The 71,570-nt window shown below is 38.8% G+C and overlaps 5 protein-coding genes across 7 annotated transcripts; 2 read left to right on the plus strand and 3 right to left on the minus strand.

Annotated features, from left to right (window-relative positions):
- Nucleotides 1-6,796: 6,796 nt before the first annotated feature.
- Nucleotides 6,797-27,653, plus strand: LOC122640338 (monothiol glutaredoxin-S17-like). The gene is made up of 3 exons (XM_043833499.1): nt 6,797-7,029; nt 7,370-7,444; nt 26,512-27,653. Exons 1-3 carry the CDS (start codon nt 6,859-6,861, stop codon nt 27,472-27,474), a joined length of 1,209 nt encoding a protein of 402 aa, XP_043689434.1. The 5' UTR covers nt 6,797-6,858; the 3' UTR covers nt 27,475-27,653.
- A 355-nt stretch (nt 27,654-28,008) lies between these two features.
- LOC122640340 (heat stress transcription factor B-2a-like) lies at nt 28,009-29,980 on the minus strand. The gene is made up of 2 exons (XM_043833500.1): nt 29,620-29,980; nt 28,009-28,434 (listed from the first exon to the last, which is right to left on the minus strand). The coding sequence occupies exons 1-2, from the start codon at nt 29,899-29,901 to the stop codon at nt 28,114-28,116; spliced, it is 603 nt and encodes a 200-aa protein (XP_043689435.1). The 5' UTR covers nt 29,902-29,980; the 3' UTR covers nt 28,009-28,113.
- A 4,029-nt stretch (nt 29,981-34,009) lies between these two features.
- On the minus strand, nt 34,010-58,953 carry LOC122640719 (vicilin-like seed storage protein At2g18540). 3 transcript variants are annotated; one of them, XM_043833962.1, is made up of 9 exons: nt 58,936-58,953; nt 49,598-50,247; nt 37,837-37,882; nt 37,243-37,304; nt 37,045-37,086; nt 35,525-35,638; nt 34,400-34,478; nt 34,240-34,311; nt 34,010-34,137 (listed from the first exon to the last, which is right to left on the minus strand). In XM_043833962.1, the coding sequence occupies exons 2-9, from the start codon at nt 50,245-50,247 to the stop codon at nt 34,090-34,092; spliced, it is 1,113 nt and encodes a 370-aa protein (XP_043689897.1). In that variant the 5' UTR covers nt 58,936-58,953; the 3' UTR covers nt 34,010-34,089. The 3 variants fall into 3 exon arrangements, with proteins under 3 accessions (XP_043689897.1, XP_043689898.1, XP_043689896.1); XM_043833963.1 differs by having other exon boundaries at nt 37,243-37,292; nt 49,598-50,254; nt 58,935-58,953; XM_043833961.1 differs by having other exon boundaries at nt 49,598-50,256; nt 58,935-58,949.
- On the minus strand, nt 52,854-56,931 carry LOC122640718 (pentatricopeptide repeat-containing protein At4g21705, mitochondrial). Its single transcript, XM_043833960.1, has 2 exons — nt 56,631-56,931; nt 52,854-54,213 (listed from the first exon to the last, which is right to left on the minus strand). Exons 1-2 carry the CDS (start codon nt 56,895-56,897, stop codon nt 52,975-52,977), a joined length of 1,506 nt encoding a protein of 501 aa, XP_043689895.1. The 5' UTR covers nt 56,898-56,931; the 3' UTR covers nt 52,854-52,974.
- A 2,969-nt stretch (nt 58,954-61,922) lies between the features above and the next one.
- On the plus strand, nt 61,923-64,921 carry LOC122640717 (pentatricopeptide repeat-containing protein At2g20710, mitochondrial). The gene is given in 3 exon segments (XM_043833959.1): nt 61,923-62,275; nt 63,302-64,487; nt 64,490-64,921. Coding segments are annotated over 3 exon segments (1,506 nt in total). The 5' UTR covers nt 61,923-62,002; the 3' UTR covers nt 64,537-64,921.
- Nucleotides 64,922-71,570: the final 6,649 nt, after the last annotated feature.

Consider the following 71,570-nt stretch of genomic DNA (forward strand, 5'->3'; position numbering starts at 1 on the left):
TTGGCCAAGTCAAAATTTTGGAAAACCTGGTCAAGAGTCATGTAGACTCGGTCAGGGTAAACAATAACGCGACTCGGTATTGACTCGCCCAAGTCAAGCAAGACTCGATTAACCCAAGTCAGTGTTAACTAGGTGAGTCTAGTCAATTTTTTAAATACATAAATGATACTCAGACTTATTTTTTTTGTTGGTAATATAAATGCTCTTGACTAGATGACTGTTGAGTGTTGAGTGAATATATCAATAAATATAATAAGTAACAACTAATAAATGTACTTTCATCAACAAAAAAAAAACAACTAATAAATGTAAGGGTAAAGTACACATACCCCCCTATAATGCACCCAATATTCCTCGTACCCCCCTAAAGGGATCAATATTCCACGTACCACCCTTCAATATTCCATGTACCACCCCTGCTTTACACCCCAAAGGCCAGATACGTCCAATCCGTTAAATACCACCGTTAGATGCCAAAATTTTGACCATTTTACCCTTTGCTCCATTTTCTTAAATCTGAAAAGACTTAATTACCCTCACTTATTTGTTGCCCCAAACTAATTGAAAATGACCATTTTACCCTTTGTTTTATTTTTATAAATGAAAAGACTTAATTGCCCTCATTTATGTATTACCCTAACCTAATTTGAAAAGACTATTTTACCCCTAAATATTTGTTCCTAAAAACCCCAAAATGCCCTCATCTTCCCTAAATCATCATCTTCTTTTACATACCCAGCACCACCACCGCCACCGCCACCCACCATCACCAACCCAACCCCTTCATTCTTCTCGTTCTTCTCCCACTCAATGTGCTAGAGAACAGAGAACCAAAATCCCTTAAACCCAAACTCATACCACCTTCCCAAACAAAGAAATATTCAAATTTCTTTTTCTGCATCGTTTAACATCAGATATGGCATTGGATCAACCCATTTTCATCATTTAACAATAGACGAAGGACTCAAAACTCTTTCTCGAAGTTGAAAATCCAGTGTGAAATCTGAAACTATTTCGAATTGAGATCTACTAGTGTGATTTTCGTGGGTGTCTTCAAAGTGGGTGTAGCCTTCTTCTGCACGTTCTCTAAAGAAGAAAAGGGTTTCAGTACCTGTTTGGAATTGTGATCTGTTCCCCCAATCGCACCATCATTACCGCTCTGTCGATGCTTGTTTTCCTTCCCTGAGAATTTTTTTTTTGCTTCTTTGGAGAGTTGATCTCGTTGATGAATTTCGAAGGATTCCACCCATCTGCATCTGCAACTCGTGATGTGGGGCTTGTATTGGTCTGTACCAAAATGGGAATTATGTCTTCAAGATCTTCCATCAATTTCCAAGCGATGGTGACTTCTGGATCTTCTATTTCCTTCTTCTGAAATCTAGGGGACACAAAATGAGTAGGAGACATCGTCACTTGTTTAACGGTTTCCTTCACTAATTCTTGGTCGATTTTTGGGAACTCCGTATGTGCTTGAATTGAGAGAGACAATGATTCGTGTAATCATCATTGGATTTATGGGGGGCGGGAGAAGAACAAGAAGAATGAAGGGGTTAGGTTGGTGATGGTGTTAATGGTGGGTGGCGGTGGTGGTGGTGGCGGTGGCGGTGGCGGTGGTGCTGGTGGTGGTGGTGAGTATGTAAAAGAAGATGATGATTTGGGGAAGATGAGGGCATTTTGGGGTTTTTAGGAAAAAATATTTAGGGGTAAAATAGTCTTTTCAAATTAGGTTAGGGTAATACATAAATGAGGGTAATTAGGTCTTTTCATTTATAAAAATAAAACAAAGGGTAAAATGGTCATTTTCAATTAGTTTAGGGCAACAAATAAGTGAGGGTAATTAAGTCTTTTTAGATTTAAGAAAATGGAGCAAAGGTTGAAAATGGTCAAAATTTTGGCATCTAACGGTGGTATTTAACGGATTGGACCTATCTGGCATTTGGGGTGTAAAGCGGGGGTGGTATGTGGAATATTGAGCCGTTTAAGGGGGTACGAGGAATATTGGGTGCATTATAGGGGGGTACGTGTACTTTACCCTATATGTAAAACTAAATGTGTAAAACAATACAAACCCAAAAAAATAACTCTTAGATAGATTCCCTTCTCCATAACCCTTCAACTGCCCTTTCAAAACTTTACAGTTTATTGTGCTTATGAAAACTAAAAGTTTGGATCTCTCTCTCTCTCTCTCTTCCACATTGCAGTCTTCACCATCCAATCCTTAACAGTGATTGATCCGTCAATATAAAAGATCTTCCACTTTCCTCTTTTTAATAGTGTTATATATATATTAATAATAATAAATAAAAAAATGACTCGACTTGACCAGGTTTACCAGGCCGAGTCACCAGGTTTTCTAAAAGGCGAGCTGAGTCAGAAAACCTGGTTTTCCAACTATGTTCCTATGTGGATGGTCTAAGTAATTTTATTGACTTTTTTTGTTTTTTTGTAAGTAAATTCTTGCCTACTTAATGTCTTCAAAGAACTGGTTAGGATTCTACCCAAAAAAATTAAAGAATTGGTTGAAATCTAGTACTTGGACGATGCCAATAGCTTTAGTGGTCGTCAATAGAGTTCGAACAAAAAGAATATTTCATTTGATAGTTCAAGTCAATTAGGTCCTCCCAACCCCCAAAACCAAGTGATCAGATTCCAGACATTTGATCCTAAAGGAGAAAATAAACGGTCTGGATTGATTATGATCATGTACGACTTAGGAATCGATTCCCAATAAGCATCCATCCAACCTTCACATTTTACCATCATTCGATCGATGAAATAAAAAAATGGATGGCAGCAAAATGGTTGCCTTGCTAGACTTGGTAGGACACCACTTATATTTAGATATGGGCAAAACATTGTTGCCTAGTCGTGTAGCTCTTGCACCAGTGCAGGGGATAATGAGAGCGTGCACAAAGGCATTAGCGCGAGTGAATGAGCTCTTTGATTTTTTTAGGAGGGATTGGGCAGTAATTTTATGCGCTCTTATGTCTAGTTGCAAGAGCCACGCGACCAAGCATTGTTCTTTTACTCTTTAGTTATCTACCACATGCAAGCTCAAATATGTTACATAATTAAGATTCCACAATTCTCTATTTGCAAAATGAAATTTGAGTTAATTCCACTCCCTTATGTTTGTGAAGTGTCATTGTCCACGGTGGGCCCCCACATGCCCCGATATTGCCCGTTTTGGCTAATGTTTGTTGTACGACTTTAAAACGCGTCGTTAGTGTATCAGAGTATGTAGCCATGATATTGTTCGGTGCAACCACATTCTAGCTCACTTGATTTTGTTCCTAAGACCCATTTTCAGACCCAGATGAAGTCATATTATGTGAAGGTTGGCCGCCACTTGTATGGACATTCCATGGTCAAAGCACAACCAGTGTGGAACTAAATTCCGTGACACAACATCCATGCTTCCACTGTGGAACCATACCAGCAATATTCCACCACACCCTGACTCTGATACCAATGAAGTGCCACAGTCCACGATGGAACCCACATGCCACGATATTATCCGTTTTGGCTAAGGTTAGTCGCATGACTTTAAAACACGTCATTAGTGGATCAGAATACGTAGCTATGATATTGTCCGGTGCAACCACATTCCAGCCCATCTGATTTTGTTTCTGAGGTCCATTTTTAGACCTAGAACGTGTCATGAATGTATCAGAGTACACTTCCATGATATTGTTCGGTGTAACCACATTCCAACCCACCTGGTTTTGTTCCTAAGGCCTATTTTCAAACCCATAACGCGTCATATCATGTGAAGGTTGGATGCCACTTATATGGACATTCTATGGCCTAAGCACAGTCGATGTGGGATTAAATTTTGTAGCACAATAATTTTTCCTATACTCACTCAAATTCTCCTAGTTTGAACTTCTTCTTTTAATTCTCTCAGGAAAAAAAAAAAAGAGTACTTCCACCTCTCTTTTCTCCAACGAGACTTCAAAATCTAAAGGTTATCCATTTGCATATCTCTCTCTCTCTCTCTCTCTCTCCAGCTTTGCAACTTCCCCTCCAGCACCAACACTTCCTGCAACACCCCCTCCCACGTCAAGTTGAAAAATGTGGGGCCGCGAAGTCAAACAGAAACCATTTTTTGGCCAGTGTGTTTGCTCAATCTCCTAATACACTATGGTATATCTAAAAATAGTTCAAATTGTGTAGGTAGACTTTTTGTATGCATGCGAGTAAAAATTTGAAGGCAAATGAATTAAAAAAAAATAAAATAAGGGAGGGGATCATTGTAGGGCTATGAGGCCCTTGCACCAATGCTGGGGCTAATGAGAGAGCGCTATAAGGCATCCAATAGGGGTGGGATTTTTCATTTCACAAGAGATGGAGCGGTCATTTCAACCATTCTATGTCTAGTCGTAGGCACAACATAGCCTGATAGGCTTCTTTTTTTCCTAAAAATAAAAGGGAAAAATAATGCTACCTAGTCGTGTGTAGTGTGCGGCTCCTGAGCCTAGACACAAGGCCGTGCAAATGACCTCTGTGCCAAATAGAAAGGCGAAAACCCTTGAGGGTGTGGCAGTCATTTTACGCGGCCCCTGTGTCAAGGTGCAAGAGTTGTGCACCGCACACAACCAAGTAATGCTCTTTTTCCCAAATAAAAAATGATAACTTAACATGGGGATTAGCCAACTACGTCTGGAAGAAAAGTTGAAACTTAATAATACGAAACAAAGAAACAACTAACAATATCAAAATAAAACTAAATCACAAACAATAGAGAACAACAAAATCAGTAAGCAGTTACAGTCTTTTGTTATATGGATTTATAAATCAAACAAACAATAAGGGAAAATTTTACATAGAAAACCTAAAAATAAAGAAACAAAAGGGTTGGATAACAACAACTTTGAACAAAATCACTACTGAAAACTATTAATGAAACCTATTTATCGAGCTAGATTTCTTCAGCACAACAAAAATGTCATATCTTTTTGGGACAATTTCATAAGACTGTCAGAAAATCAGAAGAAATATTAACTACAGTTTTGAAGCATCTTCGAAATGCATCTCTTTAAGTAAGGCTAATGAGGGTGACGAGACTGAGAACAACAGGTGATTTCCCCAAAGTTATCATTGGTTTTGGTAAAAGAAGAGAAATCTTTGGTTTCGCCTTTACTCCTTGAAGCAACTGATCCAATGTCTTCACTGCTTAAAACCAAATCCTTGAACAACATCGTTGCTTCGAATCTAATTTGCTTGATCATTCTTGAAACTTATCGGCTCTTAAATAACCATCTTATCTGACTATGCTTCATGAATTTTTTTGATCCTAAACATAAGGGACTGCTAGAATCACAATGGCGACATACTCTTCAAGTCTGTAACCGATTGATAGGTCAGACTTGGTAGAATGTGATCCTTCATGATTGATGTTGAGGTTGTCGCTAATGTCGATGACTCGCATGGTAGCACCTACATAGACCAGCTCGCAATAGATCCGAGTAACCTCACCAACACCATCAACTAGCAAGGATGTTTAGGATGGGTTCCTACTAGACGGGGTGTTGCTTTGGCTGTTTTGCGGACAGGCGTCTGGAGAGAGAGAGAGGCTGGATCAGGTTCTCATATGAGAACCATTCTCGTATGCCTATGGGAGCACAGATGGAATCCACTTACTTTCTTGGATTCCACATACGAGAACCTGATCTGCCTTCATGTAAAGGAGTAGGGGTTCTACCAAAAAATAAAAAGCTGTAAGGGGTGTCAAAAACTGGCCCGCAACGATAGGCCTAAGTAGTGAAGTTTGAGGGTGGACTGACCAGTTAGTAGACGGTATGATGTCAGGCCTAGACCAAGGTGCTTGGTTGTATCCTGATAGGCTCCTAAGCAGGACCGACCGACACTGGTAACCAATCAGACCATTCGATTAGCCTGTTATAGCTTGATGAACTTGTTTATGGCCAGTTTATAATCCATTTGTACCCCAATTAGCCCCATTTAAAGATCATTTATAGCTTGATAAGCCGAATTAACTTGATCGGTAACCAACCGACCAAATATAAACGTAATCATGCATGGTCTATGAGACCCAATTAACCAAATGACGCGGTAATAATGTGGGGCTTTAAATTGGGGGAGAATGATTAGGCCCAAATGAAACAGATTGAAATTCGAGGATGATCGATTGACATCCCTATAAAGGGGTAATCTTAGTATTTTAAAATAGGGGAAGAGTTTTGTGTCCGGGAGCATATCCCTTAGGCTAGCATGGGGGATAATGAGACCACACACCGAAGCATCAAGAGGGGTGGACTTACCACCTTTCATGGATGGCGGGGTAGTCATTTTGCCCTATTTTGTATGGCACCACTTTCGAATAGAGTTCTTTCTTCTCTTTAAAGTAACATGGATAAAGTGAGGTGAAAGTTTTTTTTGTGAAATCTGAGAAGAAGTTCAATATAAAGTATAGTGGAGCGAAAGAAATTAGCCCAAAAATTTTTAGTCCAATCCTAATTTTATAACTGAAAAGAAGGGTCAAAATTTACTCAAATAATGAAAGAAAGAGACAAAATAGAATGTCCCTTTTTTTTTTTTTTTGGATGAACAAAATAGAATGTCCCTTTAAAAACCTAAAGTAGTGATCCTAATTCCTACTTATCCTATTTGGTTGGAATTTTCGAATTCATGTGCCACGTGGCACAAATCTGGTGAGGGAAAGCATCCTCTCTCATGTTTTCCATTTATTTAGTTATTAGGTTCTATTACCAGAAAAAAAAAGTTATTAGGTTCTTATTTCCGTTTAGTGGTCTTCAACACTGCTAAAAGCTGCTGTCTTCGTTTACTCTGCTTCTTCTTCTACTAGTAGTCTGTTTCGAAGAGGAGACATCAAACATGGGTGGTTCTGTGAAGGATCTGAAATCAAAGGGGGAGCTTGATGAAGTGCTCCGCCAGGGCTCACCAGTTATTCTTCACTTTTGGGCGTCATGGTGCGAAGCGTCCAAGCATATGGATCAAGTCTTTTCCCATCTCGCCACCGATTTTCCCAACGCTCATTTCTTCAGGGTTTGTTTTCTATCATCTCATAGTTTATCAATGTCTTTGATTTCTGTTTTTATGTTAAACCCTCGTTGTGTAGTTGGGTTCTTATCCTTGTGCTCTGTAGTATCTCTATTCCCAATAGACGTTATGTGTTAGATTCAGTCATTGTGAAAACTCGTAAAAGGTGTTGCTAAATTTTTGTTCTATTGTCTCTTTTGGTATACTTTCTTCGAGTGGGTGTTGGGGTTCTTATTTATTTGTTTCTTTTTCATGTGTGGTGTTTTGATTATTACTTAGGTTATCATTTAACCATTCTAAATGATCATGCTGTTATTGCAATTCGTTTTGTGTTGCTTTTCTGCAGGTTGAAGCTGAAGAACAACCAGAACTCTCCGAGGCATTTTCCATTTCTGCAGTTCCTTTCTTTGTCTTCTTCAAGGTCAGTTCAGCAATGCCTATTTTGGAATATAAATTTATATCCCCTCTTACTGTAATAAGTTGCTTTCTATCAAATATAATATGCAATCATGTTAAACACTGTGAGGCAAGTGTGCAAAGAGACATGATTGAGAGAGATGGTATTTATGTTCTACTTTCCGGAATATAATGAAGGTAAACTTTAAGATATAGTTTCGGGTTTTGTTTCAAAGCAATAATTAACGTTTGAAGCTTATTTCCTTTTGTAACTTCTATAAGGGACTTTCTCTTATAATGAAAAGCTTGCTGATAATAAATTTAGGTAGCTCCTCCTCGCCCTCATTCAAAGTATGCATCCATATATGAGGATTAGTGGATATGCATTTGATTGAGTATACTACATCATGGTATTGTTTAAAGTTAACCACCCGATGATGTTCCACAAAAGGAGATCATTATTTCATTAAGGTTGTACTTCGGGCTTAGTTGAATATTCTTGATCATTTCACTTGATGCACTGGCTTTTTGGTATTCTAGTGTTTTCAAACACTGAAGGCATGACGAGAAGTGTTCCACTGGCCTGAAAAGTGATGTGCTAATTTCAAGTGCGTTGCCAAGACCTCCCTCCTTTTTGTTCTAGCATATAGATCTCCAATTTACCAGAGAATATTTCTTCAAACCATCCGTACCTTACTACAAAAATTTCATCTCTATAGAGACTCGAGCCTAGAAGCTACTCAGAACAGGATCAAGAAGAAAGATGTGAAGTATAAGGATGATTTGATAATGTGCTTTTGATCAGGAATCCAGGATGTTCTTTTATCCTATATGGATAGCACCCTACCAACCATGATTTTAAATGGATACATATTTAGGCAGAGATTGACCGGCATATATTGGTTTACATGCTTGAAACCAAAATATTTTGCTGCTTTTGTTGAAATTGGCTGAAGTCTTGTAAAGGGCAGAGTAACTTTGAGAGAAATAAATGCATGTTTTTTTTTTTTTTTTTTTTTTTTTTTTTTTTTTTGGGGTTGTAAAAATGCAACTATTTTGGTTCAGTAATGACTCAAACCTTGAGGCCTCAAGTAGGGCTGATTGGAGGGCAAGGATCCGTGTAGCCGACCCTATATAGTTGGGATAAGGCTGAGTTGTTTTTGTTGTAGTTGTTGTAACGACTCAAACCTTGACTGAAGTTGAAACTTAATTTCTTACTTCCACCTTGCAAGGTTTCTCCCATTCTTCAACAATTGGATCCCGAATGGAGGAAGGTCTGTTTCTTGGTCCTAATGGCATTTCTGGGTACAAAGATTGAATGTGTCCCATACTCTAACCCGCAACTTCAGCAATCTCTGAAACCCCAAAAATGACATTTTATTAGACTTATACATTGACCTAAAAGCACAGAGCATGCAAGGAGAAATCTAATATTTTCATTGTTTGCCTTGAAAAAAGAACTATGTTGTTGCCTCGTTAGTGAATTGGAGATATGAAATAGTTAGGCTAGACTAATTAGTCTTTGTTAGGTCCATTGCTTCTTCTCTTTGAAGTTTGAACCAGTTTTTCATACTTTATACCACAAAAATAAATAATAAGGTAGAGAGGTATCCCTACTTGACACAGTTAAAGCTTCCAAAGAAACCCCATATGAGTCAGTAGCTAAAAAACAGCTTGGTCATGCTATTCTGCATCCATTTCCTCCATTTTCTTCCCTATGCCATTCTCCTCAAAGAGTATTTTCCAATACTTGCAAGAAAAATAGTCATAAGCTTCCTCTAAGTCAAGTTTACTTCAAGACTCACTACTCTTCAATGCAATCATTGGCAATTGGAGAGCTACCCTATATATGCCTACCTTATTTATAGGCTTCTTGATGTTGAGATTTGATGCTATAAAGACCTTCTTTAGGAGTAGGCGAGAGGCAAGGACTACTGCCAACAACTTATAGAGACTACCTATAAGGCTAGTGAGATCTCTGCTGATTTTTAGGCTCAAACCAGGGTTGAAAAGATGAGGTTTTAGTATCCATACTTCCAGTCTACCAGTGTTGGAGTGTGGTAAGAAGCTGCTGTATGAAGAGCCACTTGCCAAAGCTTCAACATATAAATTTAAGAGTCTGAAATTAGGATATTTGTCCCAAAAATAAAAAGAGTCTTATATTAGGAAACAGTTGTGGCTTTGGAAAGTTGGATTTGGCCTGGTTATTCATGGCCTTAAGAAGTTGTAGATAAAATAAACATATTTGTGTTGGGGCATCCCACAATCTCTTTAAGCCTCTGGTTTTCCGCAGAACCTTGGAGATCTTTTATTTTGGCTGTGTATGATGGTCAATTTCCAGTCAAACTAATAATAAGTGGCTGGAGAACTCCCAAGTGTTTGAAACTTGGGGGCATTAATCGTAGTAATAAAATATGTTTAAAACTTGAGGCCATATAGTGCCTTTTTAAGAAGACACACTTTCCCTTCAACTGAGGGAAACTTGAAGCCTGGTGGAGTTTGCATGTACACTTCCTCTTCTAAGTAACCACGGAAGCAAGCATTCTTCACATCCAAACCGATACAATGACCAGTCACTGCTGGCCGCCAATGATAAAGAATTCATATCGAATTGTGTTTAGCCATGTGTGCAACTGTCTCCTGATAATCAATCTCATACACTTGATTGTACCCTTTGGCCACCAACCTAGCCTTATATCTCTCAACAATGCCATCTGATCAGTACTTGATTTTGTAGACCCATCTACATCTAATTGGATCTCTCCCCCTGGGAAGATCAACCAACTTCCAAGTACAATTCTTCTCATGTGGTATCATTTCCTCAGACAGCTTCCTTCCACTTTGGGCCAGACATGACCTCAGTGACATTCTTGGGAATGGAAATGGAGGAAAGAGCAACAAAAAAGGTAACACTTGCAGGAGAGAGAGCATCATAGAAAACAAACTTGGCTAGAGGATTAGTGCAAGCTCTCTTTCCCTTTCGAATAGCAATGGGAAGATCTAACTCAGAAGGGGGGGGGGAAGGAGTGTTTCCTGACTGAAGAAGGAGGATATCAGGATGTGAATCCAAAGTGGACTCTTTGTATTTTCTTCTTTCCCTTCCTTTACTACACAAGTAACTCCTCATTACCAGAACCCCCTGAATGATCAACAACATCAACAATATCCACTTCTTTGTGTTTCCCAATATCATTTAGAAATGGAAGAACATGCAAAAGGGTGGAGGAGAAGGGGTGACAGTGGCAGCCTTTTCACTCTCACTATTCTCCCCTTAAAGATGATGTTGATGAGGAGTAGAGAAAGGAACAAATTCAAAGAAGGTGACATCTTTGGACAGAATTTGCCTTCAGGAAGAGGGATGGTAGCACTTATAGCCTTTGGTAGAGGGGAATACCAAAAAAAAAAGGCATTTGAGGGCCTTGGGGTCAAGTTTAGAGTCAAGCAGATTTATTAACATGAGCATAACAGACACACCCAAATACCTTAGGGGGAGAAACTTGAGGAGACAGAATTTCTAAAGGAATGATTTGGAACCAAGGAGTTTAGTGGGCATGCGGTTGATTAAGAGGGCAACAACAAGAAGGGCATTAGACCAAAAGGTCTTAGGGACATGCATGCCAAATAGCTAACTCCTAGTGACTTCCAACAAATGGTGATTTTTCTTTTCATCTACCCCATTCTGTTGGGGGGGTGTCAATACAAGCAAGCTGATGCATATTGCCATTATCGGTTAAAAAGTTTTGGAGTCCACCATACATTTAACCCCCCCCTTTATCAGAACGAACAATTTTAATTTTATTATCAAATTGAGTACAAATCATTTGATAGAAAATTTTGAAGGCATCATAAGCATCACTCTTGTGTTTCATCAAAAAAGTCCAGGCAATGTAGGAACAATCATCAACAAATGAAACAAACTAGCGATAACCAAATAAAGAAGTAGTGGGAGTGGATCCCCAAACATCAATATGCACAATATGAAAAGGAATAGTAAATCTATTTCTATGATAGGGATAAGAAGAACGACAATGTTTAGCAGACATACATGGTTCACACTGAAAAACATGGGAAGAAGAAAAAGAAGAAATCAAGTGTTGCAACTATTTTTTTCAATAATAACAAAAGAAGGATGGCCTAAACGTTGATGCGAAAGCATCACAAAATCAACAGTACTGTTGTCACTACACACACACACACACACATAGGACTGAGCTATAGGCAAAAAGGATATTTTGGGTTCAAGAAGGTAGAACTCTTTCTCCTTACATCCACTGCCAATAATCCTCTTTGTCGCCAAATCTTGAAAAAGACAATGAGAAGGAAATGGAGAAAATGGTATTGATCATGTTTTTTTCCAAAAAAAAAAAACATTTTTGGAGAAAATGGTTTTACCTGAAATAGTGGAAATGCTTCACTGATGTGCTAAGAAGGTTCAATATTGACTCCCCCAAGTGCTTCTGGCTTAGATGTGGTGAAGATTCGAAGAACAAATCAAAAGTCACCGAAAATGAGTGAAGAATGAAGAAATAGGACAAAAAAAACGAAAATCAGCAGTCTTGTGAGCTCATTTCGACCGAGAGTAATGTAGTTCTAGATAGGTAGGACCGTAGGAGACCTACTAGGAACCAGGTAGATCAGGCCCTCACAAAGGTGCTGGCCGATGGGCAGAATTGGGAATTTTAGGTCAAAATTAGGGTTAGGGTTTGGACAATGAGGTTGGGGTTTATTGGGTAAAGCTAGGCAGGTCTATTGGAGTCTAATGAGGTAGGAATTGTAGGGGTTTGAGTGAAGATTTGAATTTTAGGAAATTAGGGTTTCGGGTTTTAGGAATGAAGGGGATGATGAGATCTTGGGTTCAGAGGGGGAATCAGGTCAAGGGGTGCTGGTCGAGGGTTACTGGTATGGAGAGGATGATTCGGTTGAAGTTTGGTGTGATTTGGATGGTTGATTAGTGCTGGACAGATGTTAGGTGTTTTTAGGTTTCACAGAGATGAAGGGGAATTAGGGTTTATACGATAGATGGGGCTGTAAACTAGGTCGACTGGAGGGGAGGATTTAATGGATCTGTGGTTGAAGTTTGAATGGATTCTATGGAGATTAGGGTTTATGGGAATCGATTGGGGAGTGTAGGTCTAGGTTAGAGGATGAGGAGAAGAAGGGTTATTTGTAGAATTTTGTAAATAACTTACTGGGATGAAGATCAGCAGCAGCAGTAGCTTGAAAGTTGATTGAAGAAGACCTCCCGATCATGAACAGATGCAAGGAGTTGTAGGAGATCCACCTACCCTTCACCTTGATATGATTCCCAAGGTTGTCTTGATATGACTCACAAGACTCACTCTCAAAAGAGATAACCAGCAGCAACAATAGCAGCAACAAAGAGATCGATTTTTTCAAAGTCTAATTGTGGGGGAGCCTCCCACGTTTTCATTAATAAATAATATGGCCCAAGGCCCAATCCTATTACACTCTCCCTCTAAAAATCGTGGAGGGGTAGGAATTAACATAGCTTTAAAACAATTAATTAAAAGATGCTCTAAGAGCCAATAGGATTAAAACAAAACTAGCCAATAGAAAAGAGTAACTTAAATTGGACCATTGGTTGGACCGGTTCAATTTAAGAGCTAAAAAAAGAACTAAGTATAGAATGAACTAAAGCTAAAATAAACTAAGTATAAAACTAACTAAGGATCCAACTATGGCCCTATGGTTAGGGCAGCTTGTCTTCCTTGCGGATGCTTTGATCTGTATCAAAGAGTCGCGAGACTTGGTCTTTTTTATAAGGTGGGTTTGTAACATCTTGCCGATATTTTGGCGCGATGTTACAATGTCTCGAAATCTCACGAAATGACCAAAATTTCAGTCGAGATATTGCATATTTTCATTTCGAGCATGCATTTTGTTTCGGTCAAGTCGAGATACTTGAAATTCTCTATATCTCGACCGAGATATGACAAGTTTTTGTACATTGGCTGTGACATAACCTTGCGAAATGCTGCAATATGCTCTCGTGTGAGAGAATTGTGATTTGTTTGTAGTCCAGATGGGTACCCCATAGGTTCAGTCTCAACCATCACAGTGTATGCTCTAACTCCCCTCTCCTGCCACCACACATACTAGAGGATGGCCGTAAAGCACCCAACACCGCTCTTTAGTGTGCCCAGGTTTCCCACAGTGATCACATCTGAGTCTATTTTTGTCATCCCCACGGGGTTGCCCTTTACATCTTCCTCCACTACGCCAATCTCTGTGGGAGCTAAAAGTAAGAACAGACTGCTCAAGAGATGGTGCAGTTTCTATGGGCACTTGTCGAGTCTCCTCACTTTGTAAGTAGTTGTAGACTTCATTTAAGGAGGGAAGAGGAGACCGACTCAAAATTTGTACCCGGATTGGTTCATATTCCGGTTTCAGCCCACCAAGGAGGATTAGGACACGCTCCTTCTCCAGAATTCGGTAGACCTTTGCTTCATCCTTTGGATTGGATAGTTGGAGGTCCCTATTATGGTCATACTCCTCCCAGAGACCAATAACAATGTAATATTCAGAAATTGTCCTGTCTCCTTGTTTCATTGTGATGATCTTCTGGAGGAGTTGGTAAACCTTAGCTAAGTCACTCACTCGGTCAAAACTCTTGGAGACACTATCCCAAATATCTTGGGTAGTCTCCTTTCTCATAAACCTCCTATCAATCTCTAGCTTTATAGAGAAAATCAACCAAGTCATAACAGTAGAGTTCTTGGTCTTACATTTTTGATACGTTGGATCACTTGAGTTAGGGGCTTGAATGGTGCCTATAATGTACCCTAGCTTCCTCCTACTCCGAAGGGAAAGCTTCACAGAATGAGCCCAGTCCAAGTAGTTGATGTTGTCCAATTTCACAATGGAAATTTGGGTGCTGGGATTCTCAATGGCTATCTGAGTAGGATGAGAACTACTCGAAACACTAGCCGAAGCTTCCGCAGGTCCACTGATCTAATGTAGGAACACACTTACAAAGCAGGGACGAAACCCAAGCCAAATGGGGAGTACATACTCTACCCAAATACTCCTTCCCAATGTTAAAAGGAAAAAAATCAGTAAGAAGAACAAACACACAACTCAAAGAAATCCAACTCAAATACACTCTTCAAGGTGTAACATCACCTCATAACACCTCAAGAGGCCCAATCAACATAGCTCACCAACACAAGGCAGCCAAAAGCATCACATACAACATTTCAAGAACAAAATAGGGCATAAAATAATCCTGGCGGTACCTTTCAAACCAAGGAGAATTGAGTTATGCTTCAATAACTCTCTTCTTCACTAGCCAAGACCATGGGGATTGGATACTTGGATGTGACCCTTGGGTGATCTAAATGTACCCTATCCATGGTACAACAACTGTCGGACACCTCAAGAGGCCTAATCAACATAGCTTACCAACACAAGGCAACCAAAAGCATCACATACAACATTTCAAGAACAAAAAAGGGCATAAAATAATCCTGGCGGTAACTTTCAAACCAAGGAGAATTGAGTTATGCTCTGTTCTTCACTAGCCGAGACCATGGGGGGGGTTGGATGTGACCCTTGGGCGATCTAATTGTACCCTATCCATGGTCCAACAACTGCCGGACACCTGAAGAGGCCCAATCAACATAGCTCACTAACACAAGGCAGCCAAAAGCATCACATACAACATTTCAAGAACAAAAAAGGGCATAAAATAATCCTGGCGGTACCTTTCAAACCAAGGAGAATTGAGTTATGCTTCAAAAACTCTCTTCTTCACTTACCAAGACCATGGGGAGGTTGGATGTGATCCTTGGGCGATCTAAATGGACCCTATTTATAGTCCAACAACTTCCCGATGTGAGAGAGATTGATTGTCTTTGTCGATCTAAGCTCCAAATATCCACTTCTTCACATGAGACCTTCTCTTGGTATTTCTATGTTCTTCATCCAAGATCATCTCATGACTTATTCGAACTTTTCACATAATAGCCTCTTCCTTGGAACTCCCTTTGTAACCTAAGGTTCCAAGGAGAGGAAATGGGAGCGAAGAACTTGTAGCAAGACTCTCAAACCAAAACCGTGGGCTCTAATACCATTTGGAATATAGAAGTTGCGAGAGAGCAAGAGGGCAAAAGAGAAGATGAGAGTAGAAGGTTGAAGAAGGAGAAGACGAAGTGACGGTAGAAATTGTGTGGGAGAGAATATACTTCTCTCCCCTATATTGATTCACTTAGCCAATAATAAGAGAAATTACATATATACTACACCCTTATTACATGAACTCTAACAGCTAGGCCATGCGATTGGGATGCTTTGTTGTTGAGAATTATTTTGTGTCCATGTGTTACTGTTCACTTGAACAGTAACTGTACTACTGTACTATTTTTACTTTTGTTACTATGTGTACTATTGTACTATTGTACTACATGTACTATTTGTAGTGCCGTTTTTTCATTGTAAATTAAGAGGCTTGGTGTCTAATTAGATACACAAGCCATTCTCTCTAGTTCAGATCTGCTAACATGGTATCAGAGCAATAGTAGGATGAAAGTCAGAAAAATGGTTCAATTGTTGCCAAAGACTGCATAGGGTAGCATAATATTTTGAGATAGACAATTCTCCTTGAGTAGTGTGAATGACCTTTTTCCGAATTTCATAGATTTGTGCATCATTACCAAGCTATCTGTAAGTTTCCTTGCAGGCAAACCAAATCTGAGATGCAGTATCAAGGAGAAGAAATCCACTAGCAAGGTCTGGTTGCATCGAGCCAATCAGATAGGACATAAGAACACTATTGTTTGCAATCCACCTAGCTTTAAGAGAACCAGGAGTAGTGGGCATGGCAGTGGTGCCATCAATATGACCAGTAAGGCCACAGCCAACAATGGCAAAGGTTGCAGATCTAAACCAGATCAAATAATTGGAGCCATCCAATTTAATGGGATTAAGAGGAAAATTATGGTATTCAGTTTTACCAGATTCTTCAGCAGCAGAAGAGAGGTCCAAGTCACCCATGATTACAGTAGGAATACTTCCAAGATGAAGTCAGAAATTGAAGAATAGATTCCTTGAAGAATCAGGAGGTAGTCTTAAAAAAATAGCAACAATTAAGAGATCAATCCCCTTGATCGATGTTGCCAGAGTTTTTTTTTTTATTTTAAAAAAACCTGTTTTTTTGAAAATCGATGTAAAGGGGGAATGATAAAAAAACTTGTTGAATGATGCTCAAACCTGTTGAACCAGCCTTCTAGCAGCAACAGAAACCAGCAACTCCAAGAGGGCAGCAACTGGATCTGTTGATCACCTCATCAGTACTGCCCTATGATGAGAATAAAGGACAGAAAAAGGGAAAAAAAAAAAGAAGAGAAAAGGAGATCAAGAAAGGGATAAGAAGGAAGAAGAGATCGAGATTGAGAGAAAAAAAAGGAAAGGGAGAGGTCCCTAATTCGAGATTTGCTCTGATATCATGTTAGCAGATCTGAATTAGGGAGAATGGCTTGTGTATCTAATTAGATACCAAGCCTCTTAATTTATAATGAAAAAATTGTACTACAAATAGTACATGTAGTACAATAGTACAATAGTACAAATAGTAACAAAAGTACAAATAGTATAGTAGTACAGTTATTGTTCACTTGAACAGTAACCCTATAACGACCCAGATCCTTGGGCTTGGTGGGGCCCATAACCCGTCTGTATCGCACAGGATAAAACATCCATAACTTTGAACGAATACCACAAATCAACGGAAAACTTAGGTAGGAATGGGATATAACTTTAAAACTTTTACTATAGGATCCCATTCACATACACGTACTTATGGGGAAAACACACTGTTGGCATACTATACTTAAACTTTATTACAGTTCCAAAACCTTAAGGTAAAACTGTATTCAGAACTTCTTATGACATAAAAGATCTAAAGAACCATAACCTTAAAAATGAGAGTTCGCAACTATAAAACGACTCTCGATCATGCCTATTGCGGATCAGCAGGTCCTTTACCTTTATCCTTACTACCTTGTCATGTAACATAAAAATACATTTTTTTTTTTCCATGGTATGAGCTATAAAGCCCAACGAGCATAATTAAACAATAGTGCTTAAATACACATCAATTCATTAACTCTACTTCAATCTTTTGATCATGGTAAATCAGATTACATAAGTAGAGATCATGAATATGTATATCATACATGTTATATCATATCTTTCTTTCGCCTTAACGGCTTTATGTATGATAATCTTTCGTAACGTTCTCATCCTTCTTATGCCTCAACGACTCACATAGCTTATGTCATCATAACATAATTTCTAATTGCGATGCCGAAGCACACCATTTACAGATCAGCATCAACCATTTATAGATCGCGGTGCCAAAGCACACCATTTCATTTTCATGATTCGCATGTTGTATCGGGCAATATGTTGGGGTTAATTAATCATGCTTATTCATTCCTTTCATATGTTTTATACATGAGTTTCATTCATAATTATCCATTCATACATGTCTTTCAACATCATGTGTACTACTACATAATTCAGTACATTTGGCATGCTACACATATACTTTAAACGAAAATCTTAATACAAGTTTGTATTCAATAGCTTGTCATCACATCATACATTCAAACATAATATACTTCATTCAATTAATGCATGACTCATCATAGAACACCTATAGAAAAATCCTACTCACCTTCAAATGCGTTCCAAACTTCTAAACTTTAATCTAGTTCAATTAGTCCTAACTTCATAAATAACATTCCTGTTCAAAGCTGTTTTCGAGTCCTTTCTAGAGCACCTGGGTTGTTGATTCCTTAATAGAAAATTGTATTTTTGAGTCCTCTAAACACAGCATAAAAAATCATGTCATTTGCTTTTGAAATGACTAAGGTATGCTCATTTTACTGGACATGGGTCATTCTGCCCCTGTACCCAAAATTCTACCCAGGGGTTTGCATAACCCTGATTTTGCATGCCCTTATTTAGGAGCAGAATTTGGGATCGAATCCTTCTTCAATATTTTCCCCCTATATGTCTAGTTTACAACCTATCTAGAATCATTCACTTTTGATTTAAAACGAAGTAGATATGCCATCTGGACTGACCAAAGGTCATTCTGCCAGAACAGGGTATCCGAATTTTAATGGGATTAAACAAGGGGTAAAGATTGGAGGTTTTAACCTCACTCCATTACATCTATACCATCCTAATTTTAGAATACAATGGTTTACAATCAAAATCCCATTAATCTATAAAAGGAACACTTATGAAATCTAATTAAACATTGAACAATCAGAACAAACAAACAAACTTACCTATACAATGTCAAATACCCATCTATGGAAATCAAACACCTCTTTGGATTCTTTCTTTTCCTTAATCCTTTCTTCAAATTCCAAAGTTCAGCAAGATAACCCAACTCTTACGTAGAAAACCTCACCCCTCTTTCCTATTTAATAATAAACCATAACACCTAACTTAATAAATTAATATAACTTCTCTTCTTCTCTCTTCTTCTTTTCTTGTCTCATTTGGTGTTGATATTTTCTCCACCAAATCCTATCTAAATTCCTACATAGAAGAATTCATTCTTTGCCATTCTGACTATATAATATTATAGCTAATATCTTGTTAGACTACCACAATAGTAATATGTAACTTAGTCAAACTAGGAAGCTTACTCATCCCCAAGCCATGTGGCATCCTCACATTAGTTAAGTCCTTTGACCAAGTCCCACCCAAATGCTAGATGTCATCTCTAAGGCAAGCCATATGGTCCAATCAAAGAAGACCACTAGTACTTATCTATTCATTTATACTTAACTATTCGAAGTGCTTAACATGTCAGCTTGTGAAAGTTGAGCACCAGTGACCTTCAGGTCTTTTGTAACCACTAAAATTTCCCGAATGGAAGTGGAAGCATATCACCATGGATTTTGCGACGTCATTACCGAAGACTCCACAAGGTTATGATGTAGTTTGGGTGACTATAGACAGATTGACTAAATCAGTCCATTTTCTCCCTATTAGGATCAATTATAACGGACAGGTTAGCAGAGCTTTATGTGAGGGAAATAGTAAAATTGCATGGAGCGCCGGTTTCTATTGTGTCAGACAGAGATCCAAGGTTTACCTCTTGCTTTTGGAAGAATTTACAGAAGGCTTTGGGTACTCAGTTGCATTTTAGTACGACATTCCATCCACAGACTGATGGTCAATCAGAAAGGACCATGCAAATACTTGAGGACATTGAGGGCATGCATGATTGATTTTAAAGGTACTTGGAGCAACCACTTAGCGTTGATTGAGTTTGCATATAACAATAGTTATCAATCCACAATCAAGATGGCTCCATATGAAGCTTTGTATGGAAGGAAGTGTCGATCACCCATTTTGCTGGATCAAAGTGGGAGAAAGATAGATTTTGGGGCCAAAAATAGTACAACAGACTTGTGATAAGGTGGAGTTGATACAAGATAGGATGAAGATTGCTCAAAGTAGGCAGAAGAGTTATGCTGATTCGAGGAGGAAACCTCTAGAATTTGAAGAAGGTGACTGAGTATTTTTTAAGGTAGCTCCAATGAAAGGAATTATGAGGTTTGGAAACAAAGGAAAGTTGAGTTCCAGGTATGTGGGACCATTTGAGATTCTTGATAGAATTAGACTAGTGGCTTACAGACTTGCCTTGCCACCTGAGTTATCCAATGTCCATATTGTATTTCATGTATCAATGCTAAAAAAATATGTTGGTGATCCATCTCATGTTTTGAATTATCAACCATTGCAATTGAAAGACGATTTGTCCTATGTGGAAGTACCGGTGGAGATCATCGACCGAAAGGACAAAGTGTTGCGGAATTGAGTTGTTCCATTGGTGAAAGTCTTATAGAGGAACCATTCAAGACAAGAAGCATTGTGAGAACTTGAGTTCGATAGGCGGATGAAATACCCCAAGTTGTTTGATGATTAAGGTACAGTAATTTCGAGGACGAAATTTCTATAAGGAGGGGAGGATGTAATGCCCCGCATTTCTTGTTTCAATATTTTTCGAATTTGAGGTTTTGTTAATAATGTTTATATGTTGTTTAAATGAATTATGGAAAATTAATGTTATTATAATGTAGAGTATATTATTCTAATGTTTTTTTTAGTATAACTGAATAGTAAAGTATAAATGAATAGTTAAGTACTAGTGGTCTTCTTTGATTGGACCATATGTCTTGCCTTGGAGATGACATCTAGCATTTGGGTGGGACTTGGTCAAAGGACTTAACTAATGTAAGGATGCCACATGACTTGGGGATGAGTAAACCTCCTAGTTTGACTAAGTTATATATTACTATTGTGGTAGTCTAACAAGATATTAGCTATAATATTATATAGTTAGAATGGCAAAGGATGAATTCTTCTACTTAGGAATTTAAATAGGATTTGGTGGATAATCTCAACACCAAATGAGACAAGAAAAGAAGAAGAGAGGAGAAGAGAAGAGAAGTTATATTAATTTATTAAGTTAGGTGCTATGGTTTATTATTAAATAGGAAAGAGGGGGGAGGTTTTCTACGTAAGAGTTGGGTTTTCTTGCTGAACTTTGGAATTTGAATAAAGGATTAAGAAAAAGAAAGAATCCAAAGAGGTGTTGGATTTCCATAGATGGGTAATTGACATTGTGAAGGTAAGTTTGTTTGTTTGTTCTTATTGTTCACTGTTTAATTAGATTTCATAAGTGTTTCTTTCATAGATTAATGGGATTTTGATTGTACACCATTGTATTCTAAAATTAGGATGGTATAGATGTAATGGAGTGAGGTTAAAACCTCCAATCTTTACCCCTTGTTTAATCCCATTAAAATTCGGATACCCTGTTCTGGTAGAATGACCTTTGGTCAGTTCAGAGGGCATATCTACTTCGTTTTAAATCAAAAGTGAATGATTCTAGATAGGTTGTAAACTAGACATATAGGGGGGAAATATTGAAGAAGGATTCGATCCCAAATTCTGCTCCTAAATAGGGCCAAATTTGTATGCAAAGTTAGGGTTATGCAAACCCCTGGGTAGAATTCTGGGTATAGGGGCAGAATGACCCTTGTCCAGTAAAATGGGCATAACTCAGTCATTTCAAAGGTAAATGACATGATTTTTGATGATGTAATTAGAGGACTCAAAAATACAATTTTTCTATGAAGGAATCAACAACCCATGTGCTCTAGAAAGGACACGAAAATAGCTTTGAACAGGTAGGTTATTTATGGAGTTAGGACTACTTGAATTGGATTAAAGTTTGGAACGCATTTGAAGGCGAGTAGGATTATTCTATAGGTGTTCTATGATGATTTATGTATTAATTAAATGTAGTATATTATGTTTGAATGTATGATGTGATGACAAGCTACTGAATACAACCTTGTATTAAGATTTTAGTTTAAAGTATATGTGTAGCATGCCAAATGTACTGAATTATGTAGTACTAAACATGATGCTAATACTGATCATACCTTATTCATCAAACGTGTTGGTGATGAGGTAACTATTCTCATAGTCTATGTTGATGATATTGTGCTGACCGGAAATGATGATGAGATCAACAAATTGAAGCGTTTCCTAGGCCGCAAGTTCGAAATAAAGGATCTAGGCCCTCTAAAATAATTTTTAAGGATTGAGGTTGCCCGGTCTTCAAAGGGTATCTTTCTATCTGAAAGAAATTATATTCTAGATCTTTTATATGAGACTGGGTTGTTAGGGTGTCATCCTTCAGACACTCATATGGAAGCTACTACGAGGCTCAAGGAGAAAGATGGTGAACCAGTTGATAAGGGTTGATATTAGTGATTGGTAGGCAAACTAATATACCTCTCTCACACGACCAGACATAGCTATTGCTGTGAGTTTGGTGAGTCAATTTATGCATGATCCTTATTCCTCTCATTTGGGAGCAGTTATTCGCATCCTACAATACTTGAAGTTTGCTCCAGGAAAAGACATTCTTTTATCTCCCAATGGACATCTCAAGGTTGAAGCTTACATTGATGCCGATTGGGCTGGCTCACCTGACAGAAAATCCATCTCTGGATATTGTTCTTTTGTTGGTGGGAATCTTGTTACATGGCGTAGCAAGAAACAGAATGTTGTAGCAAGGTCCAATGTTGAAGCAGAGTTTTGTGCCATGGCTCAAGGAATCTGTGAATTGTTATGACTTAGAGGATTGTTGCAAGATATTGGTGTTGTTGTCCATCTTCCCATGATGTTGTATTGTGATAACAAAGCTGCCATTAGCATTGCTCATAATCCTGTCGAACATAACCGTACCAAGCATGTGGAGGTTGACAGACATTTCATCAAGGAGAAACTTGAAACCGGCCTCATTGGTGTTCCCTTTGTTACGTCTTCTGATCAATTAGCTGATGTGTTCACTAAGGGGTTGAGTGGCAAAGTGTTTCATCCTATTCTAGTCAAGTTGGGCATGTGTGACATTTATGCTCCAACTTGAGGGGGAGTGTTGAGAATTATTTTGTGTCCATGTGTTTTGAACAGTAACTGTATTACTGTACTATTTGTACTTTTGTTACTATTTGTACTATTGTACTACATGTACTATTTGTAGTTCAGTTTTTTCATTATAAATTAAGAGGCTTGATGTCTAATTAGATGCACAAGCCATTCTCTCTAATTCAGATCTGCTAACATTTATGATTTGTAATTTTTCTATTTATATGGGAGTTTTAGATAGAGTTAGTTACGCAAGGATTTGCCTAAGATTAGTTTCCTTATTTGAGTAGTTCCCTTGTGGAGTTAATTTCCTAGACTGGTAGTAGTTGCTATTTGTAGGGGTCTTTATTTTCTTTAAATGTGGATACCCAACGATTGGAAAGATAGAATGAAAAGAAAACTTGGGTTTTGTGTACCTGTGTGGTGTGTGTGTGTGGCCTTTTTCCCTTCTTCTCTGCTACTCTGGTTTTCTCTCTTCTTTCCAGGTTCACTTTCCTTTATAGTTCTTATTCTCTTTTTTTGTTATTTTTCTGCTATCTACTTCTTTGTGTGCTGTCATCTTGGAATTTCTTCAATTTTCTGCAACTAGCGATAGTAGCAACCCCTATGTGATTGATCAATATCCCTCATACTTGATCCTTTCTGCCTAATATTCTGGTTGTAAATCAGTCTGCCATAAGTGATTAAAACCCCCATCGCTTGCTTCTGAAAATCCCTTCCATCGTGAGAACCATAGCCTGCAAACAGGCTGAATATAAACTTACTGCCAGAAGCAGTTTCATTCATATCACTATTGAATAAAACTTGATTTCTTTTAACCAAAAAAAAAAAAAAAAAGAATAAAATTTGATTTCTGGTATTACTATTGCCCACCCCTAAGGGGCCTATGTGTTACACACCCATGCCCAAAATCTTAGGTCAAACTGAAGTCTACAGAGTAAGTTTTATCATTTGAATCGAAGAGAATTGCTGCTCGTTGTGGAGCAAAGGTTGAAGACAACCCTCGTATCTTGGCTCTCTGAAACTCTTTTATTGTTAGTTCCTAAATTACACCCCCCTGTACCTTTAATCTACTCATGTCCATCAATTTGTTTTGCTTTCAAGAGTATCCCTACTCAATAAATATTAATTCCCTTTGTGTCCTTAGCCCTTTTACTTACCAAGTGACCCTTTAAAGAATCTGGTTAATTACAAGATTTCCATTACCCTCTTATAAATGGGCCATATTTCTTTGGGTGGGCCTGTAGTGAACCCAACTGGGTTTTTGAACCCTGGGATTGCTTCACTTTGATGGTTTGTAAACTAAAGGATGAAAGAAAGCTTGATAACTCGATAACTTTCTTATCTGTGAGAATGAGAATGAAAAAACAAACACTGGACTAGATCTTCCTCCCCAATCTGATATTATGGTACTGGTATAGACCAAAATTCCGTTGGATGTTAATCCGGGGCAAGTGTTTGGAACTATTATGACATAGCCCTGAGGCGCTCAATAGACCCACTACTCTGCTGTAGAAACTGAGATTAAGGCATTAAGCTAATGTGGATTGATGTTTGTGCAGAAATAAAACTTTTTGGCTTGGGTTGAGGGTACTTGTGGGGAGAGCACGGTTTCGGAATTGGGTGGGAATGCTTGGGTGTTATAAATTTTTTCCCTTTCTTGGGGCTTGGTGGTGGTGCTAACTTGGGAGAAGAGACCCTAGATCTTCTTCATGTTCGTAGATTGGTTATCCTGCTGGATTTTGAATGCCTTTTGGTGGAAGGAGGATTATCTATTGCTGATTGTGGTTCGTCGGAGAAAAGGTTTTAAGGATTGGGTATATCTTGTCAGGATTGGGATCGGCTGATCCGATGGACTCTGGGCAATCTGGAAGGATCGGTTGTTTGGATTGGCTGATTCAGAGTGATCCAGTGGGGCTCAGTCTGGACCAATCCAGTTCACTGAAGACAGGTTTACCAATGTCTTAGCCACCGAGTTTGCCTGGCAATTAATATCCAGGACTCCTAGTCTAGACTGTCTAGTTTGATTTGTGGGTCGAGCATTGCATGGTAGATTATTTTGTCCTCCTTTGGTTCATCCAGGATCCTACTGCTCCTTATTTGGCCGTGCCTTCTCTGTACAACATTTACCCTCTATCACCCTTTACTAGCTTGACCTAGCTCATTTTTGGTTTGATATCTATGTTGCTTTGCAAATATAATATTGTGTCGGGTTTTAGATTTTGTGTTAGATGGGGCTCATTGTTTCTGTCTTCCCACTTCAAATGGTGCTGGGTAACAAAATCAAGCTCTCAATTCTTCTGTTTTTTCTTTCCCTGTTTTCTCCTAGTTTTTCAGAATCATTGTTTGCATTTACTACTGCGACAGTTCTGAAAAAACATGGGAAGTCTCCACACTTATCATTTTCCTGTATTACTTGATTACCTGGAGCTAATATCACACATCATACCAGGGTTTGTGTTCTAGATTTTTTGGTTTCTTTTACAGGAAGCTCTTCTGTTATAGAGTGGCAGATTTGTAGCTTATGCTTGATTATGGTCATTAGACAAATTTTGACTATTTGTAAGAAGATTAATGATTGATTTTAGCATTGATTTTTTCAATTCTAGGAATTATTGCAAATGGATTGTTGAAATTCAGTGGGAGAAACCTCTTGAGTGAGGAATTGAAGCTAGTGTTGGAGCAATTCTTGTAGGCTGCAGCAATCTTTGTTTGGGATTGGAGAACTATTCAGAGATGATTGACCAATAGGGATGAAAATATCATCTATTTATTGATATCCCATATGGGACTTGGCTACAGCAATCATATTCTGGATAAGCAGCTAATCATTTTTACAAACGACTGCTACGACCCCCCCCCCCCTTTTTCTTTGCAAGCATGCGTTATTAGATTAGATGGTATTTGGCTGAAGAACGGTGTTGAGCGTGGATCTCTCTAACGAAATAATGCAGAAATAGTAACTTTGCTGGTTGCTATCTTCATTCAAGTTATTTTAGGAAGGGAAAGAAAGGTAAAATATGAGTAAAGAACATAGGTTAGAATCTTATATGTGTTTGATGCCTGCTTAATTAGCATCATCATTTCACCCAATCCATCCAATGGTGGTTAGGTCAGTCTTGATATTCTACCTTTTGTTTCTTGTTTTAGCTAATGCAAAGGCTACTTAATTAAACAAGGGTGAGGGTGGGGAGAGAGAAGAAAGAAAAACGAGAAAGGAGCTTAATCGATTCTACTCTGCTATTTGATGTCCTTCTACTTGTAATAACTAGAGCTGCCGATGTTTGAAATTTCCATACTGTGTCTGCAATACTTTTGCCTTTGTGAGCATTTTTCACTTGTCTAGTTTATTTGTTTGTTGGGCTTGATTATATTTGATATATTTATTTTGTCTTTTCCTAGCATTCAAATAATGGATGATCATGAATATATTATATATCTGTTGATATACAACTCTAAATCATCTGGGTCAATCAGTAATTTTGTGACGAAAGTCAGCCAAGTTCATCAACTGCTTATTGAATCGAGTCAGATTGGATTTCTGAACCTCGTCATTTCCCCTCTAATCCCTCCTAAGATATCTATCTTTGCATGCTTTGTCAGGATGGTAAGAACGTTGATACATTGGAGGGTGCAAATCCATCTAGTCTGGCCAACAAAGTTGCTAAAGTTGCAGGGTCCACCAATGCTGGAGAAGCGGCTGCTCCTGCCAGCCTTGGGATGGCTGCTGGACCTGCTGTCCTTGAAAGTGTCAGAGAGTTTGCAAAGGAAAATGGTTCTTCCCGAAAGGAAAGCTCATCAATGTCAGACCATAGTGATCCACTCAAAAACCGTCTGCAAGAACTTGTTCATTCACACTCGCTAATGCTTTTCATGAAAGGAAGCCCTGAAGAGCCTAAGTGCGGGTTTAGTCGGAAGGTCGTTGAAATTTTAAAGGAGGAGGGGGCCAAATTTGGGAGCTTTGACATACTGACAGATAATGAGGTGCGTGAGGGATTGAAGAAGTTCTTCAACTGGTCAACATTTCCTCAGCTCTACTGCAAAGGAGAGCTTCTTGGCGGCTCTGACATAGTAATTGCAATGCATGAGAGTGGTGAACTGAGAGAAATTCTTAGAGACGGAGGAGTTCTTGCAGCAGGCTCTGAGGAGGCAAAAAAGAATGTATCAGGAAATGTTTCCTCCCCTAATTCCTTGTCTGGAAAGGGTGTTGTCTCGAACTCCACTGGCTCGAGTGTGGCTGAGAAAAGGATCACTGATAAAGAGCCTCTTGAGGACCGGTTGAAGAAAGTGATATCTTCTTCTGCAGTGATGCTTTTCATGAAGGGTACACCTGATGCTCCACGTTGTGGTTTCAGCTCTAAGGTTGTCAATGCCTTAAGGGAGGAGGGTGTGAGCTTTGGGTCATTCGACATCCTAACAGATGAGGAAGTGAGGCAGGGCTTGAAGACGTTCTCAAACTGGCCTACTTTTCCTCAGCTTTACTACAAAGGCGAGTTGATTGGAGGTTGTGATATTGTACTGGAACTGCATACAAGTGGTGAGCTCAAGTCTACGCTTTCCGAGTAGGCCTGTTATTCACTCCGAATATATATTGTTCAAATAACATGATGGCAACTTTCAATTTAAATGGTTAATGAGTTTGCATGAAGATACTTGCATATTGGTGATCTTAATTTACTTTATCCTGTGATTTGGACACTGATATTCATTGAAAGGAATATCATAAAATCTGGTCAAATTTTTGTTGATAGAGATCTAATTTTCCCATTTTGTACACTTCCTATTGTTGATGTTTTGATCGTCCTTGCTTTTTTGGTTGATAGAATGCCAATAAACTGGCATTCAGACCACCGGCTTAGCCAACGACAGGTCCGGCATTTGTACAGTTTCTTGTGTTGGACATATCATGTACATAATGAAGGTGAACAGCTCAGAACCTGGTTCAGTCTCTTGTTGGATTTTTCATGTACTTCATGAAGGTTTTCCAGTTTTCAGGAAAGCTTTTGTATCACCCTTCTCCTTTTCTAACTCTTGGGAAAGCTTGCGTATTCATTATTTTTCTACCTGATTCTTGTTGATTCAACTCTGCAATTGTTTTCAAACAGAGGGATGAAGAAAAAGAAAGACTGTTATCCTTTTTCTACTAGGTCTCCACTCTCCAGTACAAATGCGGAGTTGTTCTGTTCTTTCTCCATTCATTAGCTCCTAACAAACTCTTCTAACTTTTCTATGGCTGCCCATGCATTGAGAGAGGCAGTCTAAGAGCTTGATCTCCAGGGCTTTGAAATGTGATATCTGCATTAGCAATTCCGACTTCTCTTTCCTTAGGTTCTTATTCTCCTCCATTAGCAGACGGTTGTTCTCATCGACAGCAGAAGCTGAGTCTTTTCCAGAGGCTTTGAGGAAGGCTGGGTAGATGCTTGGCTCACACTTCTTCCTGGTGATTTCCACTAGTAGACGCCTACTTCCCTTTTGGAACTTTTGGTGCTGGAATTCCCACCGGTCTGTGGCAACTTTCTTAAATCCCTGTCATTGATTTTTGTGTATCATTACAAGAACTATAACATATTCAAAGCAGCTAAAATAAATGTCTGAAAACACAAGCTTTGAGCCATGCATGTGTGCATGTGTGTGTGTGAGTTTGAAGTGAAAATTGCAGCTTTTTGATGGGTTTTGAATTCCACTTATTTATAGGTTATCAGGGAGGTCTGATTGTGATCAGGCAATTGATCACTTCTAGTACTTATGCTATCCATCTGTCTATGGTGTGGTCTGCACATAGTTCGAAAACTCGTTCCGTAGTTTCGACATGTCCGAGACCAAACAGGATGCGAAACGAAATAAACATTGTTTTGTCGAAATTTTGCTCATTTCGGTCTAAAAATATATTTTTTCGTTGAAATTTCAACCATTTTGTTTTGATATTTTGCTCATTTCGGTTAGTTTGGCCGTTTGCCCCATGAAATGGTCAAGCACAACGAATCGTTATCCCCTCCAATTCGCTACCCCCTCCAATTCCTCCAATTCCGCACATGGGGCAGAAATGACCATCCTACCCTGCCCGAAAACACTGCCTAAGGTGGGGGCCACTCCCCTTTATAAGAGGAATTAGAGGAATTGGAGGTGCCCGCGAATTGGAGTTGATAATTATTCAAGCACAACTCATGAAAAAAAAATGCATAGTTTTGGCAAAATTTCGCAGAAATTTCGGTATTTCGATGGTTTTGACCTGACCGAAACACCAAAAAGAGACGAGTTTTCAAAACTTGTCATGCAATAGATACTAGGAAACACCTAAATGGGCCATTTTATCTAGCAGTGCCAAATGATAAATTCTACTTGCTTGGTGTAGCCATGCTGTTTCAGAGCTGAGTTATTCTGTATTTGGTTTGAGTGGTACTTTTTAGGTCTTCAGATCAATTTACTCTTCCAAAATGGTCGCTTTTCCCTGAGGGGAAGAAATTACGGGCCTACTCTTACTATGTATTATTAGCTCTTTGTGAGCAAAGTTGTCTCTGCTACTGGATTGACCCTTAAACAAGATAAGCTAGGTGTACAGAGTATTTCAATGGATGAATTCATGGCTGAGAAATTGTGGAATTTGTCTTCCCACCTTCCCTCCCCCACCCCCCTCTCTTTTTTGGATTGCAAACTAACAATAAAAAATAAAAAATAAAAAAAATCAAATTGAGAAAACCATGAACTACTTACATATGTATTAAGCTGGCGAATGAAACTAGAGAAGTTGCTGTGCTTGAAGTATCTAGGAAGGGTGAACTGGGAGAAGTCTTGAGGAGACCAAACCACAAACCCAGTTCCCTCTTCATTCCAAGACACAATTCTTCTACCATGATCATCTCCTCCTTTATTTCCTTCTTCTTCTTCTTCTTCTTCTAGGAGATCATATGTCTTACAGAGGAACGGAGCTGGGCACTTAGTTCTTGGTGACTGGCTTGAGCTGCTCTGCCTTAATCCCTCTATTTCCCCAGCCATTCTCAAGGTCACTGGAACCTGGATGCTTTACTCAACTTCTTGTTTATACTAAAAACAAAGTGTCATCCAAAGACAAAGAAAGCAGCTTGCTTTGTTGTTTTCTTATTCTTATTATTTGATAAAGTGGAAAAAATAGGTAAAACCATTGTGATTTCTGAGCTTAAAAGGCTAATAAAAATAGAAAACCACAGAAGAAAAAAAATAAGGGTAGAACTAGTAGACACACTTTGAAGTTTTGGAAGGGCCGCAAAATCTGACCAAAATGTTGAAAAAACTAGATTTTTCTCTCACGCAGTTCAGTTAGAATTGATTACACGACACTTGTAGTGTCACAAGTTTATTATTTTTGACTAGTATAAGCAGATGAATGGATTTCTAAAGATGGATAAATCCTTAGTTTAGAAGGTTTTAGAAAGCAGCCATGGAAGGTTTTAAGAAGGTCCCAAGGCTTATGTCATCAGTTGAAACCTATGACTATGAGTGATACCCAAGCCAAAGCATGGATGTAGTGCATGGTATCAGATCGGGTATCGGTCATCCTAGAAATTGATACGATACTGATACAGATCAGCCCGTATCGAACAATTTTGCCTTTGGGTTTTTCTAAAATATTGATTTTTTAAATCGATACAAGATTGGCCAGGAATCGAGATCTATAAATGGTGATACCGATATGGATCACCCGAAATCCGATACCGATACCTCAAACCATGAGCCAAAGTAGCCAAACCGGGGTACTGTTTCTGGATTGTAGTTGTTTTATCCATGTGGGTATGCTGCCAATTTCATCTCTCTCACATGGGCCATGGCAAAAAGAAATTAAAAGAACATAGAAAGGTCTTTGATCTTATAATGGATTAATGGAAAGAGTAGCTTTTAGGGCTTTAAGCCTACCTGACCTCTCACGTCATGTCCTTCACTTAACTCATTACTCATGGGTCATGAGTTCAAAGAAACAACTATTGTAGTATGGGGGGGGGGGGGTGTAAGGTGATGCTGGTCCTTTAAAACTTTTGGATTAGAGGCTGAGGCTCCATTATAGACTATTAGACTATAAGAGGCAGAGTGGAAACTTTGTTTTCCTTTGCTCATGGCATGGGCCATGGCGGCCACACACTCTTTCAACACCTAAGGTCTGTGAGTGAGAGTGAGAAAGAGAGAGAGAGATTATCTTTTCAACTAACGCATCACACTTTGTATGAATTTTCCAAAGATGTCTTGGCATTTAAGAACACTTGGGGCCAACCAAGTAGAGCCCATCATTGATGGAATTGGGTTTTGGCATAAGAAAATCTCTTAAAAGGTCGGGCCCCATTGAGTTGTTAAATAGAGCACCACCACAGTGGAAGCTGTCACTACAGAGCATTGGTAGCTCCGGAGTGTGAAAGTGCTTTGCTTTCTTACCTGCTTTTGCTGCAAATTTTGAATGAGAAGTTTATCCAATAATACTATTCAAAATCAAACCTTAGATATTGTTGGAATTTTAATTGTTTTTAAAATTAAAGATTTAAAATACGTTTTTGTTGAGTTTGTTAGAGGGTTGAGTCTTTTTCTAATAGAACTCTTAAATAGCCAATGGGTGTCTATTGGAAGACTGTTTGAGTGGCTAACAAACAAGTCTTATGGGAAAAGACATGTTTTGGGGCATGTATTTTGGAGATATCCTTTGGTGGTGTCTCTTCCTCTCCTAGATAAAGAGATGAGGTCTTGTTCATTCTCTAACAATTATTTTTGAAAACATCCTTAGAAGCAATTTTAGTTTATGTTTTCTTTTCTATCGTAGTCTATCAGTGTCGATGAGTTAATGAATACAGGCTTTGGACTCCCTTTGTAATCAAATTTGGAACTGCAACCTAAGTGATTAGATAGTTGTTTTTATCTTGGATGTATAGATGCATGGTCAACCCGGATTGCAGAATTGGGACGCATCTAAAAACCTTAAAGAGAGCATCGTTTGATGCGACTCAACTCAATCATTTATTGTTCGGCTTACACAAGAGGATGTGTATTGGTGTACTAAAAACCTATGTGATTAGAGAGTTGTTTTATCTCGGATGTATAGATGCATGGTCAACCTGGATTACAGAATTGGAGCATCTAAAAACCTTAAAGAGAGCATGGTTTGATGCAACTCAACTCTGCCATTTAACTCTACCATTTATTGTTTGACTTACACAAGAGGATGAGTATTGGTGTACTTCTTTTTACAAGGATATTCCAGAGCCATACTACTTGTCATGCTAATCAGATAAGTCCTTATTCATTTATTATATTTCTAGTGTTATACTTTCTGCCCATTTTATTTCATTCCTACAGATATAATGATAGGACCGAGTTTCCCATTAGACGGTGAAGAGAGAATCTCTTAATCCACCGATTTTGATGGTTTGGTTGTCTTTGGGGTTAGTGTCACAGGCATTCCAAACTTTGTGCAGTAGCAACAAGAGGGAATAATGGCACCCTAATGTAGGGATGCTAAACCCTAATCCGATCCGGTGAAAGTGGCCCGAATCGATTTGGAGTGGGGTATTATTGCACACCTGAAACCAAACAAAATTGAAACCGGATAAAAACCAGATTGAAATAAGAAACAAAGCAATATAATCCAATTAGAACCCAATACCAGCACGAAACTCATTAAAAAACCGATTCAACCTGAACCAACCGATTGATACTCTACCCTAATGTCTACATTCTATTCACCCTAAAGGTAAAGAAAAGCTTTTGCCATAATCTTACAAGCCTTCATTTAACTAAGGCAAAAGGTTACACGCACGGTCATACACTCAGCACAATCCTGTCTCCCTACAACAGAGGAGGTCAAAATGACAAAAAAAACACCCCATGTTTGACGAATTCGTAATCAACCCCCCCCCCCCCCCCTCATGCGGTCGTGCATGAAAACCTCCCCTTTTAACTAATATAATTTGTCATCGCAAGGCCAGTCACATTTAAGTATCTATATAAGATAAGCTTCAACCTTGTTTACCCAAAAACAAAAGAAGATAAGCTTCAACAAATTTTTTTTTAGGTGAGGGTGGGAGTGAGGGGATGTCACAAACAAAAATAACTAATTCCATTTGTTAACTATAATATCCAATTGCTTATTTGGTAAGGCGTTACCAAGCTAGTCATCACATTCAAGTTATTGTTACAATTTTCAAATATTTTTAACGGTATTGGAATAGCATTGCTACGTCTAGTTGATGTCGTTTTCAAAGTCTCCTAATACTATTATACTTACTCAAATTAAGAGGTGGTTATAGTCCAGACTCGAGACAGTGGTGTGCAAGCAGACCGGGCCATGTTAGAGAACTGATAATTTTCGAACCAAACTTAAACCCAAGCCCAAACTGTACTGCATCGTGCGGTGATGCAGAGGCCATGTGGCACAACAGACCCCACATGGTACACATGTCCTCTGCAACCACCGTACGATGCATTACAACACCGTGTTGTAACAAGAGAGGATAAAAATTTCCCAACTTACACCTCTACTTAACACCCTAGATTGACATTCTAATTTAATAATTTTTATAAGAGAAAAAGAACCCTCTTCTTTTTAATAATAAGATTCCATTTCCATAGATTAATCATCGTCTATTTTAATATTAAGTTCATTAGAGTATAATGAAAGCACTACGTACCAACTATAGTACGTATATTCATAGCAGGCAAAAGAATGTTGTCTGGTCGTGTGGCTCGTGTTGATATAGGAACACACAAAATTACCACCTTAATCCCCCTTAAATAAAAATTTTCATCCATGTTGATACCCTTGCGTGCACTCTCATTGTTGGCCCCCATGCTGGTGGGTGCAAGGGGCCACGCAACCAAACAGCAATCTCTTGTCCATTCATTACATAATAACTTAAGACAACTCCCTCCCAAACCAAACTTGCAAGCCATCTGATAGGATATCCCATCAACTGTCTTGTGATTTTTTTGGTGTTCCCTTGTAGCAAGTCCTTTGCTGACTGCACATCAAGTGATCAAATGAAACAATTCACTGGATGGTTACATTTAAAAAAAATAAAATTTGACAACTATGATCTATAGTGTATAACATCCGTAAGTCAAAAAAAGCATATCAAGAAATGTGAGATAGCCATTCCCATTTGAGTGTGACCATCCCCAATAGAGATTACCAACACCAAACACCCACAGCATTTTGCATCAATGAGCCTCTTACATAGCAACATCTGGGTCCAATCTTCTCTGAATTGCAGCTGCAGCCTAAGTTATAAGTGAAACAAAACTGATGTCAGTTACACAGGACAAAGCCAATTGAAGTTGGCAGAAACAAACTGGATGCAACTTCAGTGCCATTTTCCTCACCTCAAAGTTGCCGATCTTGTATTGGTAAGCCATTTCTTCTTTGAGCTGAACTTGCTCTTTCATAGCTTGTGCCTGCAGGAAAGAGAGAATATAATTCAGAAAGATTCTAAGAAGTCTGACAAGGCTGGAAGAGTGACAAAGAAGGATAGAAAGTACTTACCATCCCACTCTGCATAGAGCGCTTCAGAGTTTCCACTTGTTCATCCTTCTGTCTTTCACGCTCTCGTTGCAGTTCTTGTCTGGAAGGATAAAAAAAAATTTGATCAGAACCCCAATTCTTGATATAACACATGTCCATGAAGGTGTTTGCAATTGAACAATTATTAAGAGTGATGAAATCATATCCCATCTAGTTGATGTCCATGATTCTACTTAGAAAGTATGTCAGATGGAATCAAACAGAAGACAATATAAATCCAGTAGGGCCCCACAAAATTTCTCGATTGCGGTTCACCATTAGGGAAGACACATATAGGTCAATAATGAATATTAGCATTCTCTAATAAAAGGGAACCCGCTTACAGGGACAGCAAAATGGATACCAACAACCGTCCTCACAACTAACAACTATATTGCTAACCAACGTTCACACCACTCCAGATTTTCAGCAAGAGAAAATGCAGGATTGAAGTCAGTTAATGCATGGACACTGCTCACATTTAATTTGCTTGACACTTAAATTCAGTCTTAAGAGAATTTGAAGAAGAGATTCAATGGGGAAAAAAGAAAAGCACATCCCAGTGCACGAGGTTCCCACTACTGCAGGGTCTGGGAGGGGCAAATGTACGCAGCCTTACCAGGAGAGGCTGTTTCCAAGTTTCAAACCCGCAACCAACAGGTTGCAAAATATTCAATGAAAGAAGGAAATTTCCCTCACACAGGAACAGAACATGGGCATAATGTTCTGATCAATGACTATTTTCTCATTGCTTCTTCTGTTCTAGATTTATAGAACAAAAACCATTCCAAAGGCCAAACTTTCTAAATATTTTCTCCCTAAATCAGCACCCACTCTCCCATCCCCACAAAAACAAAAATCTGTTTCGCATCTTTTTTTGAGTTGTTTCTCCTCAAAGGTAGGAACTTGATAAATTAGCTACCCAGTTTCCACCTAAACTAAGATAAGATAACAAAACATCATACATTTTACTTGTCAACCCTTACATTTCGTACTGGATTTCTACCCAAAGAGGAAAGAAAAAAAAGGGGGGGAGGGGGGAAACATACTGAAACGGCAATTTTCTGCAGGAATCTTGTACCAAATATCACATTAGCAAGAACTTACCGACGCTGTTCTTCATCATTGAACACTATACGCTCAGTCTCCACGCCCTTTTTAAATCCTTTCTTCATTTCTTTCTCCATTTTACGCCTGTGATAGGCATCTAAATCATAATACCTGCAACCATAATGTTTTTTGCATTTTAAAGTAGCATAAATTAATTATTATCATATGTCCAAATCTGCATGCATTATGTCCTTACCGGCATGTGTGTAGTAGGGTGCAAATTGGGCAGCTCGGGCCAAGTTAAGGACGAAGGACTAAGACAAGCCAATCCAACTGTTGTTGTGTGTTGATATACATTGTTGTGACCCTTAATGGCTCGAGCTTTTGGGATAAGCAATTGTAACATAGTATCAGAGCTGGGAGGTCGGATGTTTGATCCCTGGTAAGTGTGAGAGTTTATGCTATGTTGTTGTGTCCTCTTGGTGCCACATGATGGTGTCACATGCAGAGCTGTGTGTGTGTAGGCTAGGTTTGCATGCGCAGGGGGTTGTTGATATACATTGTTGTAGCCCTTAATAGTTCAAGCTTTTGAGATAACTGGTTGTAACATGGTATCAGAGCCGGGAATTTGGGTGTTCGATCCCTGGTAAGTGAGAGGGGTGTTTGTGCTATGTGGTGTGCCCCCTTGGTGCCCCGTGATGGTGTCACGTGCAATGCCGTGGTGTTTGGGGGGAGGGGGGGGGGGCTGCACATGCGAAGGGGGGTGTTGTGTGTTGATATACATTGTTGTGGCCCTCACTTAAAAGCTCAAGCTTTTAGGACAAGTGGTTGTAACACAAAATGAACAGCCAACCTCTAACCTGACCCAACACAAGAATCCAAGCAATCTGCTCAACCAAGTGCAGTCTGAGTCTAGTGTTCCCAAATCTAACCTCATCCGCATTGAATTAGCTTGGCTTGGGTCAGGTTAGAGCTGTTAAACTTAGAAAAACTTTATTAATAAGGTAAAAACATAGAAAAAGTAAGGTCCTAAGAAATTCTATCTTCTCACTTGGGGAGTTCAAAATCACAAAATCATATGCTTTACAAACTTGCATATGATATACATTACGTCCTATACGTCACCTGGTTGAGCTTGGCTAAAGCCTAAACTCAAAGCCCAAACTGAGCTTCAGCTTAGTTGGGCTTTAACAGCATGTGGTCAATTGAAGGACAGAAGGACTGAGCCTTGTCCCAACTAAATGGGTTGGCTAAATGAATCCTGTTTTTCCCTTCAACTCTAAAGTCATCTGTGTAACAACAAAAAGTATCCGAGTAACCTAAATCCTGGCACTATCACGAATAGAGTAAATACCTACAAGAATTATGGTTAATGTGCTTAAATAGCAGAAACACTTGTTCAAAAAGAAGTGAGAATATGGTAGAACCATCCCACCAGGAAGAACCCAAAGGATAATACATAACAGACTTATGGACAAAGGAGTGTGATGTATTTTCTGCTACAGTAATGAGTACAATAACCATGTCAACTAGAATTAATGAACCAGTATATGAACGCTAATGGAGTGAAGCCTTACTTCTTTGAAGGAAAGGTAGCTGTATTGTGGTCCTCCATGAATCTGTAGGAAGTAAAAGTTTTAGCTTAGACACTAGAATATTACATTGTCTAACAAAATCAAAATGTGGCACCTACCATGCATCATATTTATTTCTATTTTGTCCATCCTTCATTAGAAGTTGTTCATCATAATAAGAACGTCAGTGTGGTGACTTACTGTTTAAACATTTGCTTCTCTTCCCAATTAGGCAAAGTTTCCAGGTTTACCTGCAGTTCAAACTTCAATGTCTTATGAAGGATGCAAGCAATCTCCAATACATTAGGATTATGTGGAAATTTGTTAACTGAAATTAGCAGAATCTCATCAAAATATTTTACCGAAACAATCAAAGACATCAGACATAAATGGAATATTTTAGCAGAAAAAATAAAAACACAATGTGTCGTTTGGTTACATTTTAGCCATTCTCCACAGTAAACACAGCAAAAAAGATCATGACCATTTAATTACATTGAGAAAAGATGAATTTCCCAATTTGCATAATTGTTCAGGCCACAAGGCTGTTGTTAAGCAGCCAAACCAGAAACCGGGAGATGCATGCATATGGAGGTGAAGTTGACAATGGCAGTATCCATGTTCCTTAGCCATATGATCCTATATCATAGGAATGATCTTCAATTGCACTATCAACCCTCCACATGCAAGAAAATCCCCACCATGAAAGGAAAAACAGCCTTGCTACAACCAGAAAAAAATTTCCTTAACAAACGCATGCAGTCATGATGCAATTGCAGTGTAGGATGATCGTACCTGTTTTACCTCTGCTAACCATGCTGTAAACTCTGGTCGTTTGTTCCTCCAAGAAAACGTAGATTTATCAGAGGAGAAAACAGGTAAAGGGGCAACAAAATTAACAAGGAACCCAGTACACAGAGTATTAGCAACGTCAAGTCATAAACAACAGTGTGAAACAATTGCAACGATTAGCTACTCTATTTGCACTCATAGGAACATGTGATCAGAAACACGACCATAGGATCAAATAACATACCAGCATTTGCCACTACAGCTACTATAACAGGGGCATACTCAAGTTCTAGACTACGAAGAGTACCCAACAAAAAGTTCTAGATCAGGAAAGGAGAGGTAACAGAAGATCCAATCTTCCACCTCCCAGCTCCTAGGTCAGCAAAGCATTATCTCCTACATCTTCAAAATAATAAATATGCTTCTACATGTAGAGTCTGGAAACAGCTTCTTTGCGAAAGGGGTAAGGTTGCGTACATTATGACCCTTCCCAGACCCGCAGTGGCAGGAGCTGCATGCACTGGGTATGCCCTTTTTATGCTTCTATATGTAGAGCCAGTTTGAACCACCACAAATCAAACTTTTATCCCAACAGGATCTGAAACTGCTATATCAGTGTGGTTGTGTGCGCATGTGAATACCCAACATCATTCAATAAAGCCAAATCCCAAAAAAATAAAGCAAGCAGAAGGGCTAGTAGGGCATGGCAAAGTACAACAGAGCGTTAGAAAGGGCCCTATAGCTGCCCTGACACAACGTCGGTTGGCAACGTAGACAGTGGGAATATCCGATCCCAGGGAACCATCACAAGGACGGCTGTACTCGTTTAGGAGGGGGGGGAGGGGAACGTCAACAACTGTGAAGTGGAGCCTCGACAACTGGGAGCGGAGCCTAAGACTAGCGGAGGGTTACTTGAATTGAAGCCTAGTGATCAACATGGCTGCGTGTTTATGTTTTTGAACTGAATACGACCAAAAATGTGGCTACTTCAACCAAAAAAAGGGCAGCCCCCTATTTCAAACGAAAGAAGTACCTCACCTCAGTTTATAGGATTTTTTTTTTTTTTTTTTTGGGGGGGGGGGGGGAGGGGGGAGGAGGGAGGGGAGGGGAGGGCGGCTAGGCATGAGGGCAGTTCGATCTTGTGTTGTATTCTTTGAAGTGAGTAGGTCTGTTTATTGTTGATCAGTTCACCTCTGCTCTATTGAAAGGCATCCATTCCTAAGGCGGTTTTGTTAACGAATGTGTCTCGGGCCAGATTGATGGCTAACCTAGCCCTTACAGAGGCCTTGCCATAGTTGGGTGCTCAACCCCCTGAAAGAACTAGTGAAGCAATCAGTATCCCTTCCTCTGTTCTCCCCTTACCGATGGGGAATTGATACAGAAATGTTGATTGCAATGTCTATGGGTTGAGCTTTGCTCTGCATAGGAAGGCTAGCAACTCCAATGTTCCATTGATTATCCTGTATCTTGTTTACCACAGTCCTAAGAATGAGGAAACGAAGGCATGAGGGAATACCTTAAGCCTACTTCCTCACCAAGACAAGCAACAACTCCCCTAGCACCCTATCTATCACTTCTCTATCTTTCTCTTGTTGGTTGGTAGTCAGAGGACTCTTAGTACCTGTGTACCCAAAAGGGGACACTGGTTAAAAACAATCATTCAATTTTGTTTCTTGCACTCCCTTAACAGCGGGAAAGGAGTCTATCTATCCGCCTAGCTTTGGTAGATTTCTCCCAACGCAATCATTTGCCAAAATACTACGAATAAAGCCTAAGTACTTGTGAGTAAATGGAAACATGACCCTCTATAGAGTGGACTGCAGAACAGGACCTTCCAAGAGAGCATACATGCACCAAAAAGGAGAAAAAATTTAAGGAAAGGCCTGCTCACGTGGTGTGATAGACAATGTTCAAGCCAAAATTTCGCAAAATATTTCAGTTCCGTAAAATGTCGAACGAAACTCCATACGAAATGTAAAAAGTGCAAGGATTCGGTTGAAATAGTGCTGTTTCAGCAAATTTTGACAATATGTGTGATTTTGGTATCGTTTTGATCCAAATGATACAAACCTTTAATATAAAATAGTTTTGAATGAAGCGGGTTGAAATTTCAACCTATTTCGTCGGTTTCTCTGGTTTCGACTCTTGTGGAAACTGGATTTTTTATCAAATCACTGCCATGCAAGCGTGGAACAAGTTGTTGGCAGTAGTGGAACGTATCAAAAGTGACAATTTGCTGCATTTGTCGAAGCTATGTGCAAGATTCAAAGTTGTGTGGAATAGGCCATATTAGAGAATGAATACAGCAGCGTACAACATATACTACCAACCAAGGTTCGAGAACTCGCGAGATCTCGCCGAGTTTCTCGGTTTTGGGCAATACCGAGTCGAGTTACTAGTCGGTTCCTAAAAGTGCAATTTCTCGGCCGAGATCTCGGTGATATCTCGAAGCTTAAAATCAAGATATTTTCAATACAAAAAAACCAATATCTCGCCGAGATCTCGGCGATATCTCGGTTGGGCCAAAAGTGCTATTTACTTGTATTCAGCCCAATTTTCACCCAAAAACCCATTTCCAACATAAGAGAGAGCAGGAACAGAACTCGATAGGCTCTAAACCAAGGGGAAAAACACCTCTCCTTCAAATTTCTTCTTCTTTCTTTCGATTGTTGGATGGAATGCACTGTTTGGAGTTAGATTGAAGTGCCAAAGTGAAGATTCAAGTGCCAATTTGGAGCATCATCACCTATTTGCAAGATTTCAAAGGTGTTTTCTATTTCTTCCCCAAATCTATTTTTTCCAAAGATTTCAAAGATTTCAAAGGTGTTTTCTATGGTCAGCATGGGCCGTCAGCAGCTGAGTATGACAGTCAAAGCTCTGCGTCAAGTGTTGGGTACACATTCCTAGTCCCAAACCAGCCATAAATGCCTCAAACTCAATATGACAGTAGCAGTGGATCTTACACCTCATACCAACAGCCTCCCATGTACCCTAAGATAGGGAAATTGGTATATGTTGATCAGAAGACTTGTATGAAAACTGTGTCACACTATTTGCAACATTATAGCAATTCCATGACATGGGAATTCTATGTGGATCGATATGGGGATGAATTTCTTGTTCAATCTCATCTTCTGTAACAAATTAAGTGAACATTGATGTAATGCACATTTTATTTCAATGTTTTGATTGATGTGTACTAATTAGAATGTTTTGATTGCTAATTTGCTATGTTTTACTAAATTATATGTAGATTAGGTTGTTTTAGTACGACTCGTCGCCTACCAACCTATGGTCCGAAGTGAAACTCATATTTGGACTTGTTTTTTGGCAAATCTGGGCATGCCATTGTGTTTAAATGGCTTGAAATATGCTGGATACCAAGTTTCAGACCCAAAATATGTGTACAACCCACCGAGTTGGGGGTCCGAGTCCAAAAAATAAAAACTGCAGCAACTAACCGAGATCTCGGCCAGATCTCGGCTCGACTCGGTTTTTGGCCTGGTCGAGATGCCACCGAGACCCGAGTTCTCGAACCTTGCTACCAACCTAGGGTCTGAAGAAAAACTACCATTTTGGGCATGTGTTTTTTTTTCAATCTAAGAGTTCCACTATATTTAGAGCGCCTAAAGTATGGTTTCATTGAAGTTTCAGGACCTAATTTGGCCATTTGGATCTCGAAACCTGGTAATCGAAATTTCCTGGTTTCGCGAAATATTTTGATTTCGAGATTGGTTGAAACCGAAACGTGGAACCTTGGTGAGATCTATCACAACTGTAAAGCCAAATGAGAACAGCGCTCTTCTTTGTAACTTTATTTATTTGTAGCTTATATAATTTTAACTGAAGCTGAATCCAGCAAAAGTAACGTCAGGTCATGATTGATATGCTCAGATAAAAAAATCTGGGTTTGTTTTACAGATTGGATCATTTTATAAGTTGACATTGAGGTCATATAGGTCCATACTCAACCATCCAACTTGGAGCTTCAGGAAGCGCAAAACACAAGAACCATAAACATCAGTTTGGGGGGAGGGGGAAATCTTTTATGCTATTTTTGAGCAATTTCATTAGATAGAACAAGGCATAATTGCAACAGCCATGAAAATGCTAATTAACAGTATTTAAGGTGTTAGGTATAGAGGGTAGAGCAATATACCTGAAATGAGCTCATTTGCGCCCCCTCCCCCCAACCCAAAAAAAATACACGCACACACACAAGAAAAAAGATGCAACTACTCACCTAAATGAATGATAGTGAAACTTGAGAGATCAATTGCACTCATGAAACAAATCAGTAGATTCAACAATTTAAGCTGTGTTCAAGAAGTATAAAACTTACTTCACTGCAATTGACAACATTAGCTGCAAGAAAGAAGTGGCACATGATTTTATGAGGTAATTAAATTTGCGATGGTCTCTCCTCCCAACAAGCACCCTCTGTCGTGTTCTCCCAGGCCTATCCCTTTGAGCCTAGGGATTACACCCTTCCTTAAAGGGCAGGTCAAATCTTTTTTAGTCCCTCGATCCCTTATTGCTCCCCCCTGAGGTGGGCCCTCCTGTGGTCCCTACTCCCCCTTTGGCCATTCTCTCTCAGGCCCAGCCCATCACCCACTTACCCTTGGTTGATCCTGCTGGTCTTAATTGGCCAGTCCCTTCTACCCATTTGGCCCATTGCTCTAACCCTTCCGTCCCAGCTAACCCCCGTTTGGACCTAAACTCCAACATTGGGTTGACCCCTCTGCGTCCCAGGTTATTACCCCCCTTCGAGTTTTTCACCCCACCGTCACCCTATCTCCCCTCCTTTTCCTAAGAATCGTCCCTACATTTACTATTCCTTGCCCTGCTCAGAGAGGACTTTGCCTCTAAGCTCAAATATCAGAGGTCATGCCCTCTATCACGAGCCAATGGATCCTGGATAGTTTCCTTCGCAATGGATGGCTTTGGATGCTTTTAGTTCAGGCTTTTTCCCTCTTTTAGTGCGCTGTTTTTTGTCGGGGCTCTTCCCCTTTTTTGTTAGTCCTTGCTCTGTTTAGGCAGGGCTTTGTTTTTGGCTCGTGCTTGTATTTCCCTCCCCCTTTCTTTCCTTTTGGTTAATGAATTTTTTATTCATCCAAAAAAAAAAAAAAAAATTGTGATGCATGCAAGAGAACAAGGAGTTGGTCTAGTAACAAAGATTACTAATATTAAGTGGGTGAGCCTTGATGCAATGGTTAAGTTGTGCTATTGCAACCATCACCGGGTTTGAAACATGGAAACAGCCTCTCCATGAAGTGGGGGTAAGGCTGCACACATTTTTTCTCCCAGATCGTGCAGTAGCAGGAGCTTCGTGCACTGGAAGACCACTCAAGAGAATGGAGTTCCAAGACATATTTTGATTTCATACGAATAATATGTCCCAAGTTCTTCTCTGAAGCCTATAGAAAGATGATCTGCGTAACATATAATGGGAAAGGAAGCAAAGTAGTTTCTTCTTTGGAAAGAGATTCTGTTAAAATCAGTGCTGAAAGGACAATGACAAGTGATGAATCTTCACATCTTGCAATCCAATTAAGTAAAGATCAAGATGCTCCAGAGATCAATATTGCAACAAAACCTAGAGATTATGACAGAAGAAATGTCCACATCAGAAGGTGTAAGGTTGGTTCCCAAAGAAGAGCTTGCAAGCTAATGGTCAAGCTGGAGGGGTGCATTCGGAATGTTGTGTGTTTAGCGTATTCCTTTAAATCTCAAAGGAAAGTTTTATAGGACAGTTATACGACCAGAAATGATGTATGGAGTAGAATGTTGGAGAATAAATAAAGAAACAACATATAAACAATTTTAGTGTAGCTGAAATGAGGATGTTGACATTTATAAGTGGTAAAATTAGAAAATATAAAACAAGGAATGAATAAACTAGAGATAATTTAGGAGTAGGTCCGATACATGATAAGTTGCGAGAAAGTCGTTTCAGGTGGCACGCACAAATGCAATGGAGACCATTGAATGCTCCAGTGTAGAGGGGTGATTTGATTCAGATTGAAGGAACAAATGAGCTAGGGGTATAACAAAATGACTCTAGGAGAAGTGGCGAGGAAAGACATGCATAGCTTAGGACTAGTAACAAGTTCAGCTTTGAATAGAGCTGATTCGAGAAAAAGGATCCTTGTAGCTGACCTCATTTAGTTGGGATAAGGCTGAGTTGAGTTGAGTGAAACGAGGTTGACTGATTCAGCTCTACAGCCGAATGTATGTTAGACTAAAATGTTACTAACAATAGAAGATGACATCGGATCCTGAATAAAAAGACACCTAGAACTCGTTCAGTCACACCATTCTAGATGGCTTTTTGTTAAAATTCTGAGCTCAACATTTTTCTCTGTGTAATGCCAATAATAAATAATTTCGGCTCCGTCTGGTTGCAAGTAGAGGGAGGGAAAGGGAAGTGAAATCAGTTTTGAAAAGAAAAAAGAAAGGTTTCGTAATCATTGTTGTGTAACCTACCTAAAGCTCTTACCATATTTGGTAATTATACTTTTCAAATCAAAGAGATTTGATTGCAAAGTCAAGTCAAATTTTATTACCATATTTGGAATGCTTTGGAGTTGATTACAAAATCATGTGAGGTAATGATTACAAAACCTTCCACTTTGGTGTTGGTTTGATTTCACTTCCCATCGCCTTAGTTCCTGATGAGAAGCTGCTTAGAAGCTACGGCTGATGAGAAGCTGTTTAGAAGCTGCTTAGAAGTTGGTGATGAGAAGCTGCTCAGAAGCTGCGGCTGGAATGGCTTGACGAAGACAGCTGACTGGTCTTGAATGGGCTCAACTCTTCTTCTTCCTATGGTACTTCTGCCCAAACATTGGGTTGTCTTCTATATCAGTTCCCTTGCAACCAGATGGAACAGTCATGATTATTTTAGCTTGCATTAGGATTTGAATAAATCAAAGTACCACCCAATAGCCCGGTTGGGTGACAAGTGGGCAAGGGTTCCTGCACCATGGACGAGTGCGGGTAAAGAAGCCAGTCCCAAAGCGTTATGATAGATTAACATCTTGGGACATAAGAACTTCAACGGGAAAGAGTTTAGAATTATTAGATATAATGAGAAGAAGAAGAATTACACAGCTTGTATACAAGAGACTAGATGGAAGGGTAAAAAAAACTAAGGAATTAGATAACTGTAAACTTTAACATACTAGGGGATACAAATAATAGAAGTGGTGTGGGAATAGTAGTATGTAAAGATTTAAAAAAACAATGTGGATATTAAAAGAATTGGTGATAGGATAATATCCATCAAACTTGTGTTAGAAAAAGAGGTAGTCAATATAATTAGTGCCCACGCACCCCAAATAGGGTTGGATGAAAATATTAAGAAACAATTTCGGAAACACATGGATAGATTAGTTTAGGGAATTAGTCAAGGAGAAAAGATTATTATAGGGGGAGATCTAAATGGACATGTTGGCAGAGATATTAGAGGTTATGAAAGAGTACACGAAGGATATAGTTTTGGAGAGAGGAATGAGGGGACTTCAGTTTTACAATTTGATACTGCTTATGATTTATCAATAATAAACACATGCTTTGAAAAGAGAGGACATTTAGGGGTTGTATGGCAACGTTTCTGTTTAAAAATAGTATTTCTATGTCTGAAATGCTTTTTCCTGTTTCTGTTATTTTGGAATGCTTCTGAGCCTATATATGTTGTATGGTAAACCACTAAAAAAAAAATACTTCTAGTGTAAAAAAAAACAGAAACATGTATGTGATGCACTTTAACAGAAATGTTTATCACAAAAATAATAGTCAATGTCCATGTGTGGCAGGAACTTGCTTTGATGAATCAAAGTGTGGCAGAATTGTAAGGAGGCAGTTTCCTTTACCCACCTTATAGAGTTTGTATCACACAAAAAGTAAATACATGGTTGTCAAGCAACCTACTACTAATTTGCATCAAAATTTAAGGGCATTAATTTGAAATTATCAAGTATGAGAACCTGATCTGCCCTCATAATCCTGAAGATCGAGACCCCTGTTTGCCCGGATTGTCGAGTTCATCGCATTCTATCGACACTAATTACTATTGTAGCTCAAGTAGTGAAACAATTTCATTCCAAGTGACAATCAAAGGCAGACATGGCTATTGATTATTAAAAAAAAAAAACAAAACAGAACATAAGGATATACCAAGGCAGAAAAATACAAGAGAATTGAGGAAGAACAACTAAAACGAGCTTCAGAGATGTACATGTGAAAATCTCTTCTTAGCACTTACGACTACTTTGTTTCCAAGCAGAAGAGGCATCATGTACTCCATACAATTAAAGCACCCTTCTAGCAAAAGAGAAAAAAACCCAAATAATTAAAAAAAAAGATTGCTTCTCATCCTCCATTTTTTTAAAATTTCCTTACTCTTCTACTATTCTAGAATAGGAACTGCAGAGAAAGGGACAACAGAACAGATCTACTATCCGTGATGGGTTTTAGGGTTTTTTCTCACACAAGAACCAGACGAAGAAGAAGAAAAAGTGTTGGATAAGAGGATGGGAGAAGCACTTCTTCTCAGGCCGAACAAAAGCAATCGCTTGAAGCTCCTCTTCTCAGGCCGCCGCTGAAGAGCAAGGGGGAAGGAGGAGAGTGAATGGTTCACAACCCTAAAAGTGAAGTGAGGAGGTGAGAGGTCTTTCACTCGTTTTTATCGAACAAGATTTTGTTAAAAACTTGATTCTATTTTTTAAAAACTTCAAAATGATGCTCTTTTTTTTGCCTTCAAAAGTGATTATTTTGGCCAGTTCATTCCAAAAAATCAGAAAATCAAACCGGTGAACACATACATATTTTGGCATGTTTCTATTCCAAGAAAGTAAAAATACAAGAAAAACGTTTTTTTTATAACGTTACCATACAACCCCTTAATAACCTTCAAAAGTGGGCAAAATAGTAGACAAATAGATTTCTTTCTAGCTAAAAAGACTAATAGGTTATTATGTAAAGATTGTAAGGTTATACTAGGGGAGAGCTTAACCATGAAACATAGATTAGTGGCCATAGATATCTGTTTTAAAAGGTTGAATTATAAGAAATGTGAGATTATTTTCCCTAGGATAAGATGGTGGAGCTTAAAAAGAGAAAATTGAAAACATTTACTGATAAATTAGTAAAACTGGGAAGGGGGGATTTTGATGGAGACATTAATATGATGTCAAATGAGATGACTACTTATATTAAAAATGTTGCTAAAGAAGTTCTAGGCGAGTCTAAAGGAAAAAAACATTCATCTAGGGAAACTTGGTGGTGGGATGATGAAATTATAGCAGCCATTAAAGCTAAGATATCTAGTTTTAAAGCTGGGCAAAGGACTAAGGATGGATTTATAAAGGTGTAAATTTGCTAGAAATGAAGCTAAGAAAGTAGTATGAAATGCAAGGACAAATATGAGAATCTTTATAACAATTTGAGCACAAAGGAAGCAGAAAAAGAATTCTATAAAGTACTTAAAATGAGGGAAAGCAAGAGTAGAGATTTCAACCATATTCGATGCATTAAAAGTGAAAATGATAAAATATTAATAACTGATGAGGATATTAAAAAGAGATGAAAAAACAATTTCTACAACTTATTACATGAAAACAATATAAGAAATAGTGTTTTAGAAGGTTGATATAACCATTAAGAAATTACAAGTCTTAGATACATACGAAAAATTAGGCTGACTAAAGGAAATAGGTCAAGGTGGTATTCCAATAGAAGTGTGGAAGAGCTTAGGAATCTGTGGAATAACTTGGCTAACTACGTTTTTTAATAAGTTTATGAGTACAAGAAAATTTTCAGATGAATGAACGAGAAGCATTGTGGTTTCGAATTATAAAAATAAAAGTGATATACAAAGTTGTAATAATTATAGAGGAATAAAACTTATGAGTCAAATACTATGAAATTATGGGAGAGAGTAACTGAAACCCCCTTGAGACGAGAAACTAATATTACGGATAACCAATTTGGTTTTATGCCAGGAAAATTAAATAAAAAAGCTATTTACTTGCTTAGGAGATTAATGGAAAGATTTAGAGAACATAAGAAGGAGCTCCATATGGTCTTTATTGACTTAGAAAAAGCTTAAGATAGTCCCTAAAGAGATAATTTGACATGTATTAGAGAAAAATATTGACACTGTTAAAGATATGTATAATGGTGTGGTGACTAGAGTAAGCACTGTAGAGGGGCTAGAGAGACGGGTTAGTGAATTCCCAGTTACAATTGGATTACATCAAGGATCAGCTTTAAGTCCATTTTTGTTCGTGCTAATCACAAATGAGTGGACTATAGACATTCAAGATCAGATCCCTTAAGTGTATGCTTTTCATAGTTGTCATGGCGTCTAGGTGACCCAAGGCGTTGGAGAGGGTAAAAATCAAGGTGACACCAAAAAGGCGACCAAGGCGCCTGGACGCCTAGGGGTCGCCATGACGCCTTGACAACTATGATGCTTTTTGCTGATGATATGCTTTGGTGGATGAAACAAAAGCAAGGATAAATGCCACGTTGGAATTATGAAGAACAACATTGAAATTAAAAGGTTTTAAGATAAACAGAGAAAAATAGAGTACATGGTATGTAACTTTAATAACAATAGGACTGAATATGAGGTGGTGAAAATTGATGATAGAGAGTTACCACTTACTGAAAATTCTAGGTACCTAGGTTTAATCATAAAAAAAAGAGGAATAGAGGATGGTGTTGCACAAATAATTAAAATAGGATGGATGAAGTGGAGGGGTGCATCCGGTGTGGAATGGATTGACATATCTACTGAAGGGGCTTTGGGAGGCCATCTTAAGACATATTTAGATTAATTTGGCTGGTTGGTTTTAATTGTTGATCGACATACTCCTTTAAAACTAGAAGGAAAAATTTATAGGACAGTTACACGACTAACAATGATGTATGATGCTGAATGTTGGGAAGTGAAGAAACACCATGTACATAAACTTAATGTAACCGAATAAGGATGTTGAGATAGATGAGTAGTAAAACTATAAAGGATACAATAGGGAATGAACAAATTAGAGTTAATTTAGAAGTAGCTCTGATACATGATAAGTTGCAAGAAAGTCATTTGAGGTGGCATGGAAATGTGCAACAGAGGCCTTTGAATGCTCCAGTACGGATGGATGATTTGATTCGGATTTGATGCGTTAAAAGAGCCATGGTAAAGCCTAAAATGACTTTGGGAGAAGTGGTTGGTAAAGACAAGTATAGCTTAGGACTAGTAACAAGTATGGCTTTGAATAGGGCTGATTGGAGGAAAAGGATCCATGTAGCTGACTCCATTTCGTTGGGATAAGGTTGAGTTGAGTTGAAACTTTCACCCTATAATCACCACATTTGGAAAGGGCTGGAATGCAACTCTGGAATTGGTCCCAATTTCTAAGTCTGACTTGGCAGCAATCTCAATTAAATCTGATCTGCTCACTCACCAATCATCCAGACCAACTTCCTTTGCAATCCTGCGGGAGGTCATGCCTCCTAATTAGAGCTTAGTCTAAATGTCCAGTATCACAAATTCAATGTGCAGGAGTCCAAAATGAAGGGGCACAAATTCAAGCAAATTATTATTATTTTGAGGCACTTGGGCCCCAAAAAAGCATTTAAGCACAAGAACTAACATCAGAATAACAAGGAACACTTCGAATGCATATTTATCCAGGTCCAGACAACATAACAACCAGCGTGAAAACCACAATAACGGAATGATACAACTGCAAGCAATACTTACCACATGTCGGTTTCCCTGATAATGCCGTACTTTCCCCATGAATTCGTCACCGCTCCCTTCTTCCCAGCTTCCTTTCCTTTATCTTTCTTTTTCTTCTTATGTTCATGCTTCTTCTTCACCTCGTCTTTATCTCTCTTCCTGCCCCTCCTGTCCTTCTCCTTCTCCTTCTCACGTTCCCTTCGCCGTCGTCGACGTTTCTCCTTCTCAAGCTCCCTCTCCTTTCTCTTCCTCCGCTCCCTCTGCTTCCTCCGCCGCCGCTCATCTTCACTTTCACTCTCCTCAGAGGAGTAATTAGAAGAATCAGATTTTGAATCAGTATTGGAATCTTCAGAATCTGAATAATCAGAAGAATGCGACAATGAAGACGCATCGTCCTCTCCGCGGCGCTTTCGAGATCTTTTATCGGAACTTCTCCGTCTCCGCTTGTGCTTGCTTCTGCTCACCTTTCTGTCTCGGCTACGCTCCTTCTCGTCTTCACTGCTGTCGGAATCGGAGTCGGAATCCTCATCGTCAGATACTTCTTCCTTTCTCCTTTTGGATCCCTTCCCGTGAACCCTCTTCGAAGGCGTTTCGTCCTTTCCCTTCCGTTCCTCTTCGGCTTCTTCTCTGCCATTTCTATTTGATAGATTTCCGTTTCGATCTTTCGCCATTAGAGAGGGGGGAGGGGGGGGGGGGAAAGAGAGAAGGTGCCTATTCTTGAACAAAAGAGAGAGTGTTCGACTTCGAGCTGAATGGGGGTACTGTAAATCTGTAATAGGTTGGGGACTCGCGTGGCGGCAAAAGAGATGGGGGTAGTAGGAATTTTTAGGGAAAATTACATGATTAGTTACTTTTGGGTTTTCATTTACAAAACTGTCCAACCCATGTTTGAGTCAACAAAAATAGACAAAAACAAGTTAAGGTTTACAAAACTGGACTAAATAGTGTCTCTCCCTCTTACATTTATTTTTTTAGACATTTTTACCCCAGTCATTGCTTTCTCGCCCAGGCATCCTCTATTCCGTGCAACCCTATCATTGTCCCAGCCACCACCATTCTCTGCTATCCCAAGTAACAGAGGGAAAAAAAAGAGATTTTTTCAGAGGAGAACTGCCGAGGAAGGAAGGAGAGTGACTGTTTTGTCTAGTTTTGTAAAACTAAACTTGTTTTTGTCTATTTTTGTTAATTCAAACATCAGGTGGACAGTTTTGTAAATGAAAACCCAAAAGTAGCTAATCATGTAATTTTCCCAAATTTTTATCCTCTCCTGTTACAGAACGGTGCTGTACTGCATCGTGCGGCGCTGCAGAGGCCATGTGACACAACGGGGGGCCCGTTCCACCCATTGTGTCACATGGCCTCTGCAGCGTCGCAAGATGCAGTATAGCACCGTGCTGTAACCCCGTTGTGTCACATGGCCTCTGCAGCGCCGCAGGATGCAGTATAGCGCCGTGCTGTAACAGGAGAGGATAACAATTCGGGTAGCAGAGTCATTAGACTGTAGAAACCACTACAATGGCCCATTCATTCGTTGATTTGGATTAAATCTGAAGCTTCTTTTTGTTGTTACTCTCTCTCTTTCGAGGAAAAAATCCCTCTCCAATTCCCCAAAAAATGCAGTGCGGTGCAATTCTGGGTGGAAATGTCGACACTTGGTAGCTCAGACATCCAACGATGCCGAGCTCAAAAAGAAAAGAAAAAAAAAAAACACGAAATCAATGAACTCCAATCATTAGATGTCTGAGCTGCCAGGTGTCGATCTCTCCACCCCGAATTGCACCACCCTACACCATTAGGGAATTGGAGAGGATTTAAATAAAATGATCATCCTGAGACTCATTTCTCATCTTGTGAATTGAAAATTTCCACCTTTGTTATATGCCTTTGGGTGTGCTCTCATTGGCCTGTATAGATTAATGTTAGGCTCTACGCAACTAGCAACCTTCTTTTTCCCCATTTTCTTTAAAATATAAAATCTATCATTTCACATATGTACTAAAAAAATACGCTAGATAATAATAATTTTAAAGTAACATAATTATAAGTCACTTTCAAATTATTTGAAATCCTTTTTTTACCTTTAACTTAAAAAACTTCAGGGAATAAAGAGTGGAGATGAGAGAGAGTGTAAGGACGACTATATAGTCTGAGAAAGAGTGTTGGCATAAATTACACACTAACCCATAATTTTTTCCCATTCTTTTTTACTAGAGTATATTTCTTTTCTTTTTATTATTACAAAATAAATAAATATAAAAGGCTCATGCAATTGAATAAGTTTTGCAATACTGTGATTTCATAAATCATTGCTCGAGTAATTGGTTTAAGAGTCTTAACCTTAGCCCCATTGCTCAATTTCATAGAGAAGTATTTATTTAGTTTTCACCGTGAATCCGTTTAGTTGCAAGGTTTATAAAGAGAAGTGATATTTTCAAACTTAAAAATAAACCCCCCCCCCCTTTTTTTCTTCCGAATAGGGGGTTGGGGGGAGTAAAAGGCCCCATTAAAGACAAAAACTATTCTCATTAGACAAAAAAGACGGATATAATCTTCAGAAGCTCCTCCAGAAAACAAGAAAAAAAGACTTTCAAAGTCCCAAGTCAGATAGGTGAAGGGTCATTTGAAATAGACTAAGCACAACCATGAAGAGCTCTCTACTTACATGGAAAAAAGAGGAAGACTGAAACCTCTCCAAAAGACACCTAGGCTGTGTTTTGATATGTATTTTAGGTCGATTTCGCATTCTCAAATTAAAAACAACTATTTTTATCATCCAAGAATGCGTAATCAACCAACAATGCATTCCAAGAATGCTTATCAAACACAGCCCTAATGTCTAGAGAATGGTAGACACCTCATCTGGTGGAGGCACATTTGGGTCCAATAGGCATCCGATCAAAAATTGTAAGCATTACCTCACACAATTATGTCACTCTAAATTATTCCATATTTGGGTAATACATTTCACTTTATCTTGTATTGAAAAGTACAACAAAAATTACATGCAAAAAGTATACTTATTAATATAGTAAAGAAATTTAGGTAGTCTATACAATCATGTTGGGTAATGATTACAAAAAAATTTACCAAATCCCTTCCCTTAAATTTCTCTTGTAACCAATCAGAGCCAATACAAATGAAATCAGCTCACAGGTTTTCTGAATAATTCCAATTATAGTTTTGGGACCTCTCGGAAGCCAAATCTAAATTGATATTTTTTAACAGTATTTCAATGAACTGGAACTAAATTCTCAAACTTCTTGGCATTTTAACCCTAAGAAATAGATAATGCCTTAAAGGGACTATGTACTCACCCTTCAGAGCTTCAATCCATGAAATGCAAACAAACAATTAAATCGTACAAAGTTTCTATCAAAAAAGGAAAAAGAGAGGATCATTTAACTTTGCCTTGAGCTCAGGATATTCTTTGTTTCTTCATCTTCATCAATCCCATCAGCCTCCATGCTCTTCAGAAGCCCATCCACTTCTTTTCCTTCTCTGAGATATGCCTTGAGCAAGGCATGGTACATCTCTCTGTCAATGGGGACTATAGCCTTTAACAAACCAACAAAAGTTTCGACATCTTCTACCTTGCCTTCATCACCTAGCCAACCCAATATACTTGTTATCAGCTTAGGCTTTGGTCTCCATCCTTCATTCCCCACATATGCTGACAGAGCCTTCTTCATGCACTCCGTGGCCTTCAACATCTCCTCCTTAGCAATGTATCCTGCTGCCAATATTGCCCAACTGTTTGGTTTTGGAGTTTTCTCACTCTTAACTATGTCTTCAAGCAATGCCTCAGCCTCTTCAACCAATCCTTTCTCACAGTACGCAATTAGGAGAGTGTTTGGCACTCGGAAATCATAACCATTGCCACATGACTCCCACTCCTTCAGCAAAGATTTGGCTTCTTCCATCTCCCCAAGCTTTGCCAGTGCATCTAGCATGGCCATATAATCCTTGTTAAGACACCTCTTACAAGCAGCCTTTTTAAGCTCCCAAAATTTCAGAACTTCAGTTTTATTTCCAACACTCGAATAAAGTGAGATCAGGTAGTTGTAGCCATGATCATGCTTCTTATCTAGCTTCTCTTCCAATTTCTTCAAGGCAGCTATTGCCTTGTCAGTAAGACCTGCTTTTAAGTAGTATTTGGCAACCACAGAATATGTCTTCCAGTCCATTTCAATATGGTTTTGGCTCTCCATTTCTTCTAGAAGCTTCTCCATTTCATTGACATCAGATCTCATTCCATATGAGATCATACAGGTTCTATAGCTGAAGTTGTCAGGCGAAACACCATTCTCCTTCATCTCAGCCAGTACATCAGGGACCTTCTCATACTGTCCAAGATTTGCATAGAGACACATGAGATCATTGTAAGTGAGAACAGTTGATGCATAACCCAACTCCTTCATCGTCTTAATATGGGATAAGGATTTATCCGTAAGGCATTTCCTTACATAACAATTCAGAAGAGCACCATATGTCTTCTCATTTTTGTGATTGTCACTCATCTTATTGAAATAACTTTCAGCAGCATCAGGTCCACGAACCTTGCCAATCAGATCTAATTGCACAGCATGGTCACTTGGTGAAAACCTGGAAAACCCATTCTTATACATCCATTCAGAAACCTGCATTCATAACCATTGTATGGCCAGAGAAAAAAACAGATGAGGCGATCAAAACCAACATTCTTTCACATAAAGCAGAAAATTAACATAAAGCATGGAAATGCAAAACACATAAATAGTTATCTCAAATGAGTAAATTGCATTGCACGTTCCACAAATTTTAGGAAATTGCACCCGCACTCTCACATTTCCACCAGTTGTGCCTGCAGTCCTACGGATCTCAATAGCACCAGAGACACTTAATATGGGCAAGTTTTTTATGAAAATGCCTTCAAATAAATTGGAAACAAAGAGAGACTTGTTTTCAAAGACCATTGTTTTTAACCTGGTAATATTAGCAAGTAACTCTCTCTCCCTCTCTACACTGCCTTTTGTTCCTGGATTATGGGCAACGAAGGGTCTCACGAGAATTTCACCATGATCAAATAGAACAACCACCACAGAAACATGGGAAAACAGAGCAAACTCCTGTTTCTAACTAGACCACCCCAAAAAAATACTGTATCCCCCCAATACCAGTCTTTGGCTACAAAAAAGAAAGGCCATTGTTTCTCATAGATCCCTCTCCTCCCCCGAGTTCATCTTTTCCCCTTTTTTTTCCTGATAGATCCCTCCTTTTTTTCTAAAGCTGATGGCACTGACAGGGAACATGACTGCAGCATTTAAATTGTATGCAGTATTAAGCCCATTGAGATTTCATCCTTCCAATCTGAAACATAAATTTCCAGAACGAACAAGAGAGTAAAAAATGAAGAAGACAACACACTGTCCTGCAGATAAACCCCCAAAACAGAAACCGGGAAGCCGGGGGGGGGGGGAGAAAGAGAACCAGAATAAGTGTTCCATTGAATAGCAGATCTAAGCAAGAAGAAACGAATGATGTCATTCGCTGCAGAGTTCTTGCAGGCAGCAAGTAGAAAATGGGATACAGATTGGAATTATGATAAGGACAGGGTTTCTCTACCCCCCCCCCCCAAAAAAAAATATTTTTTTTTTTGGAATAGTGAAAACAATGGGTTTTGAATGTGTCATCTCTCTATTTTCAATATATATGAAAGGAATTTTGGTTCAATATTTGCCTATGTTAGGTGCTTATGACATCATTGAGATTTTTGGGACTTCATAGAACAGTTGGGGCAAACATAGGACCGCAAGAGCATTTCCCTAGCATGTGAGGCACCTGCAATGCAATTTAGCCTAAAAAATGTAGGACATGTAGCTTGTAAATTTTGCATTTGTATGCCAGTGAAGAATTGATGTTATCTCTTTTTTCTTTTTTCTTTTAGGGTAAAAAAATCTGCCTTTATCAGCAAAGATGCTTCAATGAACAGTAACAATACCTTAAAGAAGGAATATGCCTCAACTTTGATCAAGAAAAAGAACAAAGAGCAAACTTACTCATTTAAAGAAACAATATCCAAGAACAAAAATGAGTCTGAAGCATATGAACCACTACCACTAAAGTTAGAAGTAAATTTCAGGATTGTAAGAGTATAAATGTATAAACAAATATGGTGGAATGAATACAAAACATAAGAACAGGAAATCTGTTCTATAAATACACATTTTCAGGTCAAAGATGGATCAACCTAGAAAATGCATTGTTGCAGCGACAGCAAACTATTATCTTCCACTGTAAATGGAACAAGAAAGCAGCAGGCATCAGCAATAGCAGAGGATATTCAATCATGAGAGATATCTTTGGGATACCACTAAGACCTTACAGTACATAGGCTATTCTCTTGTTCACATAAGTAATGAATACTAAAAAGCTATAGTGAACTATACTGTTATTATAATCAATGTATTCATGTACACATTAATGCTCAATATCATATTTGTATAGACATAAAAAATTGTAAGCTACAATGGAGTATCACACATTGCTTTCTCTTTATAACTTCCAGGAAATCGCGCTGAAATACTTCCATTACTTAGTTTTCCATTTGCCAGATTTTTGGTCAAATCTCACCAGTTTTTTCATCACCTATGAGTTCTTAAAGCACTTTATGGATAAATTTCATGGCCCCATTAGAATACAAATCATTTAACCAAATCCAAAAACTGGGTTGATTGATTTGCCTAATGAGTTAATTACATGTTTCTGCAAATTTATGAAACAACTCTTCAGGTAGGAATAATCCCACGACTCCATCACCACCAAAACTTTGAAATCTCTCCATTAGGGGAGAGTGAATGAAAATTAAATTCTCTATCAAAATCAACGACTCTTTCTAAATTCTCAGACCCATTCCTCCATAAAACCCAGAAATTAAATATACACAAATCCAAAATGCTCGAACTGACCAACTAGATATCTCAGAAAACAGTTTGTGAAACAGAAATGATCACATGAGAATGTACCAAATATCAACATGCCAATCCTATGGGAAAATTATAAACAGAACCAAACGAACCTCGAGAGCGTTTGAGTCTTTCCCGCGATTACGTAGAGTACGAATGATGCGTTTGAGCTCTGCCGCTTTAACCTTGTTGCCCTCTTCGACCAATTTGTCAAGCTGAGTAACAACACCTACAGTAGACTGTCCCAATGACATTAAAGACGCAAAAGTGGAGTACGATCTGAGTGCGAGTGCATTACTGGTTAAAGCTTCAGGGAATCGATGACTAGATGGAAGCGTTGAGCTCAATCGGCTCAAAATGGTGAAGCGTTTAGACAACATTGGCGATTTTCAGAGTTCCTCCAAGCACTTTTCGTTTCGTTTCTTCAAGTTCCTGCAAGCACTTGAAGCAACGAATAAAATGTAAAACCCAAAACGCTGGTTTTGGTGAGGCGGAGGGCATAGGGTTTATTAGGGTTTAAGATCATATAACTATTGGAGCCTGATTGGTAACACTCTCAAAAAGTGATTTCAGTGTTTTTTTATTCACAAGAACAGTTTGGGAGCGGAATTCTGATTGGTAGTTTTGGTCTGATTCCATGCTCGCAAGTATCAGACCGGCCCTAAATTTGCTCTAGGATAGAGGTGTCAATCGGTCGGTTTGGTCCAAGTTTGGGCCGGTTTTCCCTGTTCCGGTGTGTCTTTTAGGGAAATCAAAACCAACCCAATGAAGAATTTTAGGTTTCGGTGCGGTATGGTTTCGTGACGTTTTGATTTATGATAATGGTTTGCTAGCGGTTTGGATTTGGTTCGGTACCGGATTTTTTAAAACGGGTTCTGTTTGATTTGTGTCTATTTTCTTCTCTTTCTCTTTTCAACTACATAATTAAAATGCTTCATTAGCCCCACACTTATAAAGGAGATCAATGGAAAAAACATTGTTACAAATCAATTTCCCTGCTTTTGGTAAATATCAATTTCCCTATTTTCATAACCTCATACTCATTGATTTGTAACAATACCCCTTGCAACCATAAATTTGTTCACCAATATTGAAATCAATTCAATTATTCATAACCTTATACTCATTGATTTTTTTTTCGGTTTCTTTCGATTCGATTTTCTGTTTGTTATCAGTTGGTCCAGTGCGGTCCGGTTTTCAGTCGGTCTTGTCATACCCCAGTCCAAAACCAATCCAATAAGGATTAGTTCGGTTCAGTCCGGGTTTTTTTTCAGTCGATTTTGATCGATTTTAACGGTTCGGACTAGGTTTTGACACCCTTACTCTAGGAACATGTATTGCACAACATTTATGAAATGATTTATGACGTAGAATCATAACGAAGGAAGCAAATGAACTCGTTGCCCGCGTGACATATTTGCCATTGGATGAGAAGGTTGTGGTTGAATTAGCCACGTGTCAAATCTATGGTTCCATTTAGTGGTGTAAAAAAAACCAACCTGCTCGAGCCCGCCTTGAGCCCGAACAGGGCCGACTGGGCTTGGGGTTAACACAGGGTCAGGCTAGGTTTGCCATTTCCCTAGCGGGGCTGCCGAGCCTAGGTTGAGGCCTCGAGCTGAGTTCAGCTCTGTATATATTATATATTACTAACTCTTATTGGGCCCTCTTAAGATAATATCCTTACCCAATTATAATATTATATCACAAGGCCCATATATTATATATTACAATGCCCAGTTCATCTATTAAACAATTATAATATTATATTACAAGGCCCAGCCCATCTATTATTCAAGGTGAAAATTACGGTTGGCCTGGCCCTATCAGGGTCAATCAGGGCTGGTCTGGGCTTGACTAAACCCTGGCAAGGTCGGGCTGCGTTGGGCTGACCTTAAGAGCCCTAGGATTGGGTTAGGGTTTAGGGTAAACCTGGCCCAGCCCAGCCCGTTGACACCCCTAGTTCATCTCCTAATGCTCTACCATGTTAGGACTTTCATCGTTCTATTATATCTCCATTTGGAATAAGTGAATTTGGTCTGAAAATCTTTAAACTAATATGTGATGATGTGGATATGTGTTAAACATATTTTATCAAATAAATTGAAAATATTAAACTTTTCTCAACGCTTAACCCTTGAATAGGAGAACTTGAAACACGAATAGAATCACCAACATTGATTGGGGCTGAGTCATGCCACCAGGCGCCAGTCATTCTTTTTAAAATCGTACTCACTTACCCTCTATAGTGCATACAGAATTTTGCGAGTCAACCTCCAAAATGAATAGACACTTAGGCCTTCTAGTAGTTTTGCACTCATTTAGTGGGCCACGTCGAAACACACTCACACTCTACTTAATCAAGCAATTGAATGGAACAAAGGGAACTCTCAAAAAATGTAGGCAAAAGGCAAAACCACAGAGAGAGACAGAGAGAGAGTAAATATAACACTCAGAATCATAATCCAAAGTGTCCACGAAGTCTTCTATTTGTAGAAGATCTGTCCAAAGTATCCATTATCAGTGTCCAAAGCATTCTAGGCAGCACACAGTGAAAGATCACCGACGTCGATAACGCATCGGACGACGCTCATCCAACGTCGGAAAAAATTGCGTTTAACGTTGGACAAAATGTAGTGCAACTCAATAATGTTCCTTTCAAACCTTGACTTTGAACACACTTTGGTCGATGTCTAACAGCAAACCAACGACATTGGGAGAAACGAATCCGATGTTAGGAAATACGTACTTGATGTTGACAAAAGGAAAAGTAGATACAAGCTGGTCTAGAAAAAAAAGGGCAAACTACTACACACATACTAAGGCCTCACTTCGCCTTGGCACGCACGTGTGTGCAAAACAAACCCCAAACCCCCTGGAGTCAAGAGAGCATAATGAGTCTTTCTTTGAAGGATCCATACCCTTGTAGTTCTCATTATATAATATATATCATCACACTCTACTCTCTTTCCATAAGCAATGTGGGGGACTAAACAATTGCCGCTACTCTCTTTCCATAAGCAATGTGGGGGATATTACAAAAAAGCAATATCGGGGGATTCAGATCCTCTCCAGTGCGCCAATGCACCCAATGTGCATTGGACGGTTGGGCGTTATCATTGGATTTATGCCATCCACCCAGTCGTTCGGTGCGCGTTGGGCCCACTAGCACGCTAGAGGATCTGAATCCATATCAGGGAGGTCAATAATTCAAACCTTGTGAGAGACAAAAACAAGGAAAACTATTTTGAAACTTGGTTTTCTTTTTGTAAAATCATTTAATACAACAATTCCCCCCTCCCCACAAAATTAAAAATTACCGGCTAAACAAAACAAAGTGAGTGAGCACAGAAGAATACTAGGAAATTTCACTGTAAATATCTTTTGGACTTGATTCTATATTTGGTCTAATAAGCTACGCTACAAAGTACGGGTAAAGTTATATTTTTCAACCTCTCTTCATCGGTGTAACTGACTAACTTGTCATCCACATCCTACCATCCAATCTTATGAGTGTCCCTTTTGAATGTGTGGACATTTTTAACTGGCATTGTCCCCTTCTTAGAATCATGAACATTTAGAGAATTCATCTCTAAAATTTTCATTGGAAGCGACCATACTTCCTATGCCACTTAGGTTAGTCTATAGTATGCACCACATATAACACCCCCCCCCACATTTGTAAGCTATGATTGATTAAGATATTATAATTCATCCTCTTTTCATTGTGGTACGTACTACTTTCCCATTTAACCAAAATAGTAGTGCTACACAAGTCATTCGGTAACTTCGTTTTTACCCTTATAATTTAATTCCAAGGATCTCATTTCACATAGATAAAGTATCTATCACATGACTTTATGTCATAAGCCTCAAACTCATTCCCTTAGATGTTTCATGTATAATCTTGGTGGATTGAGCCTTTATAAACATGTCAGCCTAATTAATTTCTGACCTTACAAAATCGATTGTTATCGTTCCTTCTGTAATATACTGCCTCACCAATTTGTGCCTTAAGCGTATATACCTCATAAAACACGTTTTCATTTTTTTGTCATTTTTTATGCAGTGTTGCTTGTCGTTCGCATTGACTCGCTTATCTGCCCATATCCCTCTCTCCCAAACTTTGATCGACCTGATTCTTTCTTCGACGTAAAAATGATTCAAAGGGCTACATTTCTCATGATATCACCTTCAACTCAAGGCCAATGTTCGGATCCCGAAATCAAACTACAAACTGATGCATCTACTGAAAAGGATTTCTAAAATGATGACTCCCAACTCAAATTGAACATGAATTACTCCATGAGTGCGTTTGCTGTGTTTACAACAATGAGCAACAGCATAATCAAGCCACATTGCTCAACAAGACTTTGGAGGACATTATGGTGTATGAATTAGAATTGATATTGGATGATATTAGAGAACATGCATTGGAACTTACAATAGGTTGTGTAAAATTTATGGATCAATTTTGGATGTTAAGTTGTTCGAACATTAGAAGCAGATATTCAAGTACAAATTCACCAATTTATATAGAAAGAGCCGTTTTTTTTATTCCTTTTTTTTTTTTTGAAATATACATGTTTAAAACTCATACTGTCTATTTTCCATTTTTTACCGTTCTCTGTTTTTTTGCTCCTCCGTTTGCAATTTTGTATCGTTTAAAACCCGTACTGTACGTTTTCGTTTTTGTTTTTTGTTGCCGATCCCATTTGTACTAACTATACTCACGATGCCATAGTACCATTTCCCTATGATGTCGTTCTTTGTACCTCCACTGGTGCGCTGTGTAGGTTCCTCCTCACTTCGCGTTGTGGGGGAACCTCTCCGTCATCTTAACAAAGCAAAGTGAAAATGTACAAATATTTGAATAATTTTAAATTATTGAAGGGAGATTGTTTTCTGTTCTGGAGTATGGCATATGCTGGCAAGAAACAGCCAATGAGTGCCCTCAAAATGGAATCACAGGGGCAGATATCATTTCAAGAAAGGAGAGGAGAGAGATAGACATATGGGAGCACTAGCATAGGCTACACTCCTGGACATGAATCATTTCCCCATTATTGAAATACAAAAGAAAATATGCAATACAAAATGGGAAAAAGATCTCTACTTGGTGGTGTTTCCTATGCCTTCTCACAGGGCACCGTGAGATGATGCCTTTGCCTCCTAGGTAGATACCTAGGTGTGCTCATCCATTGGCCTAGATGCTTGTGTAGAGACTAGGGACCTTGAGACCAAGTAGAGATCTCTTGCCCATACAAAATAAACCATACTGTGTCCAAATAGTTGGGTCGACATTGAGCCCAAGCTTCAAAGGTAAGCCTAGCGGTATGGGCCTTTATAAAAGCCCATTTATAGCTTAAAGCCCTAAAACCCTAAAATCATCATCTTCTTCAGTTGTTCTCTGTAACGTTGCAATTCAACTCAAAACCTCTCTCTCGTCTCTGCATCCGCTCCCTTCCCCTAACACACAGAAGGTTAGATGAATCGTGTTTGCTCGAGAATGTACAAGTTCTACTCGCAGCCTGGTTATCCCAGGGCTATTAGGATTGTATTCTACTCGACTGAAACCCCAAATCCCTTTACTTCAGGCGGGAGTCTGTACAAGAGGATTTCTCCAGTGGGAGATCCTAGTGTTTCAATAGTGCCAGTGCTCAATCAATGGATTGAAGAAGGAAAAACTGTCAGCAAAAGACAACTTCAATCGATGATTAAGCAACTCAGAGACTACAGACGATTCAACCATGCTCTCGAGGTACTGCTCACCGCTTCTTGTTTCCATTGTCGTTGTCCATATTTTCCCCATTTTCTCTCTCAATCAAGCGTGAGTTTAGGGTTTACTTTCCATTAAAAAGATAAAACAAAGGATAAAGTGATACTAATGAGGTTGTGTTATACCCAAGTTTAGTTGGTTGGTGTTGGGGCAGCATGATTAAAGAGATATTTATATTGGAACTTAACGCAATGTCTCATCTTAAGCCTTAAAATAAATAATCTGGTGTTGGATCTTGGCTAGTCATGGTTGGCTTCAATATGGTCCTCCCCAGATCCCGCAGTGGCGGGAGCCTTGTGCTCTGGGTACGCCCTGTTGTTGAGTTTTTGGTGAGGTTAACCTTTTGGTTCGTACCCTGAAATGGAAATGCAGAAACTGAAGCAAGTAAAATTTAAAACAAGCTGAAACAAGTAAAATTTAAAACTAAGCTGTTGGAATAAAATCATGATGAACTATTATTACCTACATGTACTATTATAAGCTATATGTAGTGGATCAGTCACCATAAGTAAAGCTCCTGTCACTACATATGGCTTTGCGGCTGAGGCGTTCCTCTGTTCTCTTTCAGAGCGACCCACTTTCCTGGTAGAAGAAGAGCAACTTATCGAAATTATTAATTAATAGCTCTTCGCTGCTGCGCTTTTAGGAAATACAGGAAGTGTTAATATGCTACTCTACCGAAAGTCATCGTCCTCGTAGGTTTTCACATTTATTTCCCAGCTTAAGAGTGTGTAAGAATAATTTATTCTTCATACACATTCTTGCATCCAAATTTGTGTTGACTCCACATTCTCTGTTCCTGTTCCACTATTGGGGTAATTCCTTGATACTTTCTCATTGGACATACTATTTTGTGTGATAAGTATTCAACATGTCAAGTAAAGATATATGGTAAAAGATTATCTTGCAGCTACTCTTATATGCTCAATTCATCCAGGTGTAATAAGAAACTAAGAATCTCCTCAAATTCTTTAGATCACCTAACTCTGTTTCTGGTTCATTTTTTAGGTGTCTCAGTGGATGAGCGATCGTAGGTACTTTGACCTATCACCATCTGACATTGCTGTTAGGCTGGACTTGATTGCAAAAGTTCATGACCTAGAACAAGCGGAAGAGTATTTTAATAACACTCCAAAACATTTAAGAATCTTCTCGACATATGGTGCTCTTCTCAACTGCTACACCTATCATAAATCTTTGGAGAAAGCAGAGGCTCACATGCAGAAGATGAGGGATTTGGGGTTTGCAATGTCATCAATAGCTTACAATGTATTGATGAACCTATACTCTCAATTGGGACAGCATGAAAAGCTAGATATCCTGTTTCAAGAAATGGAAGGAAAGGGCATCTCTCCGGACAAGTACACGTTCAGCATCCGGCTAAGTGCATATGCAGCCACTCTTGATATTGAAGGAATGGAGAAGATTCTAGAGAGGATGGAAACAGATCCTCAGGTCATTATGGATTGGAATGCTTATGCTGTTGTTGCAAATGGGTACATAAAAGCTGGGTTAATAGACAAGGCATTAGAAACGCTGAAGAAATCGGAGGAGCTGGTCACTGGTAAAAAGAGAAGGTCTGCTGTTGATTTCCTCCTCACACTGTATGCTAGCACAGGGAAGAAAGATGAATTGTACCGAATCTGGGATCAGCATAAAACATTAGAAAAGGTATACAATTCAACATATATGTGCATGATTAGTTCGCTATTGAAGTTGGATGACATTGAGGGCGCCGAGAAGATCTTAGCAGAGTGGGAATCTGGTGGAACTGCGTATGATTTCCGTGTTCCAAACTTGTTAATGGCTGCTTATTGCAAGAGGGGTCTTTGGGAGAAGGCCGAAGCATTTATAAATAAGGCTACAGAGAGGGGGAAGAAACCTTATCCAACTACATGGGACTGTTTGGCAACTGGATATGTTGAGGATAATCAGATGCCAAAAGCAGTGGAGACAATGGAAAAGGCAATCATGGCAAGCCGACCAGGGTGGAAACCAAACTGTTCCACTTTGGCTGCTTGCCTGGAATATTTGAAAGGGCAAGGAGATACAGAAGGGGCAGAGGAGTTTATTAGGTTACTTAGGACCCAAAGTATCTTACCCTCCAATGTTTGTGATGAATTGCAGAAATATCTTGAAGATGGAAAACTGGAATCCGACACACTTATCCAGATCATAAAGAATGCTTTTGGCGATAGGGAAAGGGGGGAATCCCCAAAATGAGATTGGAAAGCTGCAGCTGAAAGTATTATATGAGGTATCTTAGGGCTCAAGTTGACCAATGATTGTGATGCCACCGCTTTCACGGTCACCAATTGACCTTTGATAGGTCAGACAAATTGTTGGAAACTATGAGCATTCTATTGAAAAATCATCATAGTGAAGTTCATGAAGTCATTTGATCATTGAGGGAGATTCAGCCTTGGTTATTAAATGGTTCTCTTCTAACAAAGGGGCCCCTTAGAGATACTTGCATCTAATTAGAAGGATCTCTTAAATCAGTTGGTAATGTCTTATTCTCATGGAGATGAGGTCTGCTAATGAGTTAGCAAAGTCTGGGTTTGTTGATTAGTTGTATGATCGTTTTGGGGGCCTTATTCCTTTCTTATTGTTGTTTTTCTTTCTCTTTGATGCTTTCTATCTTAGTTAAATCAGTTATTTGTCAAATAAAAAAACAAAACAAATACAAATCTGAGTTCCTGTTAGTATTTTATTAGTACGTTGTTGGTCTCATATCAATAGTCCAAGTTTAAGAATTGTTTAGGAAATTAATCTTAGCTGTCTAAGAGTCCTATTTCATAATGTTAGGATTGTTAATGTCCTTGTTCAGTAAGAATTTGTTTTTATTATCTTTAATTTCTCTAAATATGTGAAAGATTTGATTCCTTTTGGTTTGTTACCAAAGATGTTGCAATCACCAAAATGGCTTTCTCCTCCCCACGCAGGTTGTCTTTCTTCTTCTTCTTTGTTCCATTGATAAGATTTTCTCCCTCCTTTCCTGCTTTTTCTCTTCCCCTGTTGTCAATATGTCATCTGCTCTTTCTTTCGATCATTATTTTATATCCAATTTCTCTCTCATATTTCCATGACTTGTCCAGATTTTATTATCTTCTATTGTTAGTTATCAACCTGCCCTCAGCCTATAACATCTTTCCCCTCCCATAGTCCATCAATCTTCTAACTTCTGTTTATTTTACCCATTAACTAAATGACATTTTGAATATATTATTATAGTTCTTATTCTTAACAAATCTGACTGTTATATAAGATCAGATTTGACCCTTGTCTTGCCATTTGATTGAAATCCTCTTCCCTTATACAATTTTCCAAAATTTTCTTTTATTTCCCATTTTATTCCTTTCTAGGCCCGTTACCTGCAAATCAATCTAATTAGTCCACATTATCGGTCTACATTAGTTTTGATATCGGAATGAACACTCATTACTGTTAAAATACTGTGCAGTACTTTAATGAGTTAGTTGTTGTCACGATTAGGGGGGTTTGTCCCTAATGGATGGAGTTGTCTCATTTTCCTTTTATTGTGTAATTAGTGTTGTGTACTCCAAGTAGGATTCCTACTTAAGAGTCCACCTTCTTTTTTAGCTTCTAATAGTTATTGTAAATAAAGCATAGAGAGATCATGATAGAACTCAGGCTGAATCTATCGTGGGTTCAGCAAATCATCTTTCTCTTCCACTTGCAGGTACAGAGGTACTGGTTTTAGGTTCTTGGTTTGTTACAATTATCATTGAGATGAATCAACAGTCTTACAATCTGTTACTTTCCATAAAGGCTCATGTTAACAATATGCAACACGGCATTGAGAGTTTGCTAGTTTTTAACGCAAGAGCTGCTGAACATCAAATGAGAGTTATCGAGGCATTGTATGTGTGGATTCTTGAATAACAGAAGCAAGAACCAATGGTGGAAGAAAAACTGGATGTGGAAGCAGTCGAAGATCTTCTTCAAAAGAGATCGTGGCTGAAATTGAAGTTGACGTAAACGTAATGAAGGTGCCACTAAATTTATTCTTCCTTTGCAAATCTTGGAATTGCGGTTGTGTACAGCTGTTGGTATTGCCTGTAAGAAGCATCAAATCTTCAATACCACAAGATGGATGATCATAGATGTTAATTGAATGTGGAGACTCTCCTTCACTTTTAGTCTTGAGGACGATTCTTTTCGAACAAGAGTTGAAATTCCTGAAACTTCAAGTATTCTTTGAAGGCTATGATTGTGGAGCTAGAACACTTGACCACTTCCTTAGTCACAAAAAATCGAACAATTTTCTCCCCTTCCATTGTTCAACCTCGCACAAGAAAGCAACACCTATTTTCTATGTTTACCGGTAAAGCTATGGCAATGCAACAACAAAACATGGGGCTACATGCCTACATCTCCATCACTTCAATGAAAATAGATCTAGCAGATTCGTCACCCAGAGAGAAAGATGCTCAATCCGGTGCATGGCCCTATTTCGTTTACTAATTTATTAGAACCGACTATGATGGAAATTTATTAGTTTATGGTTTATACCCGGGCTGTTATAATTTAGTTGTTATAATTTAGTTTACTAATTTATGCAAGGTCACTAAAGCTCATTTCTGTTGGTACTTGTATGATTTCTCTTCTATCTTTTGAAAATATGAATCTTTCTTTATTGTTTTCCAACCAAATGCAAATTATTTTGCAATTTCTCCATTAAGATGATTGGTTTATTTTTTTTGTAATGCACTTCCAAATGAGGTTGCTCATCTGGAATTGATCTTACAGGACTTTTCCACTATTTCAGTTCAAGAGATCAATCTTCGCAAAAGTGGTATTTTCTTCAGTATGAAAACTGACTCCGGTGTTGTTTCTCTTCACTCTAGATCTTTTGAGTGTCAGTGCCATTGGAAATTCAGATAAGTACCTTGGTTAACCTCTCTTCATCAGGAGAAGGAGCTCTCATGCTTTCACTCCAATTCTGGATAGATTCAAAAAATGGAGTGATCTCTGGATACCCTCTGTTCTGGAGTTTAGAATTCCTACATCTCACATTTAATTGATACTCTGACCCATGTTTGTAATGTTGATTTGCTACACCAATTATTCCCTGCTACCATTGTTCAGAAATCCTCAGAATAGGCATATATGCTAGTTTAATTGGGGGATAAGTGTTTCTGACGTCTTCCTAAAATAGTGTGTTGAAAACAAAGAATGTTGTCTTCTTTTTGTTTAGGGAATTTGTGATTTCTCAGTCATCTCCTTCAACTTCATTGTTGGCTCATCATTGTAATGGAAGGGTTATTAACAAAGCTTAATATTTTTAGAGGGACAAAACCTCAAGTGAAATGAGCTATGAAACCCCTTCTGCTTTCTTCACTTTGAAAACTAATGCATATTCTATTAGGATGGACCCAAATTGGAAATTTTATAGTCTATCTTTTAGCGGTCTTTGCCCTAGTCTCTTACCTTGTAAATCAATAATGGACTTTCTACTTTCAATTGTGCATGATGCTAATCTCAAAGAACATTATACATTGAATTTACTGTTATTTCTAGGTGTGATGGGTTTAGGGCTTTAGGGTTCAGGGTTTTAGGGTTTAGGATTTAGGGTTTAGGGTTTAGACCCTGGTAGATTTTATACAGAACTCACAGCTCTTAGCAGAATTTTCTTTTCTCAATTACTGCTTTACTGATTCAGCTTATTCTAATTGGATGATGCACATTCCACCTTTTCACTTAGCTTTATTATTTGGCCCTCTTTACCTCCTAGTGGATAGGTTAAATTACTCAGATGGTGTCTTTGATGATAAATGATGCTAGTGGAGCGGATGGTCTATATGACCATTTTGTTGCAAGGAGGAGGACAGGTTCAGGATGTTGCAGTCACCCCATGGCATGGAGATCGCTCTGCCCTCTTCCAAGTACTTTGCCATGCCAAACAGCTTAATATCAAATGCAGGGAGACCACCATGAATGCCAAACAAGTGGTGGCATGGCTGCAAGCTCGAGATTTTGGTCGTGCAATTTGTTCTTGTTTGTATTGGACATTACTTATATCTTGCTTTATTTCTTCTTCAATTAGTATTAATTACATTGCTAGACAATCTGATAGGGTGGCACTGAGACTAGCAGGTCTTTTATGAAGGCGCAGGAGGTTTCTGAAATTTGGTCACATGGTATGAGGCCAGCATGGTTACATGATGAACTTAAACATTGGCAGCTGCAGACCATCCCTTCCTGCTCTGTAGCAGATCAGGTCTCAAGCTCCACCACTCGATCTCTGAGCTCTATCACTGACTATATTTAAACTGTGTATTATGTTTATGTTTAGTTAATGAAGATTCGATTCTCCTACCAGAACAAATACTCCATGAAATCTGTTCATTAGTTGAGAATATAACTTTGCTCTCTAATTTTGGTATTCCTGATGAAGCATCTCCAAGAATTTCAAGGTTAGACTGACTCCATTCTCTCATGATGTGATCTATGATTGCTTTGGCATCTTAAGTATATAGCTATTTATGTCAATCTTCAAGTTTTGTGCAGCTCTTAAAGCATCTAAAGTGGAGGGTTGTAGTGTTCCATGTTTAGCATAACTTCTGATGATTCAACTTGTTAATCCATAACCAATGTATCAATTCAGTCTTAATTTGCATTAAACTATCTAAGCAGGTAGAAAGTGATGAACAATAGTCTCCGAAACATCTATATCCATGTCCACAACCATTGTAAAACAGAGAGACAAACAAAGGCAGGCTTGGAAGGCAAGAAAAGGAGGAGAAAATGTTCAAAAAAATTTGAAAATGAAGAGAGAGGACATAAAAACTAATAATTACCTCTCCAAGTAAACCCTTTACCTTTACCCTTGCCTATAGGGATGGGTGGTCCGGGAAAGGATTTAATTTTCCTTTACACTATTAAGGAGAACTCAATCCCAGGGCTGTGCTCTACACTCAAAATGGACACACAGAGAAAGAGTATGTGAGAAAATAAGCCAGGGGAAAATGAATGTTAACTGGTAGTGTGATTCTTGCGCCTAGACACTGGACCGTGCAAGATTATCGCTCAGCCCCCCAGTGAACTAAAAGTCCCATTCAATTAATGCTCTTGCATGAGCTCTTATTGCCCCCCCATGCTGGTACCGCACCTTGGATCAGCCCACATGTGAAAACAAATCCTTGAACCAGACACAAGAAGTGTCCAGAAAGTGCGGTTGAGATCTTTGGAGGACCATTTCGGTCTTGTAATGATTTCGGATTGTCGAAAAATGGCGTACATTAGTGCCAGAGGTGGTGTGTTGTGTTGGGTTCGTCAAGATCTTCGAAACGTATATTTTTGGGATATATGTTATGTTTTGGTTCAACTCTGCTCGGTTTGGCAATTTTTGGGTCTAGGGGTATTTTTGTACTTCCTTGGGTTAGGGCTTCTCTATATAATGTTATTATCTCTGAGAGGGTTGTAAGAGTGGTTTTGTAACATTTTCAGAGAATAGTGAATTTTGTTCTGTTGCTCGGCCGTGGATGTAGCTTCCATTTTGAGGTTGAACTACGTAAATCCTGTGTGTTTGTGTGTGTTTGTTTTTCTCTATTTTTTGTATTTCTTCTACAAATCATCACTTCTGGGCGTTGATTTTAACATCCCCCATGGATAGGGACCCATGTATAACTTATTACTACATACGATGGTATTTCGACTTCCTTCCATTTCTAATATTGGAGTTACGAGTTGGGACTAAAGACTTCCCATTATATTCTCTTTGCAATTGGATTCAATACTTGTGTGAGACCAAAAATCAAAGAAGTATCTTAAAACTTTTAATATACACATTATAACTAACACTTCTATGGTTCTCCTACCTAGGGGAAACAAACTCACAAAGACGCAAAGAGCATTGGTTGTTGAAAAGGTTAGGTTGAGACTATGTGAGTCATGACTCATGAGTCCTCCCCTTATCTCCCTTTATGAATTTGGTCTACCCTCCTTTCAATCTCCCACCTAAAATCAATGACAAATAATATTGAATTATTAGGAGGACTTGAACTGGCTTGAATAAGTAGTTGGGAGTTAGAATGCCTTTGAGCTAGGCACCTACTTTAGATTACTTGACTTCAAAACTATTGTTGGATTTCTATTCTGTAATCAAGAAAAGTTACTCCGAAGTGACTTTCCTGGTTCTGGTCAGAGACCATTGTGTTCGCGTCGACGGTCCAACAAAGAGGCAAAGTAGTGGTATCTTTCTTTCCATTACGAACGACACGCTTTGCTTGGTCTTGAATTGTTGTCCCCTCTAATTCGCTGTCGCCTCCAATTCTTCTTTTAAATTATTTATCCACCTGTGTTCTTTTTTGGATAGTTCGCCGTGTTAAAGTTCCTGTATGATTTACATATTAATTCCTCCATTTCTTATAAGGTTGGCTTTTTAGAGAAAGTGATTTCTACTTGGTATCAGAGCAGGTAGGGGTTACGGTATCGAGTCCCTCTGGGAATTGACAAGTGTTAAATTATTTATCCACCTGTGTCCCCCTTTGGATAGTCCGCCGTGTTAGAACTCATGTATGATATATATATATATATTGTTTCCTCCCTTTCCTACAAAGTTGGCCTTTTAGAGCAAGCGGTTTCTACATCCTCACATGGGGGGAAATGACCACCCTCCCTTACCCCTACTCAAGATAGGGTCCACTCCCCCCTATTAGAGGAATTGGTGGAGTTGGAGGTGCCCGCAAATTAGAGGTGATAATTATTCCTTGGTCCCTCCCCATGTCCAGTAGTTGTGGAATAGAAGTAGTATAAGGAAGATGATGGTCTCATTTTATTGGGGGCTCTGGGGGATAAGCATGATATATTATATTTTAAACCCCTTCTGATTGTAGAAGCAAAGACTTATAAGGATACAGAAAATGAAACAAGATTGCTTACGTCTACTATAAGATGAGATCTGTGTCACTAACAATGGAGAATAGGATTACAGCTGCTCATCCACAGTGCATCTCTATCAGCTTATAAAGAATATTCTCACTTCAAATTTATGACCTACATAAACACACATTACCGAAATACCCATGTAGTCCTAACAAAAAATTTCAAGACCCTTCAGATCCTGCTCCTTTTTAATGGCCCATCATAATCAGCCCACAAACTTGTGGGACAAAAAGCAAATCATACCCCAACACTAATCCCATCACCCTTCAACACACCATCCAAGGCCCTTATCAGCTGTTCTAGCTCACACCTTCCATAATAAAGTAATCACTATCCTCTCCCATAACTATCTTTATCTTAGGTGGGA

This window comes from Telopea speciosissima, chromosome 9, assembly GCF_018873765.1.
Source record: "Telopea speciosissima isolate NSW1024214 ecotype Mountain lineage chromosome 9, Tspe_v1, whole genome shotgun sequence".
NCBI classification, from domain to species: Eukaryota; Viridiplantae; Streptophyta; class Magnoliopsida; order Proteales; family Proteaceae; genus Telopea; species Telopea speciosissima.

Excerpts from the sequence above, each read along its gene's own strand:
- LOC122640338 (XM_043833499.1), top strand. The coding sequence starts at position 6,859 with ATGGGTGGTTCTGTGAAGGATCTGAAATCAAAGGGGGAGCTTGATGAA. Across the intron at positions 7,030-7,369 it reads CCAACGCTCATTTCTTCAGG|GTTGAAGCTGAAGAACAACC; the intron begins GTTTGTTTTCTA and ends GCTTTTCTGCAG. Across the intron at positions 7,445-26,511 it reads CTTTCTTTGTCTTCTTCAAG|GATGGTAAGAACGTTGATAC; the intron begins GTCAGTTCAGCA and ends ATGCTTTGTCAG.
- LOC122640340 (XM_043833500.1), bottom strand. The coding sequence starts at position 29,901 with ATGGCTGGGGAAATAGAGGGATTAAGGCAGAGCAGCTCAAGCCAGTCA. Across the intron at positions 28,435-29,619 it reads TTCGCCAGCTTAATACATAT|GGATTTAAGAAAGTTGCCAC; the intron begins GTAAGTAGTTCA and ends AATCAATGACAG.
- LOC122640718 (XM_043833960.1), bottom strand. The coding sequence starts at position 56,897 with ATGTTGTCTAAACGCTTCACCATTTTGAGCCGATTGAGCTCAACGCTT. Across the intron at positions 54,214-56,630 it reads AAGACTCAAACGCTCTCGAG|GTTTCTGAATGGATGTATAA; the intron begins GTTCGTTTGGTT and ends TTATGAATGCAG.
- LOC122640719 (XM_043833962.1), bottom strand. The coding sequence starts at position 50,247 with ATGGCGAAAGATCGAAACGGAAATCTATCAAATAGAAATGGCAGAGAA. Across the intron at positions 37,305-37,836 it reads GGTTAGCAGAGGTAAAACAG|TTTGAACTGCAGGTAAACCT; the intron begins GTACGATCATCC and ends AAGACATTGAAG. Across the intron at positions 34,138-34,239 it reads ACAAGATCGGCAACTTTGAG|GCTGCAGCTGCAATTCAGAG; the intron begins GTGAGGAAAATG and ends CTTATAACTTAG.